Source organism: Sorghum bicolor, chromosome 3 (genome assembly GCF_000003195.3).
Source record: "Sorghum bicolor cultivar BTx623 chromosome 3, Sorghum_bicolor_NCBIv3, whole genome shotgun sequence".
Classification (NCBI taxonomy): Eukaryota; Viridiplantae; Streptophyta; class Magnoliopsida; order Poales; family Poaceae; genus Sorghum; species Sorghum bicolor.
In genome coordinates, this window is record NC_012872.2 from 70,507,392 (window position 1) to 70,564,550 (window position 57,159).

The 57,159-nt window shown below is 43.9% G+C and overlaps 8 protein-coding genes across 8 annotated transcripts in view; 5 read left to right on the plus strand and 3 right to left on the minus strand.

The window, feature by feature from the left end:
- LOC8056136 (vacuolar protein sorting-associated protein 53 A) overlaps window positions 1–3,049 on the minus strand; it is an 8,666-nt gene extending 5,617 nt beyond the window's left edge. Inside the window, exons 1-8 of the mRNA XM_021457095.1 lie at window positions 2,742–3,049; window positions 2,490–2,584; window positions 2,221–2,277; window positions 1,880–2,030; window positions 1,728–1,798; window positions 1,465–1,589; window positions 467–627; window positions 217–358 (exon numbers count right to left, since the gene is read on the minus strand). Coding sequence (XP_021312770.1) covers window positions 217–358; window positions 467–627; window positions 1,465–1,589; window positions 1,728–1,798; window positions 1,880–2,030; window positions 2,221–2,277; window positions 2,490–2,584; window positions 2,742–2,790 — 851 coding nt within the window. The 5' untranslated portion in view covers window positions 2,791–3,049. The remainder of the gene's footprint in view (window positions 1–216; window positions 359–466; window positions 628–1,464; window positions 1,590–1,727; window positions 1,799–1,879; window positions 2,031–2,220; window positions 2,278–2,489; window positions 2,585–2,741) is intronic.
- Window positions 3,956–9,678, minus strand: LOC8056137 (probable UDP-N-acetylglucosamine--peptide N-acetylglucosaminyltransferase SPINDLY). Its single transcript, XM_002458902.2, has 12 exons — window positions 9,361–9,678; window positions 8,760–8,833; window positions 8,614–8,678; window positions 8,337–8,429; window positions 8,162–8,263; window positions 7,860–8,024; window positions 7,679–7,767; window positions 7,494–7,615; window positions 6,856–7,037; window positions 5,556–5,840; window positions 5,288–5,435; window positions 3,956–4,873 (listed from the first exon to the last, which is right to left on the minus strand). The coding sequence occupies exons 1-12, from the start codon at window positions 9,531–9,533 to the stop codon at window positions 4,533–4,535; spliced, it is 1,839 nt and encodes a 612-aa protein (XP_002458947.1). The 5' UTR covers window positions 9,534–9,678; the 3' UTR covers window positions 3,956–4,532.
- LOC8056138 (BAG family molecular chaperone regulator 2) lies at window positions 11,746–12,942 on the plus strand. The gene is made up of 2 exons (XM_002456759.2): window positions 11,746–12,234; window positions 12,371–12,942. The coding sequence occupies exons 1-2, from the start codon at window positions 11,979–11,981 to the stop codon at window positions 12,598–12,600; spliced, it is 486 nt and encodes a 161-aa protein (XP_002456804.1). The 5' UTR covers window positions 11,746–11,978; the 3' UTR covers window positions 12,601–12,942.
- On the plus strand, window positions 16,410–21,351 carry LOC8078697 (GPI transamidase component PIG-S). Its single transcript, XM_002456760.2, has 13 exons — window positions 16,410–16,649; window positions 16,740–17,424; window positions 17,754–17,838; window positions 17,945–18,034; window positions 18,167–18,240; window positions 18,733–18,817; window positions 18,909–18,995; window positions 19,124–19,254; window positions 19,763–19,844; window positions 19,929–19,976; window positions 20,376–20,448; window positions 20,527–20,630; window positions 20,893–21,351. Exons 1-13 carry the CDS (start codon window positions 16,460–16,462, stop codon window positions 21,010–21,012), a joined length of 1,854 nt encoding a protein of 617 aa, XP_002456805.1. The 5' UTR covers window positions 16,410–16,459; the 3' UTR covers window positions 21,013–21,351.
- On the minus strand, window positions 21,517–27,530 carry LOC8078698 (isoflavone reductase-like protein). The gene is made up of 5 exons (XM_002458903.2): window positions 27,202–27,530; window positions 22,866–23,000; window positions 22,298–22,535; window positions 21,924–22,127; window positions 21,517–21,823 (listed from the first exon to the last, which is right to left on the minus strand). Exons 1-5 carry the CDS (start codon window positions 27,400–27,402, stop codon window positions 21,657–21,659), a joined length of 945 nt encoding a protein of 314 aa, XP_002458948.1. The 5' UTR covers window positions 27,403–27,530; the 3' UTR covers window positions 21,517–21,656.
- Window positions 31,950–39,096, plus strand: LOC8056139 (lysine-specific demethylase JMJ705). The gene is made up of 7 exons (XM_021455037.1): window positions 31,950–33,039; window positions 33,132–33,210; window positions 33,305–33,372; window positions 34,423–34,573; window positions 35,052–35,722; window positions 36,112–36,789; window positions 37,112–39,096. Exons 1-7 carry the CDS (start codon window positions 32,208–32,210, stop codon window positions 38,668–38,670), a joined length of 4,038 nt encoding a protein of 1,345 aa, XP_021310712.1. The 5' UTR covers window positions 31,950–32,207; the 3' UTR covers window positions 38,671–39,096.
- On the plus strand, window positions 40,285–41,441 carry LOC8078699 (cysteine proteinase EP-B 2). Its single transcript, XM_002456762.2, has one exon. It carries the CDS (start codon window positions 40,285–40,287, stop codon window positions 41,392–41,394), a length of 1,110 nt encoding a protein of 369 aa, XP_002456807.1. The 3' UTR covers window positions 41,395–41,441.
- LOC8078700 (tetratricopeptide repeat protein 1) lies at window positions 44,946–48,169 on the plus strand. Its single transcript, XM_002456763.2, has 5 exons — window positions 44,946–45,348; window positions 46,257–46,436; window positions 46,906–47,032; window positions 47,154–47,267; window positions 47,645–48,169. Exons 1-5 carry the CDS (start codon window positions 45,124–45,126, stop codon window positions 47,758–47,760), a joined length of 762 nt encoding a protein of 253 aa, XP_002456808.2. The 5' UTR covers window positions 44,946–45,123; the 3' UTR covers window positions 47,761–48,169.

Consider the following 57,159-nt stretch of genomic DNA (forward strand, 5'->3'; position numbering starts at 1 on the left):
GTAAGGTGGAAGATAAGAACTAACCATTATGTTATAAGATAAATTTACAGCTAAGGGGATAAAAAGTGAGTTAAAGAAGACCAAATTATTCAAAACAGGTACCAATATAATGCATCGAACAAGAAGCAAAATAAACTGAAAATGCTGTTTAAGTTATATGTAATCTTAGTTTAGAGCAAGACCATTAATTGCAAAACTAGATGAGCGAAATCAAACCTTGTAATCTTACAGAACTGGATACACAGCAGATAGTCGACATGCCAGGAAAGTGGAAATATTTTCCAGGTGTCTTCATTTGACCTTAGTCGACGTTTAATCCACGCATATCTTCTTTCAGTCTTGTCTAATTTGGCAAGTTCTGATTTTTTTTAAGAAGTATAAAAAATAACAGTGAACTAGGGGAGTAAGTAAATTGGTACTAAAATTACAAACCAGACTGATATATGTAGCATATACAAGGTCAAACCTGCTCCTTCAAAGATCTGCCTATATGAGGTGAGTTCCTTGCTGCAAAAGTTCTTCACTAGTTCTTCCCTTACAGATGGCTCCAGTGCATCAACCACCAAGCAAGCATCAGATAGCTGCTGTAATAGCATGGGATCTTCTGTTTCCTTCCCAGTTCCTAAGCTGAAAAGGTATAAATTACTGGGTCTATTTCACTGTACGAAGTAATAGGCATAACAACAGACAACTGAATAAAACATTGAATTGATCTTTCGCGTGTTCGAGAAAAAATAAAAACCTGAATTGCTTGATTGTCTTACAATTGACCAGACACATAACATGCTCTGGGAGGCTGGGTTCCCAGACTGTTCTTTACGAGCAAGGAGCAATATTTTGTAAACCAAGCTATTTGTAAACCAAGATATTACATTGTTCATAGGATGCAAAAGACCAGATCCCTCTTTGCGTTATCAAGATTTTACATTGTTTTTAAAAACAGGTCTACTAGGCTGTGTATGAGGCCCATATAGAAGAAACCAGTCCCCTACCTGTTACACGTCTTATAATTGACCAGGCACGTAACATCTCTAGGAGGCGGGTTCCCAAACTCTTTGTATTTTGTAAACCAAGCTATTTAGGGAATAGATATTACATTGTTCAGAGGATGCAAAAGACCAGATCCCTCTTTACATTATCAAGATATTACATTGTTTTAAAAACAGGTCTACCAGGCTGTGTATGAGGCCCATATAGAAGAAAATGGTCCCCCTGCCTGTTACCAGATGATTGCTGCCAAGCCAAAAAGGTTGTACAGTCATTACTACATGTGTAACCGAACATAAATATGCTATTGATTTTAGACCTTCAATTACACATTGTTCCTGGCTCACCTGTTTTGAGCTGACACATGGACTCAAATTGTCATTTTCTTAGTTTACTGTTCAGGAATTAGCCAGAAACTGGTAGTGCCACTAAAAGGTACTAGCCTGGTATCTTTCCACAATGACGAAAGTTATGTACCTTGAAAAATCTGAAAATACATGAGATTTGAGGATTTTCTTGATATTCTTGAATTTCTCTCTCAGCTCTGTTATCTTGGGCACATCTCTATAGGCTTCAAAATGACTGCATAGTTGGTTCACTGCCTGGAACAGAGTTAAAAATTGGTTGGAGATCATGTGCAGAGTTATGCAAAATTATCACTACAAGTGTTAAAATATTTCAGACATTGAAATCAATTCTAGAGCTTTTACAGGCTTATCAGCTAATTAAATCATTCTTACCTCCAGCTGTGCAGCTGCTTCTTTATACTGCCGTTTTGACGCCATAACCTGAAGTTGCTCAACAGCCGAAACTGTACATAAGTTAACACGATTTAGATGAGGTTGATGAACTTTGCTATTCCACAACACAGAAAGAAGGGAGGGAAACTGACCAAGCATAGTAAGACGGTGAAGAGCGGTTATTGTAGTTGTTATGTGCCTCTTAGCACAATCCAACTTTTTGATGTCGCGACAGATTTCTTGAACCATAGTTTCACTTTGTTCGGCCTTTGTTTTTATTTCATGTATCTTGTGCATTAGTTCCTGTTAGTACCAAATTTGATCAGAACTTTGTTTTTATTTCACTTGTTATGCACTATTAATTGCTGCAGCAAATGCAGAAACCAGTTTGTGAGTTATCTGATCAGGCAGCAGGCACGATGCTTAATCAACTAATACAATAGCTTCATAGTGAGAAATCTTAATAGTGCATAACGAGTGAAAAAAAATCGACCTGAACAGCATTTGTTGCAGCAGCAAGTTCTTCCTTGGCCTTGGTTCCCGAGTTGCTCTGTTAAGTAAAACATTCATCCCATTATCCAGTGCAGCATAACAATGAGCAAAAGCATAATTTCATTAGGTGCAATTGCATTGACATAGAACTGATCAAATTATGAGACACGCCAGTTAGGTCAGTTCAATTTAACTGTTCCAGAACAAAGAGTGCACACATTACAAATAGCATCACTGCATGACACAGAACGTGGGATAACAAGGCCAAACCTGCTGTCGAACAGCGGCGAGGATGCTGGCGTCCACTCGGCGAATCTCACTCTGTATCTTTTGCATCAGCGGCTCCACGCCCGACAACGACGCCTCTGCAGGTCACGGAGAAACCCAGAAGCAAATTGTTACCCTAGGAGCTCCGAACAACAGCACAGCTGAAACGAGCGCATTGCCGCAGCACAGCATCACGAGCAAAGTCCCCGTGCGAGCGAGGAAACACCGATTCGATTCGAGCGGGAGCGTGTGTACCTGTGGGGAACATCTGGTTGATGTATTCGAGAGCACTGGACTTGTCCATTTCTCCGGCGAGATCTCCCCGCGCGCCCGCGCTCGGAGGATCTGGTGATGCCTAGAAGGATCTGGGAAGGGGAGGGCGGTGCGGAGGAGCTGATCTGGCGGGGAACGGGGGTCGGGCTGCCCCTCGCCTTCCCGATGGGAAGTGGAGAGAGGTGGAATCGCCGGCGGGTACTCGCCGTCGTCGGCAGCTCGGCCGTTCAACGGGTGGCGCCCAGACCCAGCTAATGGTTTATGAGTCGGTTGCTGCCCGCGGAGTCCAATAGCCCGCTTGCTATCTTGTTTAGTTGGCAAAAACTTTTGGATCGGGTACTGTAGTACTTTTATTTTTATTTGACAAATATTGTCCAATCATAGCATAGCTAGACTTAAAAAATTTATCTCGTGGTTTACAAGCAAACTATGTAATTAGTTTTTATTTTCATCTATATTTAATGCTCAATACATGTGCCGCAAGATTCGATGTGACGGATAATCTTAAAAAGTTTTAAGTTTTTAGGTGAACTGAACGAGGCCTTTAAAAGAGTGTTCACTACCTGCCGCTGAACACACTCTAAGGCCTTGTTTAGTTCTTGATGGGAAATATTTTACGACACTATAGCACTTTCGTTTGTTTATGGTAATTATTGTTCAATCATGGACTAACTAGGCTCAAAAGATTCGTCTTGTCAATTTCGACCAAACTGTGTAATTAGTTTTTATTTTCGTCTATATTTAATACTCCATGCATACGTCTAAAGATTCGATGTGACGGAGAATCTTAAAAAAATTTGGGTTTTTGGGTGGAAGTAAACAAGGCCTAATTCTTATTTAGAACTTTTATGTTGAAGACTCAAAACTTTCATGACAATCTGGTCTTCCAATTTGATGGATTTATTTTTCATTTTGACGGTTGTACGAAAACCATGAACAATTATGAAGCAATGATCTTGCACAACTAGTAACTAGTGGACAACTCACAAGAAACCATTCATACTTTTTTTTGTAGCCAAACAATAATAAAATTACATGTTATTTGAACAACAAAAAGAATCAAGCATACAAAATATAGGAGAAATGAACAATTATTTGCTACTAATATTTGAGCTATATTTTTTTGTTCAAAATTTAAATTTAATTATCACTGTATTTTGATCTAACCTCAAACTCTAATGGCGGTGTAGCTATACTTCCAAGTCATCTCTTAAAATAAATTACATATTGTTAATCAATAACGTCACCATTCTTATACACTTAGGACGCCCTTTTAATTCCAAAGTGGAATTGCTGTCAAATTTGACGTTTACATGGAGTTAGTTTCATGCACAGAACCAGAAGTTGCTATCTAAACACTGATTTTTTATGGAGTATATTATTTATTTATATACATCAGCTAACGGAAGCCGTTCACATACAGGCTTGTTACAGGCTTACATCGAAATTTAACTACACAAGAACTTCAAAATCAGGGCCCTTCCTGCGCCGATGCGACTCTTTAAGAACACATCACAGCTACTTCGGAGCCTGTGTAGCTTCTAAAAATCAAGGGCAGCCCCTCGGTCAAAACCAACTGCCGTCTTAGAATCTGCACTTCTGAAACTTCCTACACCTGTGAGCAGTAGTGCAGTACAGAAGCACCAAGCATCAAATTTGAATTGCCCCTTGAGACACTTCAGAACAGAGATTTGGTGACCACGCTTCCGTGTTTGAACTCCGAGGCTCCAGTGGAAATTTCCTTAGGAGTTAGGTCTTCTTTGTAGTCTTGTTCTACTGTTTCTTAGACAATGCAAGGACTTTTGACAAGTTCGATTTGGCCGCATCAAGTAGGGGATCAGATTGCAGAGCTTTCTCAAAACAGCTTCTAGCATCCTCCCAACGGCCCTCAGCGACAAATACAAGGCCCAGGTTATTGCTGGCTGGTGCATATCCAGGACACAATTCCAACGACCTTAATAACATCTTCCTTGCAAATTCATAGTTCCTATGCTGCCGATAAAGAATTCCAAGATTCGAGAAGATTGCGTGCAGCTGCTGAGTTGATGATTTTAGCAGTGCCCGCTTATATACAGTTTCAGAGGATGGATCATCTGATAGTTGCAATGCGATACCTGCAGAAACAGGAAATTTATGCTTAGACAGTGATTATACTGTGATACCCATTACTTCATTCGATAAATTGCACAAAAACAGAATATTCCACTAAATAAAGGATAGAAGTTCCTTTATTGAGATGAAAGGCATGGGGAACTTCTACGGCTAATTAGATGAATTGGTAAATTAGGAAATTGTTGGGGCTTGAACAAGATAGATATATTAAACAAATCATTTTTAAACATTTTCCATTGGCTAAACATAAAACATCAGTCTCCTAGCAAAAAAAAACATATTTATAGAATAGTTTAGAACTTGTGATTAATAATAAATAATCTCCGTGCAAGAGAAGGCTCAGATAAGTTTAATGTTGTTCAGTTCTACTAAATTTTGAAAGAACAAAAAAGGACTCAAGTGAGCCCAAAACTTACCAAGATTCGACCAAGCATAACTGCAATCTGGGGAACGGGCTAAAGCTGCTTTAAGAAAATTTACAGACCTGCTGAACCTGGTCATGCAAATATTGTACAGGCCAAGTTGATGCCACTGAACGGCATCATCTGGGTCCTCTTGGATTGCCTGTAATAAAAATAAGAATGTGAATGTTTATTTCGTTACTTTCCCATGTCCATGTTTTGCACTTGCCAATCAGATTGAAGAGAATGAATTCAGTTCCGCTAATAGTTTGCAAAGCATCACCTGTTTTAGTGTATATTGAGCTCGCTCTTCTGCATCATTAAGATTGATGTTTTCGTTATCGTAGGCTGCTGCAATTTCATGTTGTGCCCTGTGAGCCATTGCCAACCCAGCCCATGCAATTGGGGCATCAACTGCAGAAGGGTCTCCTTCTTTTAGAACTGTTGCCATCTCATTTGCAGCCCAAAGAAGTTGATCATCAGAACATTGTGACCTTACAGCATCTCTGATACGGTGAACTGCAATAGCATACCGAGCAGGCATATGATTGGGTTCCAATTTTGCTGCCTGCAAAGCATACCATACAAAAGAATATAAGAAAAGTTGTCACATACTTACTTTACCATCTCACTGTGATTACAGAGTTTTCTGGCATATTTACCAGAGCAGAAGGAAAGTAATGAACGGTACTATATATAGTTAGTAATGGACAGTAGTGACTGGTGAGTCTAAATAAAACTGAGTGCTAGACAAGCAATTTTCAAGTTGACTGGCCATAATTTTCGCTTTAATTTAGAACCATATAGTGGTGTAAGACACCGACTGGTTTAAAATAAACAGTCCAGCAGGAGTAGTGCAGGACAAGTACCAAATGTAGAAAACAGTTTTTACTGCAAGATACCTAGACCATCAAATCTTCCTTTGATAGCAAATAAGAACCAGCTCCCCTGATAGGCCACAGTTCCTATGGCCAAGCTACCAAAAAGGTTTTGAGTAAATTATATCACTATACTAAACAATAACTTTTGCTGTATAGAGTTTGTTTCGTAGCTAGCTGTTAAACATAAATGTGAAAAATTTCCAAAAGACCCAATTTGTGGACTTGTGAAAGAGAGATCTACCAGGTTAGGTGCTAACAGAACTCCCGTCTCCTGACAGTGTCATTAGAACATTTGTTTTAAACCATCCAAACAGTTCTGGAAAGTTAGTTCCTTGTGTCTAAAAAAGCTTTGATCTAATCTAAAAAAGCTTTGATCTAAGCATCAGTCCCCAGTGGAGCGCTGTGTTGACCACAAATGCCAACGGATGTTTTTTGCTAATACCAAATCTCGAAAGGCCAGCCTTAGGGTACAAGATGCTACAACTATGAATTAAAGGAGCTTCTCCCTGCGAATTAAAAAGCAGCACACAGCAAATATCGATTTGGGTGCCTAAATTCCTCTTCATGATCAACTTATTGTATTCTCATCAGAGATATTTCTCCAGCAGACGACAAAGCAAATCAACACTACCAATGTTTGTGGCAGCTAATTTGAGTAATACATGCCAATAAAAGGGAAACTGAAATAACAAAAGTTGTTACCTGCTCCAAGCACCTCTTTGAGTTCCTATGCTCACCATCCATATAATATGCATTTGCAAGATTAACCCAAACTGATGCGGCTCTAGGATCAGCCTTCACTGCTGCAAGTAAGCACTCTTTTGCAACAACTAAGGCTTCTTTCTGATGCAGGTAAGGACCTGTGCTGACATTGCCCCCTGCCCCTGGATTTGTATAAGGCATTAGGCAGGAGCCAAAAGCAATTACTACTCATAAAACACCTGTCATTTTTAAATTTAATTTTTGGAGGAAATGAGCCTAGCTCAACTGGTTAGGTGAGAGGTGTGCTCATGCACCCAACCACCCAGGTTCAACCGTTCAAGTCTTCTCTCAGCTTGAATTTGGGTGCCTAAATTCCTCTTAATGATAATGAAAAAACGCCTAGTTTCTCCTAGTTTGGTCACATTTTTTTATGGAAAGCGCTTTTGGACTTATTTTTAGTGGACATAAAGAACAAACAAATCAATTGATGCAACGTTCCAACAATAAGGTATGTGTTATCTAATTGTCTAGTGTCACTGTTTTGGCTAGAGCAAAACAGCATAGGGATAAACATCCCTTTATGATATGACAGGAAAATGGCAAGTACTAGAAGATTATGGCAACAAGTGTTCATGTACCTGCAGACAAAGACCCATATCTACAGAGAAGAAGAACTGCATAGTTCACCAGAGCAGCTGGGTGGTTTTGATCTTTTAGAAGAAGTTCTTGGAAGCACTTTGCAGACATCTCTAGATCCCCACTGAAAGTTGATAAATATTAAAGTCTGAACAAAGACAATGACAACTGAAATAATATTTCGAACCTTTGAATGTATGCGACACCAAGATTCGCAAGGGAGTCCAAGTAGTCTGGAGCAACAGCCGTGAGAGAAGATAGAACTGAGATAGCACTCTGGATAGGGTGCAAAAAATCAGCAAGTAGTTCTTCGCAGACACGGCTGCATAAACAATAGAGAAAAATGTAACAGTTTCAGCATACCATACCTGTATTTGACCACCCCGAAGAAGAACTAAACCTAGGATATTCCAAACAGCTGCTTGCCTGTGATCTGACTCAACTGAACTCTTCAACTTGGCAAGAATGTCATCTACCTCACCAGTTTCAAGCTCTTCGTCAAAACTATCCCCCATGCTTGCTTGCAAAATGCACTGCATGAGGAATATATTGAGTCAAGAGGGAGTAGAACCACTTTATTTGATTGGCACCCAAAAAGAGGAGTCGATGACCACATGAAAGAAAATAAAACTAGAAACAAGGTAACTTTTTGTTGATCAAGCTGATGAACCTGTGCGTGGTGTATCCTCACTGATGAGAGTAAATCAGGCCTCCGCACTTCTTCTTCATCTTGTAGCAGTATTTCAGTTGACTTCTCATATGATGCTATTGCCTGAAAGGTTTCTGCAGCTGCTTGAGCTTTACGCAAACGCTAAGCAACTTCAATTTTTCAAGAGAAGATTTACCTTCTGTGCCTGACCAAGCCTTTGATACATTAAACCCAACATAAAATGTGCATGAGCATTCTTAGGCATTTTTCGGGCCACATGAACCAAAGCCTGCAAGAAGTAAGGTTAGGCCCTCAACCATTTCTGTTAACCATACCAGTACCACAAATCAGTACAAGGTAAAACAACTTCAGGGTTCATACGGCATTAAATATTTTATAATACAGTGCTACTTATCTATGTCTATAGCATGCAAGATTGATTATTTCAAACGGCATCCAAACCAAGAACTCACAGCTTTCAGGTTGCTAACTTTTTCCTCACGTGGAGCAGAAGCACCTTGACAATGTTGATCAGCATCTGTTCATAAAGAATTGTAAGTAATCAATTTACGATAGAAATTTTTCCTACCACTGTATTGCACGTTGACTATCATGCTACCTTCACATTCAACAGTATCGGTGTCCTTTGTAGCAATCACATTTTTCATCAAACCACCCTCCTCATTGCCACTCCTGCAAGTACTTTTTTTTTTGTCAAACCATCCACCAGTTTTCATTGTCCAAGGACTCAACAGAAAACTTGTGGTCTAGATGCATCTCCGGCTATGACTCAACAATTATTTTCTAATTTGTAAGGATTTGGATACTATTCTGGTAGCCCCTTTTTTACCAAAATAGAGCACTATATGTTACCTCCTGTTCAAGTAAATGATGATTACAATTTATAAGACAACTATAATCAAGGAACCGAAATTACTATATGGAATATATGCATGGAATTTTCAGAACCATGCGGATAGCATATTTGTTGAATTCGTAACAATTCTCACAAAATTTGAGTTGCTACATGAACTTTCCCCCTATGAAAAAAGGAATAGCTCCATCAAGTCCCTAGGGTTCGGCTCTTACGAGCATGAGTCCACGGGTACTACACGCCCTAATTCTTCCTAACAACCGCAGTGCCGCACTCAACTGGCCAAGTGCACAAGTGGCGGAAAACCCCTCACGTTCAGATCGAGGAGTATTCTCGGTAAACTTACCTCGTGAAGGAGTCAGTGGTGACCGCCGGAGCCGCGGCAACGGCCACGGCGGCGGTGGCGGCGGGGTTGGGTGTGGGGGTCGGTGGGCGGTCCTCGCCATCGCTCTCCGCCGGTTCGAAGTTGAGGTCGGCGAGCATCACCGGCCTCGGCGGCGGCGGGTGTGTCTCCGGCATCGTCTCCGCCGAGCTCCGGTGGCGGGGCGGCTCTGTGAGCTCCGGATGCGGGGTTCAGCCAGGGCACTGGACTAGCCCTTGACTAGTGCGAAAGCATGGACGGGGGAGCAAGGAGCACGCGAGCTGTGCGAGACTGCGAGTATGGCCGGATCACACCGGGCCAAAATCACTCACACCAGCGCTGCGGCTGTTACGGTCCTCGTTTCTTAAGTTGGGCCGGATTGGGCTAGGCCCATTGGTGATGTACTAGTATTCAGGCTTTGGATTGAGGCCTGAACGATGGATAACTGTTTCACGAAATTGGGCCCACTCGGCGGCGATACGAAGCGTAACCGTGTTGTAACTTGTGCCTGAGCAGTTTGTCAGTGGCGAGACTGGCATGCAAATGTTTTGTTGCGACTTGTGAGCCTCTCTGAGCCGTACGCCCAGTTGTGCTTTGATTCTCTCTAATTGCTTACTAGTAATAGTATCATCTCTCTAATTGCGTACTAGTAGTAGCATTAGGTACTAACGTATATCGTATATGCGTTCCCAGCTGGTGCATACGTGTGTAGTCATTGTTTTTTTTTTCCCTTGTGAAGACAAGCTGGTGGCACTGTTAGCACCTTAATCTATTCATTCAGTATTCATCAACGCGGGAGAACATTCGATCATTCTTATTCCAGGACTCTGTTCTCCTTGAAGGTTCCTTCACCGGCCGAGGCATATATACAGCTTTACATTAGCCTAGCGTCCATGAAGGTCAGGAAACGAACAGCAAGCCGAGTGGAGTACGCGCTTTTCAGGTTGTCCTTAGCGTTAACGTGAGCCCTTTGGACAGCGAGACCTTACGCGCAGAGACGAGCCAGGTCCATGGAGGGACGCTGCAAAGTACTCGTCGCCAACTGTGACGCCTCGAACTACCCCAACCTACCCGAAGAGTCCAAAAGCAAGCGTCGCCTTCCGTGAAGCCCCGTACGCACCGAACCCTCGAAACACCGAGCGCGCACGCACGGGCACGGCCCGGCCAGTCGAAACACCGATCTCGCTGCACCAGCAGCTGTGCCTCCCTGCTTTTGTCTGCACTCTGCACCCGACCGAACCGTGAGAATCTGATCTAATCCATCGGTAGCCGGGACTTAAAAAACCCCGCTCCGGTTCGTCGCCGTCGAATCGTCGATCAACGTGGCGAGTCCTCAGCGGCCGGAATCTGCTTATGACTCAGCATTAGACATCGCCACTGTTCGCCTGTGCCAGGGAACGCCGAGCGGCTGGCTTAAAAATACGGCACCGGAGGCCCAGCGCATGTGCTGTCCGACCGACGCGGCAATCATGGTCGTCGCGCTCGCCGGCGACTGTGAACGTGGCCCAAAATCCAAATTGTATCTAGTCGTCGTACTATTAGCCAGATGCATTCCATTTCGTTCTACAACACACAAGCGCGACTAGAGCCAAGAAGGGCACCTGACACGCTGACGTGAACGGTCTCCCCTTCGTTACGGCATGCCCACATGCCGGTGTTCTACGTACGTACGAACGCATGATCCTAGGCGTATTTCGGTCGTCCACATCACTGGCTCCGCTTTGCCGTGCAGATTGATCATAATTCACCATATGATAAGCTCCCGTTTGTGTAAGAAAATTTTCTAAGATGTCATTCGGGAATGAGGATTGGATTCTACAATGAAATTTTATCATGGAACGAGCCATGTCCCTATATAATTTCAATTGCATAAGCACTATTTTTTTTTCTTCCTGTCTCTAGATTCTGAGAGCTGGGTGGGCATTTTATCCCCATTTTATATTAATAAACATAATAAGAAAACAGACAGCATGCCATTATTTCAGGCCTACCAAACAGTAATTTAACATGGCAATTTGGAATGAACAGTACTCTAACTGCTGCTAGAAAAGATACTACTACTGCCAGAAGATGAATGGCTTCAGCAGTGTTCAACCGAACAGTGAGCCGTAAGCAGCCAACTGCCGGCCGAGGGCGAGCGATTGATTCCGCCGGCCCCGCCATTCATGCAGGCGAAACCGTGTTTGCCACCTCCCCATGTGCTGCCGCTTCCAACCGCCGCGCGAAAAAAGTCTCAGAAAACCACCAGCCTTGGGTCCTTTTTCAGCGCTCTCGCCCGCCGCCTCAGCAACAGGTGTCATCTCCATCAGAGCCACCTCGCCTAATCCCTTTTTTTATAATTAAGGAGGAGGAGGGTCTTGGTCTTGGGGTGTTAAACAAACAAACACAGGTTAATCGCCAATCATTTCCGCACGGTGGACGTCTCGCCCCTGTCGCGACTTAACCTCCTCCCGTTTTGTCCTCATCGCCCGCTTCTCCCCCTCTTTAAAATCCCAGGCCCTGCTGCCAGTCCCGGCACCGAGACAGCCAGTGATCGACCGAGACAGAGACAGGAGCAGAGAGCAGAGCAGCCACTAGCTTAGCAGAGACCGAGAGCAGCGGAGATGGTGAAGATTCCGAGCCCCAGGAGGCTGTTCAGGAGCCGGTCCAGGAGCACCGCCACCAGCGTCGGCAGCGCGGACATCTGCGCCATGGTCGCCGAGCACGAGAAGATCGAGTGGGAGGTGCGCCCCGGCGGGATGCTGGTGCAGAAGCGGCGGTCGCCCGAGGAGGACGCGGCCGCCGTGGAGTACATCCTGGTGAGAGTCTCCACCGGTTGGCAGTGGCACGACGTCTCCATCGACGCCACCGCGACCTTCGGTACGTCGTCTTCTACTTCGCCGGCACCGCATTGCCGTGCTGCTTGCTCTCCGTTGCTTTCTTATACTCCCTGTTCCCGTGCGATCAAACTAGTAAACGGGTGCTAAGTTGCGTTTGCCCCAACAATCCAATGCAGGCGACCTGAAGGTGATGCTGTCGCTGGTGACCGGGCTGTGGCCCAGAGAGCAGAGGCTGCTGTACAGGGGCAAGGAGAGGGACGACTGCGAGCACCTGCACATGGTGGGCGTCCAGGACAAGGACAAGGTGCTGCTCCTGGAGGACCCGGCCATCAAGGAGAGGAAGCTCAGGTCAACCACCTTGGCGCAGCTCATGGGGGTGCCCTGCCACTCCTTCATCCAAGTGTAGACAGAGAAATCCCCAGAATTTCTTGCCAGTTTTTGTTTTTCCTGTCTTCTTTTTCCAGTTTGCCTGCGTGAGCGACAGAGCGAAGGTTTCAGTTCAGTCTAACTGCAGTGTTCAGAGCCTGCTGAGTTTCAGGGCTTGAATTCGGTAAATGGAATCAAGACATTTGCAAACAATAGGATATAATATATGATGATAAATACATGGTGTAAATTACTGTGAACGGGTAATGCAACCCCAGTGCCAGTGTGAGCCAGTAATTCTTTGTTTCTTATTCTGTAATCTGTATATATTCTTTTCTTGAGATCAGCAATACAGTTCGGAATTTCATAGCTCCTCTGTAAATTCTTGTCTTTTGCCCAGAATCTAGTACTACACAGCCTCATTTTCTCCATCAGCTTGGCATGTACTCTGAATCCAGAAATTGCGGTTGCTCGGTTTTCAGTTCCAATGTACTACTTGCATACACTTGCTGTTTCATGTTGCAATTGACAAACCAAGCGGCAGCAGGTTTACGGCTACCAAACATGTAATGTAATAGAAAACTGCCAGCTTACGCTGAACTGCAAAGGCTGGACAGAAACCTGCTTCTAACAAGCTGCCCCTACCCACCATTAACCACTACTTACAAAATCCTCGCAGAATCAAAGAAATGGTTGGTACTATTATCGAGGGAAAAGGACATGATCTGTGCCAAAGTTTTTTCTTTTTTGCATGGAGAAAAGTCTGCACTTTGAGGATCAGCATTGCAAAAGCAAAATTATGTGATAGGACAGGTGATAGCACGGAGAAAAAAGTCGTCGCTTTCAAGCGTTGATACTCCTGCTCCCGTTACTATCAGGGTGCGTTTGGTTTATGAGGCTTTTCCCTTTTTGCACTATGCTGTGTTTGGTTCAGCCGTTCAGGGGATTAAGGCCGTAATTACTACGCAATAATAGGCTGATAACCCCTAGCCGAGCTTCCCTTGGCACTGTACATGTGCCCTTCAAAGTTGAAGCTTCAAGTCTCAGATGACCTATTGCCAAGAAAAGCATCGAGGTTTACCGTTTACGTACCAAACATGTAGCGACCGCCAGCTTGCACTGAACTGCAAAGATTAAGCAAAAGCTTTGCTTTTTTTCTTTTAGCAAGTTGTCAACCGCATACCTGAACTTTTATAAAGTGGTCGAGCCAGCGGTCTGCGCTCTCAATCTCTGACGACGTTGAGCACAAAAAGTTCAGTCGTAGTTTTCACTCGTCAGTCGCATGGCAAAGGCTGCTGTTTCTACCGTGCCCCAACTCCCATTCTCCCAGTCCCAAGCTCCTTTTTCCAGAGCCGTTTTACAGTTATCACGCGCACGCAACCAGCACCGGTGGTGAGACTCGGCGGTAACAAGTCAACGGCTGTGGATCGTATCGGATTAATCGATCACCCATACAAAAAGCCAAACGGGAGCGACCAGAGGCCGTGGGCTACGCGCCCTGAGGCTCTGATGAAGCAGGCCCAGGGGGGCAGGTCCCGGGCCAGAGACAGGGACGCGAAATCTAACACGTGATTATCGATCCACCCCGGTGCCCGAGACGCAGTCCGGCCCTGAACTCGTGCCGGAAACGGAGGGCCGGATTGAATGCCGGTAGCGCCCCCACTGCGCACCGCCGGGCGCCGGCCTGGCTCGTGCCGATCCGCGGCGCATGTGCCGGCACTCCAGCAGAATCAGCGCAGACGGTGACGCACGTACTACGCCCTGATCAACTTGCCATGTTACCCCGGTCGGTCCCTGTCCCTGGTAGCAGGTGGAAATGGAAATGGAATTCTCTTCTCGCGCGCCCGCCGCCCGGGGAGTCGCCGTTCTCGCCACAGACAGTTGAGTCGCCACGCCGCGCGGCTTATCCGAACGGGCGGGCGGGCCGGTACATGCATCGCCGCAGGTCGGCAGCCGCATGCCCGCATGTGCGTAGGGTTCCCACGGAGATTGCGCCGGCGCGCGGCGTATCCGCCTATCCGGTCCGGTGGCCGCGCCGCGGTGCCGCCGCTGAATCATCGAGGATTAGGATGATGCTCTAAATAATGAGAGTAAATGAAAAAAAGAGAAAATAAATTGTCTATTTGGATCATTAAATGAGACTAGAAGAATCACGGTAACCATTTAGAGCGCCATCCTCATTTATCGATTTGGGCCTTGTTTAGTTCACCCTAAAAACAAAAACAAAAATTTCATCATATCGAATCTACGACACATGTATGAAATATTAAATATAGATGTAAACAAAAATTTATCATACAGTTTGTCTATAAATTGCGAGACAAATCTTTTAAGTCTAATTACTCCATAATTAAACAATATTTGTCAAATACAAATGAAAATAATACAATCTAAACAAGGTCTTGGTTCGTGTGTGCTCGGCTGCTCGCAGCAAACGTGCATGACGACCTTTCCTAGATCCGTTAAGGCCTCAACAATTATAGTGTGTGTGACCACAGATGCAGATAGAATGTTGGTGCTGCAGCGTCTGCTATGCGCTACATCTACATGCACGAGAGAGCCTGCCGATCCAACGTGCAACCACCGCCATATATATCTACCCGCCTCCGGCTGCATTTGCACACCAGTGCACGCGCTGAAAATGTGTTAAAGATCAATTTCTTAGCCTCAAGAAATATCAATTGAACGATGGTACAGTGAAAATTCCAGTCCCAGGCTCTCTTTGATGATAGTGTTAGCATTAAACAACAACATTCGCCAATGTTTGTGCTTTTTAGTTCTTTTCCATTGAATAACTCTCTACGCAGGGGTTTTAGTGAGTGGCAAACTTGTAGAATGGCGTAATCTAGTTGTGATTTGAATTGGCCTGACAAGAACGGTGAATACTCAGTAAATTCAATGCATAAGTTCTTTGTCAACAATAGTGTCTGAGTTGTGTTGTCCAAAAAATGGTGTCTGGATTGAGTTATAAACCAAAAAAAAACATGTATACTGTAACACAAATACAAAAAAAAAACAAGCCATGGAGAAGTGGCGTCCCCATCGATTTTTCACTAAGAAGAAAAACTTCTCACGCCGCTCGTGAAAAATCCTCGAACCCCGACACACCTATATATAGCGGCACCTGCATCCCCGTGACCGTGAGACAGGACAGTGGCCATAGACTTATACTTTAGCGTGAGACATATGAGGGGATTTTAAGTGACATTCTCACCGGCTTTTCATTAAAGAAGAACTTCTCGCGTAGCTCGCGAAAAACCCTCGAACCCCAACTCCATCTATATACAACGACACCTGTATCCCCACAAACCAGGACGACGACCATAAGCCAGGATGACGACCATAGACATGTACTTTGGTGTGGAACAGACGAAAATATTTTATTATCCTCAAACCCAAAACTCAGCTCCGTGGGGGATCGAACTCATAAACAAATTTAAGTTTGATCAAATTTGTACAAAGAAGTACTAACATTTGTGATACTGTGAAAACAAATTATAGTAAATCTAAGTAGAAAAGTTCAACTTGTCTTGGGTTATTATACCATAAATTTCGACAGATATAGGGGGTGAGATTTTCTGTCAACGGATATTATATACAGCATAAAATTCAACGTGGAATCGCAATTTTCTTTTTGGTATTTTATAAGGCAGGCGACAATGATTCCTACGCTGGGTGGGCCGATTCCTGATCGCCTTTAGGCCTTTCCGAGTCCATCAGACCTCCAGGCTCGGCCTATGACATCTGCGGCCCGTATTCAACCTGCCAGCATCTGTCAGACAGCCCAGCAACGGTCCCGGCCCACAAGGCGACAACGCCGCTCTCCCATCGCAGGACCGTCCCACTCCGCCCTCGGAACCAAACAACGCCGGCCTGCCGGACGTCCGGTCACTCGAGCGATGGCGGAGATCGCCGGCGACGAGGCCCCAACGCCTCCTCCTCCTCCTCCTATCTCCGGCGAAGCCTCCAGAGACCCGCATACTTCTACTCCTGCCTCTACCGGCAGCAACAAGCCGCCGTTGCGCACGACGAAGCCCGGCGTGAAGCGCCTCATTCTCACCGCCTCCGTCCTCCTCTCCTTTCTCGTCGGTACTACCCACGACCTCCTCTAAGCTATGGCTAGTGTTTTTGCGCACATCTCTGTATAACTCGCTTACTTCTCTGCATCTCTCTCTTTAGGACTGCCCTTCCTGCTGAAATCTACCGAGATCCATCGTTCGCCGCTGCCTTCGGACGCAATTACGGCACTCGCCCACCGCCTCCACTCCACTCCGCCCTCCTTCCCATGCAGTCTCCACGCGGTCTTCCTCCGGTCGGTTCCCGATCGCTCTGATGCCTCCCTCAGCCGTCGCCTTGAGCAATCGATTTCGGCCCAGCTCCAGCTTCTCCCAGCCACATCTACTGCCGGTAATGTCTCGGTATCAGTCACCGTTGAGTTGGCTGGTGGCTGCTCCAGCAGCAGCAGCAGCAGCGTTGGCTCAGATTGGCAGTGTGGCACTGTGACCAGTGCAGACCTGGTGATTGGCGATGAGGTGTTCGATGAATTGCTGCACTCAGCTTTAGGCAGCGGCAGAGGGGATGGGTCTAGGGTTTACACTGTTGTGGTTGTGGAGACTGGTGATGCAGAGGGTATGAGGGTTGTCGTTGGGAAGCACCGGCATGCTTGGGTGGTTGGAAAGGCTGATGAGGTTAAGGCTGTCACAGTTATTGGCAAGGTATTTGCCAAGTATTTCATGAATGGGGGTATTGAGGAGGGTGAGGCAGGCATTGGGAAAGGCGAGTTCATGCCAGTTGGATCAGATGGAAATGTAGTTCTATCCTTTAGCTTGTTGAATGCTGATCCAAGTGATTGGGTGTATGATTGGTAAGAACAAAACTTGCAACTCTGCTATACTTCTTTAATTCTGCTGTTGCTTTCCCTTCCATATCAAATTGCTATATAAATTCAAATTTTTATGTTCTATGTTAGATGTTTAAGCACAAGTAACGTACAACATATTACATATTAGACTGCATCAAGAAGGTACTTGTGCAAAACTTTCATTTTATCTAGACAGTGGGGATATGGTATATTTCTTATCTACATCAGTTAGATGTCCTGTAGGCTATGTATAGCTTCCTGCAAAAATGAAACCTATTTTCCTTTGCTGCTGCTGCTGTTGGAATTTTTGCACTTAGGCATTCTACATGCAGGGATTTTGAAAAGATTGGTGAGAGGATGTTGAATCCTGTGGTTGAGGCACTGCGACCAATTGCAGAAATCAATATAGAAAGTCAGGTGCTAATTTGCATTAAACTAAACCATTTCTTATGAAAACCATGATATTCCTTTCTGCTTAATATTGTCGATTTTAATAAGTAATAATCCTATCACTTCTTTTCAGGTTTTGTACCACACTCCTAAGTCGTCCTATTCTTATTTTGATGATAAACTGGGTGGCAATGTCCTTAGTATGGGAGACATTCCTTTCTTTGTAAGTGTCTGACTTGTCTTGCTGAAACCATTTGCTCTTGATTGTACTACATTCTACCGATAGCTTGCCACAATCATCTATAGTGCGAGTTCCAAAAATTTAATTGCTCTATGAAAAATATGACGTTGACAGGTAAACTCAAATGAGTGGCACTTGGATACATCAATTTCAGCTACAGGACGATCAAAAATTCTTCAATTTGTGGTGTATGTTCCTTGGATCAAACTTGATTATTAACCTCTGTTTTTTGTCGTACATTAAACTTTACTCAAGTCTCAAAACATGATGTAACATAATTTGTTCTCTTCAACAAAATTTCCTTTCCTTTTTTTTTACCATCACATCATCATTTTCCTTTGTTAAACTTCTGGTAGATATAATGTGTCCATGATGTTTGTTTTTTTCTTTGCAAACTGATGAAAGCCTAAGAACACAACCCGCTACAAAAAACTTCATGTTTTCCCTATATTTCTGATTTTGAAGTGTCAAGTGTGCACAGATGAAAACATCAGCTTGATGGTTCATTTATCAGGTTTGCTTATTACTTGTAATTTGTAAACAATCCAAAATTCCAAACCAACACCAAAAGCTAATTAAACCATTACAAGCAAGAAAAAACTAAACCTAGATAAAAGTTTGCTATTAGAGTACAAATGTTTCTCGATGCTCTGCTGAACCGTTTATTCAATAATCATCAGATACATTCCATCTGCAAGGGAATGCCCATTATATTTACAACTTCCTGACGGCGGGCTTTCAAAAACTAATGCATTTATATCCCCAGTAAGTGGTACTACACCTAGCTGTAAAAAAAACTACCTTCTTTCTGTTACCCATCTTGCTATTTACTTGACAGCATTATTTTGTTACATAGATGTGGGGAGGTGTTCTTATCTGGAACCCACCGGACTGCTCACTTGATTCCAAGACTCATGGTACCCGTAAGAAAATGTCATCTCAGGTGTGTGGATTTTATCATTTTATTGCTTCTTTGATATCCTGGCATGTTCAATGCAAAGGCCACCCTTTCAAGTCTTCAAATACCCTTTTTGCAATAGCATTATTTGTTGAGACACCTATATGAAACAGGAACTTATGGAGACCCTCGAAATCTTCATTGGACAACTAAGGCAGTTGTTTGGTCTAAAACCATCTTATCTCTCACAAGATATGGACGTGCCAACTAAATTTGTAGTTAGTGAAAAGGGGTTCACAGAATGGTAAATATTTTTTTCAACTGGCTTACTATATTTAGCACAGTACAAAAATCATCTTGCTATGGTGCATAATATCACACGATCTGTAATTTCTATCCCATATTGATTGCCCCATGGGACAACATTTGGTGATAATTATTATCGTTCTGATTACACACTCTGCATATTCTCAAACTGTCAGTACTATAGTCGCATCACATTGCTTGTACCAATACATTATAGAATAGGACCATCTCACCCTTTGAACATTGAGTGTTGGATCGATCAGGGTGAGCCGGCCTTCACCAAAGGTCTAGATGTTCTAGCAGTTCATTGTGAACAGTGAACACAACTGTTGACAATTGCAAATCATATGTTTGATGGTATGCATCCACAAACAAGTCTGATTGTCCCATAGGGTTGATTTTTGAACTTTTGAAATTCTAAGTCCCTGCCCCCAAGAAATGAACATCTATAAAGCTCTAATGACCATTTTGTGTTTCTTACTCCCTCCTCTCTTTTTCCCTCGCAGGGAGTTAGATTTATTATATCGACACCATGCACATTCCAATCTGCTGTCATGCCTCACCACGTTGGAGTCTCTATCCACTCTGGTATGGCCCATCTGAAACCAGTGCTTAATGATATACAAAAGGCTGATCTGCACGCGGGTGTCACTAATGTTATTATGTGTCCAGGTCCGCTCTCTCCCTAGAATGATTGTCATGGATGAAATTGGAAGACAGGTTCTACCTTCTACCACTCTTGCTAGATGGGAGCCCATTGATCTGTAAACTAGTTTTATCTTTCTATCATTTTGGTTATGCACGCTTAAAGCAACAGAAATAGTTACATTCAGATAATATGTTTGTTTAAATATTTCACTGAACCTGCATCATATATGTATCCTCTGTGTAGTTGTATCTTACCTTGTACTTAAACACCTGTGCATGGGTTGATCTAATTGTTTACGATTTTGATTATAGCATATGATCACTTAATAGCGAACTTAAGCTGTGTTATTGTATCTTACCTTGTACTTGAAACACTTGTGCATGGGTTGATCTGATTGTTTACGATTTTGATTATAGCATATGATTAGTTAATAGCAAGCTTAAGCTTGTTCCAACCATTTTCTTTTCCAGGTTGAGCTTTCTCTTGAAGCTGCAAATTTAGCTCAGGGAAATGCAACTCTAGGAATAAGTGACTCTTCAGCAGGCAAGTTGACGATAATTCATTCCTTATAATGTCATTTTCCTTTTATGAACATTTGCTGAGAATTGTGCTGATGTACAGTATATGCAACAAGAGCCAGGGCATTGGCTGAGGATGCATTTTTCCATCCATCCATTATGTCAATCAGTTATGCTTCAGTTGAGCACTATTTCGCCATTTACATGGTCAGTATACTATTGCAGACTTGTGTCTGCTTTCCAAACTTTTATGATGGTGCTCATAATTTCCTTTAATCCTGAAAGTAAAGTAAAAAACCTAGTTATCATTCGATTCTTCAATCATCTATGGCTTACCAATCTGCAACACATTTTGACAAACTATAGAGTGGCAAGATGACAACTGTATAGCATACATCAAACCCATGTGCATGTTAATCTGTACTACATTGGAAAGGAATTCCTATTGAAAACTCTATACTTTCTGCAGCCATTTTTTGCACCAGTTTCCTTGCATGTGCTTCTGGCGGCAATCAAAGAGCTAAAACGTTACAAGGCAGAGCGAGCAAAATATTTTGCATTTCTTGCTTCCCAGGCGACATCCTCCTGATCTGGTGGTGATTAGCATGGATTTGCATCAGAGAAGTCTGAACATTTATATGAAGCTGATGGCCGCTATTGGTACTGCACATAGCAGCGTCACTTGTTCCGATGCTCACGAAAATGGTTAGGATGTCCAGCTGATGTCAGGCAGAGAGCTATACTTATCATGGGGTTTAGTGCTTGTAAAGCTAGCTGCATGCTGTTAACATAGTCAAATTTTCTACCACTTGAAAAGTTCTTGTAACCCAAATTTTGTAAATAAGTATCTCATACGGTCATGCCTACTAACTAAACATATCAAAGGATTTTATTTTTCGATTTAAAAAGAGCGCATATTAAGAATCCAGATCGAAGTTGGCGATGGTTAAAGCATTGCTGCGAAATCAGAGCGTGTGACAACTGAACAAACCTGTGTTGCTTTAAGTATTACTAGTAGTATTATTATGACATTTAGTTTAACAGTTTCAATCATGCAAGTCAGCTCCAAATTTAGCGAACAATAACACAGTGCTTCAAGCTCAGGCAAACGCAAACTGAACAACTTTTTATTTCTTGATACGGTTGAGTCTTGCAATATTTGAAAATCATATGGAGTCTTCATTGCCGCAAATACTTTCCTATAATGGTGCAGTCAAAATAGGATCTAGGAATTCAAAGGAACTTGTTCAGGTATTCATCCACGGTAGTGTACTTGACATCAGGGTAAAGGTCAGTGGCTTCAACTCCAAAGAAAGGGTCAATCTCAAAGTTGGTGTGGTCCCCCTTCACCCACGCAGAATGGCTGATTGACAGCGCTCTGTTCAATGGAATTGGAGACTCTGCAGCAGATCAGAGAGTAAAAAATGAGAACAAAAGTTTTACTGTGTAAGGCTCGAAACAGATAAATAAGGACAAAAGTTGAGCCTGCTATTTTTAGACCTTGAATCTTCTTCAAGACATCGTCTTCTGGAATGTACACCCTTTCAAATGTCTTCCCAACTTTCTTCTCCCAGAGTGAGATAAGCTCATTGTGAGATAAGATGTTGCTTGGTGGCCTCAGATATAGGATCTTATTCAGGGTTCTTGGATCATCTACAGCTTTTATTGTGTAGGTGCCAACATCCTCTTCTGTTCCAAATATTGCTATTGTCCACAAACAATATATAAATTAACTAAAGTGTATTCATATCTTCCTTAGTTCCTTTGATTGTAATTTGTATACAACCCTACAAGTACATATTGCTTTGATTGTACGACCCACAAAAAGGTAAGCTATCTAGTACATATAGTCAACAAATTGTAATTAGTCTTACCTTTCACATTTCCATCACCTAATATGAGAACCTTATCTATTGGAAGGCCTGTAACCCCAATCTGTCCAATAGCTGGCAAGAAACGACCAGCAAAGAAGTTGGAGGATATATACGTGTAGGGGATCCCCTCGGCCTCTACGGCACGCCTTATACTAGCTTTGGCAGCAAACACCGATTTTGCAGGTTCAACCGCATGCACATGATCTACATCATTCCCAAACTCTGATGGAAAGAATCTCTGGAAAATACTGCAACATTACACAGTAGCATATACAAAAGCAATCCTTCAACATTTACACAATATATTTGGATTTAAATCAGTGAAGCTTGTGAAGCCAAAAGGCAAGGACTGTCTGGTGTTCAAAAGAAACAAATAGGAATGCTCAACACGATCTCAGAGAAACAAATAAAAAAATCAATTAGCTTGCATTTCAGTGCTTTCTTTTTTCCAGTGTGGAGGTGGAAGACGACGAAAGAGACAAATATACATAATCATAATATTAAAATGTCCACAACAAACTAAAAGATATACACAAATGACATTTTCCATTAAGGTACAGTAAGTTACCTTTATGTTTCCAGCATCTTTTATGGCTGAGATAATGCGGGTTTGATCTGGCAGCTGTGCATAACCCACCGCCGAGATCACAACATCTGCCGATTCCATTGCCACCACCAAGCTCTCATGGTTGTACAGATCCCCCTGACGATGTGGCATAAATTCATCAATTACAACTCTGTGGAATCAAATCGTATCATTATAGTGACAATAACACATAGAATGATTATTGTACTTATTAGCATTACATTGATTGATTTTAATACATGTAGCAAAGATAGCTGCATCCCTGTAAAATACAAACCAGTGGCCGTTCAAAAATCAGCATATAGATACGTGTACCACCGACCTTTACCAGAGCTATAGCCCACACAAGTTACCAAATCTCAAGTTTTGTCCCATTACAAATTAGATACTTAATACTGAGAATTATTCAGAAGCATTAATGCTCTGAATCTGAGCTAAGGTCAGTATAGTATGCAAAGGGACTAATATATGATGGTGATTGGATCAGGAATGGTAAAGCAAACGCGAATGTAAATAGAACACTGTGGTAACATTAACAAAGCATCTTAAAACAGACTTTGTTTCACTTGCTGTAACAGCAATGGGAAAGCTGGAAGCAATCTCTAGAGAGAACGCTGTGATGGCCTGATGGGAGTTGTCAACGCTGTCAATTATCTGATGGTCTAAGATTCTGGACCACATCGATGGCTTCCCATGGGCACAGATGTTACAGGGCGCAGAGTCAAGGCCACCAGCTAAGGCGGAGCTGCAGGGCGCAGGGTTGACGGGAGACGATTGCGATCTGATCGATTACACCGGGGAGAGAGTGGTAATAGTTTTGTATAGGCCGGTATCTGATAACTGTGGGACTTAATCACGGGAGGGCTGAAACAAACAAGTAGTAAAGGAATCTGTTACCGTCCGTAACCAAATCATGTTACAGTTTCCTCAACCAAACACTTTGGTACAATTTTGACCAAGGTATACGTGCCGGGCAGCGGACAGAGAAGCACGGGACCGCCGCCGCCAAGGCACGCATGAGGAAGCAGGCAACCAGCATCGATGCTTCGTAGCTCCTCGCGCCCCTGTGTGACCTGCCACCACACTTAGCGGATAGGCCAGCACTCCAGCAGCTGGAGAAGCCACCGAAATCGACGACGCCCAATGGCTGTTTGACAAAATGCCTCCAAGGCAAGCCGTTCACCAAACCAACACTAGGCCCAGACGTCCTCGACCCCAGAGACCCATAACAAGGGTGGAAACTTTATCCTTGGCCATGTCTTTCTTGTGTTCTCAATTTCAAATCTTGTATCCAGATTTTCCCAATCTAATTTGAACGTAGACGTTGCGGCCGGCATGAGCACAGAAGCAACTTCTCAAACTCTCAACCAAATCAAGGATGCAAAGAAAGTCGCCTTAACGCACTGGCGGCATCGGCGGCAGCACGGTACCAAACCCCTTTCCCAACTTCCATATGCCTTCTATGTTGTAGCTAAAGGATGTGCTGGTGAAGGAGCATGCGCTTGTTGCAACGACCGAGCTTGCATGGAGCCGAGTGATTAGTACCTGTGCTTTGATTTCATATTTTGCAGGCAAAAGGGAGCGATGCAAACCTGATGAATGGATTTTACAAGCATCCAATGCACAAGGATAATGCATGTCAAGAAAAGCCAAATGCAAGCTTGATATCTCTAGGTGAAATTGTTACTGTCAAATGTTGTTCAGGCTCAGTCCCAAATATTTTTTCCCACCAAAAGGATCAGTAACATTGTTTAATCTGCTGACAGCTTGCTAATTCCATTTAGTAGACTATCTTGAACTATTATGATTAATATAACAACCCATTGAAACTTTACAAAGTTTCTTGGTTTAACTGAGCATTAGTTCAAAGGAAGGAGCACTAGAAAACCTATTGAAGTACAAATAGTATTAGGGATGCCATAGTATTAATTTTCTCAAGTGCTGCTGGACCTCGAGTTTGCAGATCTTATCCAACCAAATGAGATGCATAGCCTCACACAGCAGGTGAAATTGCCGTTCTCTTGTTAGTATGTTCTGAAATGAAATGATGCAACTGTGATATGTGGTTTAGTCCATTTCCGCTCAATTTGAGCTTAGGGAAAAAATAAATCACTGGAAGACTGATAAGTTGTGTATGTGCATAGTCTCAGTCTATTACATATTTAATTAGTTTAATATCAGTTCATTTATGTTACTAAATCAATTGCAGGTTATTGCCTTCAGGGACAAGAATCCTATATTTTTAGTCGTCAAATGAGAAACATGGAAAGACAAGGTACTTCCATGTATAAATGTGATTATATTCTTAATATTTTAGTTTTGTATTTCAACTGTACTCTGTTGAATACAAATAATAGTGCCAAGTACCAAAGAAACAATGGTACTGCCTTAAAAAAGGCTGATTTATTCATACCGATGACCTCAATTTTGCAGCCCAGATCAAAATGAAATTTATATATTATTCTGGATGACAATCCAGTGCCTCTAACACATCTAGTAATTACCAGGCATATTTGTTTCCATAGTAAATACATATCTTTTCATGGATTTTTAGCTTAAATTCAAACAAAACTACAGGGGTTAAGCTCCATTCATCCAACATGACGACCACAAGGACAACAACGTGAGCCATTGGGCATTGGCACGGGGCGAGGGTTCAACAAAAAAGGTACGATGCTGGTGTGGTAGAATGTGCAAATCAATTCAATGAGGCTGTGGCAGTTCCACACACCCTGTTCTACTACAGAAGCATCACCACTACTGAGTGCCCCAATATAATGTTTCAATTGAGATTTTATTAAGATTAAAACTATCACTTCAACTTTAAATACTGAACCATGTATACAAAGTCATTCACTATCACTCTTCTATTATGTAACACATGATAAAATATATGCTCCTAAAACCATGATATAATACGTGTAACAACACCAATGTTTAGCTTGATAATGTTTTCCTGTATATCCACTTATTCAGTATAGAGTATACTACTTTCCTGTCTATTTTTACAATGATCCTTAACTACACCAACTTGATATGAGAAAGAAAACATAACATAATGCTATCAACCTTCCAAACTCCATTCTGAAACCCAATGGCAATTTGGTTGGAAGCAAGTTAGCCTCTACTTATATCAAATAGCCAATATCATCTTTATTGGCAACATAAGGTTTCTAATTTTCCATTTGCCAAAGCATGTTCAGTCTTCAGTTAAAGTGAACCCTGTGTTTTCTGTACGAAATTTATGAACATTATCAATATTTCCTACATGGAACCATAACCATCTGCACATCTAACAGTATATACATAGTAATAGTATGGCAGCCCTTCATGTGGCGAAACAGACAAACACATATCAAGGAATAGTGCCACTTACCTCATGAGCCTGTTACTTTGACCACTGAGCAGGCGATGGTGAGAACAAGGAAATTAGCCAAAGAAGAAAACCACATTGTAGGCATGTTTTTTTTTAGCAATTTTGGCAGATTGCTTAGAGGTTTGCAACATATCCTAATTAAAATCTCTTCCATTGACCCGCTCTACATATTCTTTTGGTAAGCCTTAAAATTTTAATGCATGTTGGTTCTCTGTTGTTGTCTTTGTACGCTCAGAGTTTAGCGTTTCCCATCAGTAAGCTCCCAACTTTGTTCCTATATACTCCTATCAGTAGAACTAAAAATAGGCCAAATCAGTTGGATCCCTCTTCATTACAGATTGATGATTAATCCAAAATAAGTTTAAGCTTACAGATCCTTTTTACAGAATTTGTAATTTGATTTTTTTTTTCATTATGATTTGGTCTAAATTACTTCATATCTATTTTATTTTCAGAATCTTGGTGTGCCACAACACATTGAACAAGGAATAGAAGATTAGAAGATGTTGAAGATATAATTACAACTGCTACTTTCAAAATGTGTTTATTTACTTATAACAAAGAAGTCTTAGATTAGGTGAAATATTTGGTTGATCATCTGTATCATAGTCTCAACATATATGCGTCAAACTGTTGCTATCATTAAAAGTCACCTTAAGAGTTAAGACCCATATTGGAATTATTATATAACACATCCTCTACCAGCGACCACTTTACTTTTTTGGGGATTAATTGTCATATAAGTAGACAGTGGCAATAGCACAAGAGAGCAAACACACACAAAAAAAGAAGCTTCCCACGGATCAGCTCCCCAAATCCAACTGACATCCATGGGCTGTGCCCTCTGAGGGGTTCTAGTTTTGACCAAATATTGACCAAGACACGCACTGAGAATCTAAGATCAAGAGAAAGGGGAAAGTAATGGAAACACGAGTAGCAAACCTTGACGAGGGTGACGCCGGCGTCCCGGAACCCCTGGAGGACGGCGGCCTTGGCAGGGTCGGCGGGCGCGGGGTCGCGGACGAGGACGTACGTGGGATGGCCCTCGCGGGCGCTGGCGGCGACGATGAACCGGCCGATGTAGCCCGTGCCGCCTATAACCAGCACCCGGCTCCGCTCCTTATGCCCCGCCGCTGACGACATGTCCGGTATATAGGAGTGCAAAAGCGCGGTACAACTCAAGGAGAGCTAGGCAGCCAGCAGTCTGGCAGAAAGACGGCGAGGGGCTTCTGAATCCTGCTCAAGAACCGGGAATATACATGCGGTGAATCTTGCGATAAAAAAAACACACACACACAAGTGTGTGGGCCTTAAAAAAAGGCTTTTACATATATACAGGTGCCAATGCTTCGAACTCTTTTATTCTCTAGGTAACTTTTATCAGATTTAACTCTAATGCTATTAAACTGCAGGTATGAAAAGTCAAAAATATCCTCATGTCTAAATATCTAATTAATCTTTTGAGCATCTTAACGATCTAAAATGAAAAACTCAAAAAACTCAAAACTAGCAAGTCGTAGATCTCATCGAGATCGACAATATTTATATAAAAAATATTTTTATTTGATTTTGTATAATTTTTTTTCTAAGACAGATTAATCATATCAAATCATATATTTTTTGTATGGAATTCAACGAAAATATTTTTATACAAAACTTATAGATATTGTCAAGATCTACAACTTTGTAGTTCTGAGTTTTTTCATTTGAGCTCATTAAGGTGCTCAAAAAAATTAATTACATATTCAGCCTTGAGGGTATTTTTGACTTTTTACACTCGCGGTTTGACACCGTTAGAGCTAAATCTGACAGAAATGACATGAAGAGCAAAAGAGTTTAGAGCAGTGGCAACTGTGAGAGCTCAACTTTTTTAATGGCTTATAGGTAATTACCAACTTTTATAATGACGTACATGTCAGAGCCTCTTAAAAAATTCTAAGACATGTTTGCTAGAGGCCGCGGAAGGTGGCCCAAGCTCCTTAGCTGCAGTGGCCCTTGTTTAGTGTCGTTAGCCCAGCCTTGAAGCAGTGGTGAAGCTAGAGCAAATTAGAAGGAGGTGCACTTAGTTTGTGGATGCATACACATCGTTTATATAGGTGAATATATAGTGAAATAGACATAATTATAGTTTTTTTAATTTTTTTGGGGAGGGGTGCAAAATGCACCCCCTAATCTACATGTAACTTCGTCTCACCCTGCACAAAGCTTAAAACATTTGAGTCAGACCCCATAACAATGATTTCAGGGGAGGGTTGTTTTTTTAGAGCCCGATCGACGGAGGGAGCGGAGTTGGCGAGATGAAGCAAGTGGGTCACCTTCCTATGGTCTCACCTCCCTCTGTTCCGCCTGACCGCCTCCATGGTGCCGCCGTGGTGACGAATGCTCGTATTTCTCTTTCATTCTCGAGCCCCGTCCCGACGACCTCTTTCTCGAGTGGCAAGTCTCTACATGACGACGCATCGATGACGCGAGCGGGCTGGATGGAGGTTCTCTCGTCCTCAACTCTGTCGCCAAGCTACAGTGATGCAAGTCGTGGGTGTCAAGCCGCGCGATGTTTGCGAAGGTGCGCCTCTGGATGTTGCAGATGGCGCAGGGCGAGGCTGTCGTCATCCGTGCTCCGGCTCCATCGCTTCCTTGCCGTCAACTCTGTGCTCCAGCTTGACTGCCTCTTCGATTCTTCTCCACTGGCATGGCGCACAGGGCACCTCCCCTTCAGCCGTCGACTCCCTTGCCGCTGTCGGAGACCGTCTGCACCAAACAAAGCGCCATCAAGGCTGGCACCTTGCGCTCCACTCCTTCTCCCTCTCCCTCACTGGTTTCTCTCTCTACTACAGAGGTGCTCGACAAAATGTCGAAGAAGAAAAAAGTGGTAAGGCTACCTAATTATTAGTGAAGAGTAGACATAGCCATTTGGGCCAGCAAACAAACACGATCTAAGCCTGAGCGTCGGACCTGGCTGCCTTCATGCAGCGCTGCAAACACGTCCCTAGACTCATCTTTTTAGACAAACGAACAAGACACAAACAAATCTTTCATTAATTAACAATAAAATTGTGGGCCTTTGTTTAGCGACGCCTCTAAATATGACATAAATGCTGTCGTGTATCATGAGTTCGCAGATTTTAAAAATTTCCAAAGCATCTTAAATATTGATATGGTCCTAAAAAAATACAATACAAGATCCGTTCCACCCAAACTAGCTCAAGTTTGAGCAAATTTGAAGTAAATAATATTATCATTTATGTCTCTAAATAAATTTACTTAAAAATATATTCTATAACTAATTTAATGGTTCTTATTTTATATCATGAATGTTAGTACTTCTTACATAACTTTAATTAAAGTTCAAACTATTTAAGGTCTCAAAAAACAAGAATTACATTTTTTATGAACAGAGGATATAGTGGTCAATACTATCTAAATTTTTTAGTTGACAATATTTTTTATTTAAAATCATTTAGAGTCTTGAATATTCGTTTTATTCTGAAATCCAATTTTTTGAAATTTTTAGACGATATAGGATGGGTCATATCCAAGAAGGTGACTAAAGCATAAGAGCACTTTTTTACATGTGCACAAAAGCAAATAATTGAATCTAAGAAGGTGATATGTGAACGGGTTCTGGTGATTAGCGTACAAGGTTTCCCACTTTCCCCGTACATGCAACAGATCGAGATCTCAAAGAAGTAGACGTAACGTAGCACTGATGAGTCACTTACCCAGCATAGGTGCTTCAATTCCATTTCAAACAGTTTGTTTTGATCCAAATGTCACACCATAGGAGCCAGCATGGGACTACGTACTTCAGCCAAAATAAGGTACTACATGGATACAACCAGTGACGAAGCCAGAAGATTTCAGGAGCCCGGGCAATTCTCATTAAGCAAAAATATTTAACTATAAAATCACATAATTCTATATAAATATAAAGAAGATTTCTTTTGTATTTTGGCGAGAAGCCCGGCCGGCTGCCCGGGGTGGCCTAGCGGTGGCTCCGCCAGTGGATACAACATCTATATGCCTCTCCATTACATACATATTGAACGAACGCCAGAGGCTGGAGACAAATCCGATGCAGGCAGCCAGATGCTCTACTCCTCCGTGGCTGCAGGCTTATTCCATGCCGCCCTGACCGGCCTAGCGGGGCGGCGCTGAGGGTGCCGGAGGCAGTCACAAAGCCGGCGGAAGAAGTCGACGACGGGCTGGAGGCGCGATAGCAGCACGAACACCGGGGTCAGCACGCCGCCGGCCACCGTCACGATCGCCAGCGGCTCCATGGGGGGGCCGGCCTTTCTTCCCTGCACCTCAGATCGATGGAGATCTTTGCTCCGGACAATTGCACGATTATTATTTTTAACTAGCACTCTCGGCAGACCGCTGCTGTGTTCTTGGCTCCTCAAGGAGAGTGTTGAAAGGAGACGCAGATTTATGCAAGAGGTCAGGGACGACATAGTGTTTAGTGTTTTGCGGTAACCGCAGGCTGGTGGTCTCCACGTCTATTTTCGGATCGAGCGGTTAAGGACGTATGGTTGAGAAAATGTAGGTGCTTGTTTATTTTGTTGCATAGTTATTACAGAAAACGTTCGATTCTTAGAGAAACTTAACTGCTCGCAATGCTAGAACGAGTACAGAAATACAGAATCAGTGCTTGGCACCCGGTTCCTTCGAGCAATACGGTGCCGTGGGTGGGTACATCAACGTCCTGGAGGTGGAGCCACTTTTCGATCACGCCGTCTCCGCCGGCACCTTGGACATGCGGTCGCCACGCAGCCAGAAGCGCGACGCAGATCACACTATCCAATCAATCGTTAGGCTGTCTCCAACAATGTAACTCAAACCCAAAATAGATGCTTCACAGTATTTTAGTGTTTAATCACACAATCGAGGGGTATTTGTTTGTGGTGGTTAAAGTTTAGTGAATATTATAATATTTTTGTTTTATTTAACAATTATTTCAGTCATAGATTAATTAGGGTGTTTATTTTGGGTTGTTAAAGTTTAACGGGTACTGTAGCATTTTCGTTTTATTTAACAATTAGTGTTTAATCATAGACTAATTAGGCTTAAAAATTGTCTCATAAATTACTCTCTAGCTGTGTTTTAAGTTTCGTAAATAGTCTATATTTAATACTCCCTCCATATCCATAAAGAAAATCGGTTTGGACAAGGTTTGGGTCAAACATTGAAAATATCAATCATGAATAACTTTTAAGTTGTTGAATTTAAAAATATGAAAACTATATGAATAGATTTGTCTTGAAAAATACTTTCATAGAAGTATACATATGCCATTTTTTGATAAATATTTTTATAAAAACAAGAAATCAAAGTTAGATTTTGGAGACCGTGTCGTTGTACTAAACGACTTCTTTTATGAATATGGAGGGAGTATTTTGTATATGTGTCTAAATATTTGATGTGATATACGATCAACTTTAATAAGACAAACCAAACGGACACGAATCAATCATTAGCTACCACTGAGGCACTGACATACACAAGCGTACGCCACGTAAGCCGGGGGTCCAAGTCGAATACACGCACCAAAAACCACCAAAAAAAAAAAGAAAAAGTGCAGAAATGCCAAACCGCTGTCTGTAATCGGAAAACCCGGAACCGTCCCGCTGCGGCGCTGCCGCCTGCCTTGTGCCGCCGCCTGCCGTGTAGTACCAGCGAGAGCGCAGCCCGCGCGGCCGGCACCGTTTCCCTTCCAGGAGCGCCATCAGCAACTGAAGCAGCGCTCCCCAGCGGTTGCTGTAAAGCGGGCACACACGCTCCCTACTCCACTCCCGACTCCCGTTCCCCTCCCAATTCCCAAAGGCCAAAGCCCCCCCCACACCAAAGCCCCTCCTCTGCTCCTCCGCTCTGCTCTGCTCCGCTCCGACCAAATGTGCGATTAGCGCCGCCCGCGAGATCGATCCCCGCGCGGCCAAGGATCGCCCGCCGGCATGGCGTCCTCGCAGGGGGAGCCGGTGCCCCCGTGGCTCAAGTCCCTCCCTCTGGCGCCCGAGTTCCGCCCCACCGCGGCCGAGTTCGTCGACCCCATCGCCTACCTCCTCAAGATCGAGCCCGCCGCGGCGCCCTTCGGCATCTGCAAGATCGTGCCACCGCTCCCGCCGCCGCCCAAGCGGGCCACGCTCGGTAACCTCTCCCGCTCCTTCGCCGCGCTCCACCCGGACGATCCCACCCCGACATTCCCCACCCGGCACCAGCAGCTGGGCCTCTGCCCGCGCCGCCCGCGCCCCGCGCTCAAACCCGTCTGGCTCTCCTCCCACCGCTACACGCTCCCCAAGTTCGAGGCCAAGGCCGGCGCTTCCCGGAAGGCGCTGCTCGCGCGCCTCAGCGTCCCCGCCACCAAGCAGCTCTCGCCGCTCGACGTCGAGGCGCTCTTCTGGCGCTCATCCGCCGACCGCCCTGTCGTCGTGGAGTACGCCAGCGACATGCCTGGCTCCGGGTTCGCCCCCTGCGCCGCACGCCCGACGCAGCTTCCCGCGGCGAACGTGGGCGAGACGGCGTGGAACATGCGCGGCGTGGCAAGGAGCCCCGCCTCTCTGCTGCGCTTCGTGCGGGAGGAGGTGCCCGGGGTCACGTCGCCGATGCTCTACGTCGGCATGATGTTCAGTTGGTTCGCCTGGCACGTCGAGGACCACGATCTGCACAGCCTCAATTACATGCATTACGGTGCTCCCAAGACGTGGTACGCGGTGCCGCGCGACGCTGCACTCGCCTTCGAGGAGGTGGTGCGCGTCCATGGGTATGGCGGGGAGGTGAACTCCTTAGGTGAGGCGCCCCGCATTGCATCGTTTCCCCTGTTCTCTGCTTTTGTAACTGTCGCTTGATTGTGCATTTCGGAATTGCGATCTGGGGTGCAGAAACCTTTGCAATGCTGGGTGATAAGACGACGGTGATGTCCCCTCAAGTGCTCGTGGATTCAGGGATTCCCTGCTGCAGGTGTTTCTACTGCTTCCTTCCTTCACCAAATGACTTCCTTTTCCTTTGATACCTTTGGTGGCTGATGAACGGTTGGTTCTGTATGTCGGAACAGATTAGTTCAGAATGCAGGGGAATTCGTGGTTACTTTTCCCAGAGCATATCACAGCGGGTTCAGTCATGGTGAGTGGTCTCAAAAGTTAGCCTCCATGAAAATCTTCCCTTTTTATGTTGCAGAGAGCAATGCAGAATAATGCCTGACTCAAGTCATTATATTATACTTTTTTCTGACTCATTAAGTCATTTATTTATGTTGCAGAGAGCAATGTAGAATAATGCCTGACTCATTAAGTGAACTATGCCTGCCCGAATAATGTCTTAATGTGACCCCATTTTATCAGTAGATTTGTGCAACTAGATATGCCTTAAACAGTACGGTAATTTGGCAAAATTTGTGCACAGCCTCAACTACATGCCTTAAACAGTACGGGAATGGTATGGCGGGAAAGAAAACTCCTTTTTTTGGCTTAAACATTCAAATTTGGTAGATAGGTTGCGTAACAGATACAAGGTGTAACGGAAGAAAAGAAAACGACAGTATCTCCAGATTGTTTGAGTTTTAGAACGGACAAGTGTAGGACATTTACGCTTGGGTTTAACATTTGCCAATAAAAGGAAACTATTTATTCTTCAGAAACTGAACCATTTCCTTTCTCGTAAAGTTCCTCAGTTTCGCCAAACTCCTTTTTTTGGCTTAAAAATTCAAATTTGGCGTTGCGTAACAGATACAAGGTGTAACGGAAAAAAAAAAGAAAACGACAGTATCTCCAGATTGTTTTTGTTTTAGAACGGACAAGTGTAAGACATTTACGCTTGGGTTTAACATTTGCCAATAAAAGGAAACTATTTATTCTTCAGAAACTGAACTATTTCCTTTCTCGTAAAGTTCCGCAGTTTCGCCTTTTACCTAGTAGGTTTGATCATGCAACTCTGCATTGAGTCTTCGTAAATCCATGCCATATAGACTTCCAGACTGGTGTGTAGTATGCAATGCAAGGTACATGTTTGCCGAAATGTAGCAGTGCATGTGCATATGGACACATTGGGATTTCCTTCTCTATCACATGCTATTGGAAAATTATGCTTAGGTTGTTATTTGGTCACTGCTTTGCTGTCTATTGTGGTTAGTTCTCCTGATCAGCTTGTGAGGAAGTTTTTTTTTGTATATGGCAGGGTTCAATTGTGGGGAAGCATCAAATATAGCCACTCCTGAATGGTTGAGAGTTGCAAAAGAGGCAGCAGTCCGGAGAGCTTCCATCAATCGTCCTCCCATGGTTTCGCACTATCAGTTGCTCTATGAACTTGCACTGTCATTGTGCTTGAGGTATTCATCACATTTTGCATGCTTCATAGTGCAGATCTTTTTTTCTTATGAGATTTTTTGGCCTGCTGCATCCCGTTAGGGGAAACAAAAAGAAAGAAAAACTGATTTTTCTTTAAAGAAAAAAGAAATAACTGATTTCACTGCCCAATTTGGCTGTAGTGCTTGTCTTTTCATGGGTTCAACTTCCATCATTTTATCAACAACAGTAATAGGTGTGCTATAAAGAACTACCATCTGATTAGTTACTTACACAAGGCTCTATTCTCAGTGGTGTCCATGTCTGATATCTCCATTTGAGTTTCTGCAATATGAGGCAATAAATTGCATAAGATTTTCTGCTTTCTTATATTACAGTAACCATGCATCTGTTATTGCAGTTGCATTCTTTTCTAGGTCTTTCTATGCTGCAAGAAGTCTCTCATTACATGTGTATCTGGACCCTTTTTATTTGATTTGGTTTAAACTTGTACATTTCTAGGGATCCATCAAATGGAACTATGGAACCACGAAGCTGTAGATTGAAGGAGAAGAAGAAAAGTGAAGGGGACCAATTGATCAAAAAGATATTTGTGCAAAATGTTATTGAAGACAATAAACTGCTTGGTCATTTTCTGAGTGATGGGTCTTCTTGCATTATTCTTCCAGTCAATTACAGTGATGGCTCTCCACTATCAACTTTGCTCTCAAAATTTCAGTCAACAACTGATTCCAGGATATCGCATGACCAGTGCAGTAAGACAGAAGCTCCGAAAGACTCAAGATGCTTACCAAAGGATCAGGCTGACAAGAACTGGGAATTGTCGTCATCCAACAAAATATCATTGTCAGTCTGCTCGGGAAAGACAGTCCCACCTACAACGTGCATATATGACTGTGCAAACATGTCTGCCTCATCATACACACATAATACAGAAAATAACAAGGGGGGTATGAACAGTGCTGCTGGTCTTTTAGACCAGGGTTTATTATCCTGTGTCGCTTGCGGGATTTTGAGTTTTTCATGTGTGGCAGTGATCAAACCAAGGGAGTGTGCAGCAAAATGGTTAATGACTGCTGATTCTAGTTTGATCAACGATCGACTTGCTAGTTCTGGAGAGCATCATATGATAGATGGGTTACAAGGTGGGAGGACAACTGGTGGAATTTTACGTAAGTCATACTCTTCCAATAGACACTGGACACATGCTGTATTAATTCTTCTCCCGTTGGTGAATTCTGGCTGACATTTAGTTCAACCTCTTATGTTTTAGTTCTGAGTTATTTCCTTTCATTTTCTTATCATGGAATTGAATAGTTTATGATGTGTATATTATGTTCCGTTCCTCTTCCGTGATATTAGTATGTCTGCATGCATTTGGCCATCATAGACATTCAAACACAGCAAGAAATGCAGGAGCCTGTGGAAGGTGCAGTGTTCCTAGTGTAGTAGTTGAACTTATAGTTTATTTCATATTTCAAATTGCAATTTAATCTTAGCGTCTTTTGGTTCATGGCATAAATCCATCTGATGAATGTATGTAATTTTAATCAACATGCAGGATCAGATTCTGAAATGAATGGCAATAGTATAATTTCTGATGCTGATGATGTGCCTCTCAATGGGTGTTCTGCTCTTGATCTTTTGGCATCAGCTTATGGAGATCCATCAGATTCTGATGAAGATGTTATGAACAAAAAAATTCAGATTCCTAATGTCTCCAACGAATTAATAAATCACACAGTTGAATCACAACCCAATACCTCAAATAATGGTGATTGTGATGGAACAAAGGTGTCCTCAAGTAGTAAAGAAAGCCAACAAGGACCAACTTCCCAGAATTCAAAGTGTATTGGTAACTCAAACACCTTGAATGGACCAAAAGGTGTTCGCACTAGAAATAAGGATCTACTTAAGATGGTGCTTTCTGAAGGTTTTCAACCAAAAGATATATATTCAGAAACGCATAAGAAGGTTCAGTGTGAACCATCAAGCTCAAACAAGACTTCAACAGAGAGCCCTTGCAGCACAGAATATCATGTTAGCCATAACAGTGCTACAATCTGTATGGACAACAACAGAGGCTCTATGACTATGGTGAACAACTTAGTTACATCAGTTGTGAAACCTGATAAGGATTCATCAAGAATGCATGTATTTTGTCTTGAACATGCTATTGAGGTTGAGAAGCAACTTCAAGCTATTGGTGGTGCTGATATTTTTCTTCTATGCCGTCCAGGTCAGTCACTAGGCTTGCTCAGTCATTACCCTTTTTTAATGCAACATTAACACATGTGCTTCATGGTCTTCAAGAGTGCATGAGTTCATCATTGACCAAATTATTACACTTTGAATACATTAACACATGTGCCATTGTACATATTGTCCTACATTATCATCCTTTCTGATTTGAGGTCACATTATACTTCCATTAGCTTTGGTGAAGTGAGAATAAGTAGGTTCAGACCTTCATTGCTCCAGATCATAACAAAACCAAATAACAATCACTGCTTCCTAGGTTCTCAAAACCTTAAATGACATATTTGTTATCATTTGTACAGAATATCCCAGAATAGAAGTAGAAGCAAGATTGCTGGCTGAAGAAATGGAATTTGTGTATGATTGGAAGGATATTCTTTTCAAAGAGGCCACTATCGAGGATAGGGAGAAGATACAGGAAGTTGTGCAGGATGAGGAAGCAATACCAACAAATAGTGATTGGGCTGTAAAACTGGGCATTAATCTTTACTATAGTGCTAATCTTGCTAAGTCTCCTTTATACAACAAACAAGTGCCATACAATCGAGTTATCTATGAGGCATTTGGCTATGGTTCTCCCAATGATTCACCAGTAAAGCTGAAGACTTATTCCAGAAGGCAAGGCAGGGCGAAGAAAATAGTCTTGGCTGGCAGGTGGTGTGGGAAAGTATGGATGTCAAACCAGGTCCACCCATACCTGGCTGACAGAATCAAAATTCATGAGCCAGAAGAAACCGATGAAACTTTTCCTTCTGATCAGAAATCAAATGCTGAACCTGTTGAAGATTCAAGTAGACAGGCAGCCTCCACAAGAAAGAGTAGCAGCAGAGCAATTGAAGGAAAAATAAGCAAGAGGGAGAAAGAATCATTGGAGAAAGCTAATGCCAAGAAGCCAAAAATTACTGAAGAGGATAATTCCAAATCTTTAGAGGGTACTGCTGAAGCCTCCACACAGAGCAGAACAGCTCTAGAAAAAACAAGCAGGAAGGAGAAAGAACATGTGGAGAAAGCAAATACCAAGAAGCTCAAACATACTGAAAAGGTCTCGGAAGCAATAAAAGGTCCTTCAGAAGCCTCCTACCCCGCACCAGCTGGGATGGTAGTCCGCAGTAGCTCTAGGATTGCCAATAGGAAAAGCATGTTGAAATCAAGGATGGACGAAGAGGATATTGGCTCAACCAACCGTCCAAAGTCAAAGGTTGAAGACGACAAAGATAATCCTGCTGGCCGTTCAACAGCAAAATCACTAAGGCAAAAGACTAAACTAGATGCAAAGAAGAAAACAAAGGAAACTAGAGTAGAAAAGCGAAAAGCTCCTAGTCCAGCTTCTCAGAAGGATGAAGAAGAGCAGTCGTATGAGGGGTGTTCTATCACTAAACAACGGTTGTCTTTACGTAAGAAGGGGGCTAAAATAGAAGAAAAGCAGCAGCAAATGGAGAAATCTAGATACAGAGGAAGGGCTCCCCCAAGTTCTCCAAAGAGTAAGGAAGAGTATGCGTGCGACGTTGAAGGTTGTTCCATGAGTTTTGGCACAGAAGAGGCGCTGTCTCTGCATAAGAATGATATCTGCCCAGAGAAGGGCTGTTGCAGGAAGTTCTTCTCGCACAAGTATCTGCTGCAGCACCGTAAGGTTCACACCGATGACCGTCCACTGAAATGCCCGTGGAAGGGCTGCAGCATGGCGTTCAAGTGGCCGTGGGCTAGGACAGAGCACATGAGGGTTCACACGGGAGACAGGCCCTATGTTTGCCCTGAACCAGAGTGCGGGCAGACATTCAGGTTCGTCTCTGATTTCAGCCGCCACAAGCGCAGGACAGGCCATGCAGGCATGCCAGCCAAGAAAGCGAAAGCAAAGAAGTGAGGTAAAGCAGCAGTAACTTACAGTAGTCGTGGAAGGAATAGATGACAGTTTGTACATTCCATTAGCTCCTAGAACCCATCGTGGTCTCTGCTCACAATTCCATTAGTTGCTAGTTAAACGGTTCTAATGAGCCTGCAAGTAGGTTGGTCACTGTCAGTAATTTGGTTATCATCATTAAAACATTAACTAATTCTGATATAGTTTGCCTTGCCTGTACCTGGTAAACAGGCGGATATAGTTGCCTGTCGTTCGTTGATCTTTTGCTGGACGATGTCCTAATTATGGTAGAAGCACCTGTCTACTCTTTTGCCTTTGGTGCTTCTGTTTCCTCTGTTTGATCCTAGAGTTTTACCTTTGGTGCTTCTGTTTCCTCTGTTTGATCCCAGAGTTTTTGTATGCTAATAATTCTAAGATTGTCTGTTGCCACGTGAACATAGCAAGGGTTCGTTTGCTGCCGTAGATCTTTTTTCTGCCGTTAGCTGCCGCCTGCCAGCTTGGGCATGCTGCGTTCGCTTTGTTGCTATCAAGGCTTGGTTGCAACTAAAATTGCGCGCCTTGTGCCGTTGTGCGTCAGCGTCATGCTGGAGATCCCACAGGAGAACATCTGCTGACCAACCCTGAAAACTGGTACGGAGGCCGGTGAAGCAGCACACGCACTTCTGCCAAAATCGTTTTTTCCTTTCCGTTATTTCTGTTCAAGCTCAACGACTTAACCTCGAAGGTTTCTTCCCAATCGTTTAATCATGGTAGCACTGCGCTGGGGTTATGCATCAGTCAGCAGTTCAGATTTCAGAACAAGGCGTCACACCTCCGGCTACTGTGATTTTTTTTTTCTGGCCAGCAACCGAGACTCTTGAGAGTTGCGTCCTGTGTATTGCTGGGCGCCTGGCTAAAACTAGTACAATCTACTACACCTGCACGTAACTTGTACTACTAGCATTCACTATTCAGTTCTCCTAAGAAGGCGTGAAAACGTCCTAAGAATCTGTAGAGCATGGGAAGGCAATCTTGTCCCAGTACCGCAGTCACAACGCCCAGAATCCTTATCGCAACCGACTTGCACCCATAGATTCATAGTACTCGTAGCTCCTCGGCCTCAGCGACCACCGCCATTAACGCCGCCTGTGATCAGTGATCTCCTCGACGGCCGTCACACCATGGCTACCGAGTAGCATCCATAAAACTGCTGCACACATATCAATACGGCCGGCCCGGTCGGCCACCCCCACCACCAAGCCACCGGACGCGAACGATCCATGGAAGCAGACGCGGATGAATCTAGCCTGAATCTTCGACGCCCCCCAACGGGCAGGGGGCAGCCCAAGAGCCCAGCCGAGGCAGCCAACTTGCTGCCGCACAGCCGCAGCCATCGGCCGGCCTCCTCAGCCTCAACTCCCGAGCTGAATCTGACACCATCTCCCCCACGCTTTCTGTTACCCGCCATCAATTCAAATCAAATCGTTCCCGCCGCAAGGCAAAGGCGGCAAGGAGCCTCTCGCCCGCTCCGCAGCCTCCGCTCTATAAATACGGCTCCTCCCTTGTCGTCCCAACTCATCAGCTCACACTCCAACAGCCGAGTGATCCTAGTGCTAGGAGGTTGCAAGCAGTTGCAGGATGGCACAGCTCGCTAAGACGCTTCTCCTTGTGGCCCTGGTGGCCATGTCGGCGGTGGAGCTGTGCCGCGCCATCGAGTTCGACGAGCGGGACCTGGCGTCGGACGAGGCGCTGTGGGACCTGTACGAGCGGTGGCAGACGCACCACCATGTGCACCGTCACCACGGCGAGAAGGGCCGCCGGTTCGGGACCTTCAAGGAGAACGTGCGCTTCATCCACGCGCACAACAAGCGCGGCGACCGACCCTACCGCCTCAGCCTGAACCGCTTCGGCGACATGGGCCGGGAGGAGTTCCGCTCCACGTTCGCCGACTCCCGCATCAACGACCTCCGCCGGGCGGAGTCCCCCGCGGCGCCGGCCGTGCCGGGGTTCATGTACGACGGCGTCACCGACCTGCCGCCGTCCGTGGACTGGCGGAAGGAAGGCGCGGTGACCGCCGTCAAGGACCAGGGCCACTGCGGCAGCTGCTGGGCTTTCTCCACGGTGGTGTCCGTGGAGGGCATCAACGCGATCCGGACGGGGAGCCTGGTGTCGCTGTCGGAGCAGGAGCTGATCGACTGTGACACGGACGAGAACGGGTGCCAGGGCGGGCTCATGGAGAACGCCTTCGAGTTCATCAAGTCCTACGGCGGCGTCACCACCGAGTCCGCGTACCCGTACCGCGCCTCCAACGGCACCTGCGACAGCGTGCGGTCCCGGCGCGGGCAGATCGTGTCGATCGACGGCCACCAGATGGTGCCGACCGGCAGCGAGGACGCGCTGGCCAAGGCCGTGGCGAACCAGCCGGTGTCCGTGGCCATCGACGCGGGTGGCCAGGCGTTCCAGTTCTACTCGGAGGGCGTGTTCACGGGCGACTGCGGCACGGACCTGGACCACGGCGTCGCGGCGGTCGGCTACGGCGTCAGCGACGACGGCACGGCCTACTGGATCGTGAAGAACTCGTGGGGCCCCTCATGGGGAGAGGGCGGCTACATCCGGATGCAGCGCGGCGCCGGCAACGGTGGCCTCTGCGGCATCGCCATGGAGGCGTCCTTCCCCATCAAGACCTCGCCCAACCCGGCGCGCAAGCCCCGCCGCGCGCTCATCTCCAGGGACACCTCCTCCCAGTGAGGCAGTGGCAGTGACAGACTGATCCGATCCATCTCGGCGTCGTTCTCTTCTCGTACCACGCACAGCAGCAACTGGCACGTAAGTATACGTTGCCAGGATGACTTACTACTACTGTTTGCTTGTACTATTATCGATTGGGTTGTTTGTACTGATGATGGTTTGATTGTGCCGGCCGGTCTCAATCAGAGACGATATATACACACTAGAATAAAGTATAGCAGCGCGTGTGCGCGACAAAGTAAGATTAGGCGTGTGATATCAAAGTTTGTGCTTGTAATGTAATGTAATACGGTGTGGCATATGCACCGGGTTATGGTATATTGAAGGAGCTATGCGTAAGCTAGCAGTTGTTGCATTGCATTTTGTATGGTTGCCATGCTTGGATATGTCTGTGTTCTTCATCTTCCTTTTGAAACTCACGGAGGCTCTAGGGACTTTGTATTCGTTAACGAGAACTCGGCATAATCACGAGTTACCATAATTTTTACAATATCTGGAAGATCATCCAGCCATAACATTGACGTGTCCCAAACCATTTCTAGCTTAGTGAGCTCGTGCGTAGACGAGTTGCAAGACCTCGGTATATTAGAGACACCGGAACAAACAAAACTTAGCGAGACCGTGTCCGCGTGTGAGTTGTGACGTTCGCAGAGGATCTCCCTGTCAGTTCCACCAACTGAATCTGTAGTATAAGCAGAAATGTTTAATTTGCGAAATCTAGAATAGAAAGAAGACTCAGTGGTATTAGTAAAATGCTTTCATACCAAGGTAGACTAATTTTGGTTAATTGCGTTCTCGCCCTCCCAACTTTTTATATGTGCAGCCTTCAAATCCTCCCACCTCTCATTGAACGAACTGATAAATACAAAAAAACATTGTCTGTGGAGTGGGGGTGACATAAATGGGACAGGTTCCTGTCTAGCAGCTTGGAATGTAGCTTGTAAACCTAAAGAAGATGGTGGTTTTGGGAATATTGATCTTAGGGCCTAGAATTCAACCCTGCTTCTGAAATATTTGGACAAATTTTATAATCACGCCAACATCCCTTGGGTGAGTCTCACTTGGAACAAATTTTATAAGAGTAATCACATAGCCCCCCCCCCCCCCCCCCCAAATGCTAAAAGTCTAAACGGTTCCTTTTGGTGGAAAGATCTCCTCAAACTAGCAGATGAATTCATAATCTTAACAAAATTTGTGCCTCTTCAAAAGCGAATTCAGTTATTCTCTGGCAAGACTCCTGACTGATGGCATACTGAAAGACACCTTACCAGAAACTTTTTAGATTTGCAAGAAAATCAAATAGCTCTATTAGATTGTTTGAAAAAAATAGCTCTATTAGATTCTTTTTGGAAAAGGGCACAGCTGTTGTTTTCTTCCTTCCTCTTTCTCCTCAAGCCTCACTTCAGTTAGACAGTTTGCATTCTCTCCTCCAAAACTTCAGCTGGGATTTCGACACAGAAGATCAATGGACCTACAACCGGAGCTCTTCAGGCTATAGTTCCTCTACAAAATCCTGATTGGTCAACAACAAGCCTCACCTCTTTTCAAATGGATGTGGTCCTCTCACAACTTAGGGAAACACAAAATTTTCTTTTGGCTACTTCTAATGGATCGCCTTAACACCAGGAATACGTATATTGAGGAGAAAGAATAGACACCTAGAGGATTATAATTGTGTTCTTTGCAACACCAACGCGGAGGAGACCTGTTTTCATCTTTTTTTCGTCTGCCCTTTTAGCATTGCTTGCTGGAGATCAATCAATATTTTCTGGGATACTAATCTTGATCCTCTTGATATGGTCTATCAAGCAAGAAACACCTTTGGGAGCACTGTTTTCTGAGAGCTTGTTTGTATCAATCAATAGAAATGGAGTGATTTTTTATGCCAAAACTCATAACCTCAATCAATGAAAATCTGCCTTCAAGGTGGAGATTGGTCTTGTTTGTATCAAGGCCAAAAAGAAAGTCAGGGATGTACTTCTTAGATGGTGTGACAATTTTCCTTAATGAGTCGAAACTTTTCTCCTTTTGGGCATTGACTGCCTTGTAACTTTTGTACTATTTATATAAAATACCAAAAATATAAGTAGGGGCCTCTCCTGCTGATCTTTTCACACACAAAAAAGTGAAAGTTAAATCAGGCTTGTTTATAACTGACACTCCTCATGGACAGGGCTGGATTTCGTTCAGATACGACATGGTCGCGTGTACAATTTGCACCGGAACTTTTTTTTTTCAACTGATGAACCAAATTTTGGTAAGCCTCTCCTTGCAAAGGAAAATTCTCATTTCTTGCTACGCCCAGAAAAAAAAAGAACAGGTTACTAAAATTTCCACCGGTAATTCTTAAATCAATCAAATTTTAGCGAAATTTGTACTATTTAGTATTTACCCCGCAAACAAAGATAATTTTACATTTATGGCTCCCCACGGAAGTGAGCAGAGACTAGATATTATTGGATCAAACATGCATTTTGCTAATGGTATGTTAGAACTTAGAAATTGTTAAGAATTGGTATGTTAATTTTTAGCATATCCAAACACAGGGTTTAGCAAGTTTATCAAATCCATCTTGGTATTGCCCGAAATGCCCGGTTCAAGTCCTGTTCGACTGGCCGTAAAAGTGGCTGATTTTTCATTGATTTTTTTCATGTGCATTTTGATGGTTTTTTATAGAGACATAGGAATGGGAAAAACACACGAATATGGTGGAGATAAGTTGACAAAACTGAGGGTAACAAAACACAGGGAAGGTCGGTGGTGTTTGGAACATAGGAATAGGAGTATCTCCAAGAGTTTTATTTTCGGATTTTGTATTTTTGTAATTTGTCAATAATGACAAAAAGAGATATCCAATGGTTTTGCATTTGGAGCAACTTAGCAAATGAGAGAGCAAACTTGGCATATATGTCAAACCGCGCACAGTTTGGCAAAACGCGAGAACGGGCGGCGACTTTACGCGCGCGAAGGAAAGTCGCGCGGGAAGACGATCGCGAGCACGCGCGAAGAAAAAAAATCATGGCCGGATCTACTTTGGCTAATTATCAACTCAATTATGTAAAACCTTTAAAAATAACTTACTTTTAGACTTTGTATTTTGTTTTGAGAATTTACAAATAACAACAAATGCTACTTTAATTATGCAAAATCCTTGGACATGCTCTGCATCGGGCATTCGTAAGGCTGTCTCCAATAGGAGATCCATTTGGGAACCCAAACCCAAAATGGGTCTCCAACACAATACCTATAGCCTCCAACAGAGTACCCATACAGAAAACCTATTTTTGGGTATAAGGAGAGGCATAACCCAAATTTGGGTATCCTCTCTCCTTGAGACCTATTTACAGTTACAGAGAGTGTTGTCTTTTAGGTCTTGTTGGTATGGAACCTTTTACCTGTAGCGCTACCCAAAGGACAAATGAGTATTGTATTTTTGGTAACAATTGTTGGAGATAGTCTAAAGGAAAGGAAAAGGAAAGGAAACCAAGAGAAACTTCATTTCCTTGTTTTTCGAAAGTTCTATGATTTTGCTTCAAAAAATCCTTTGTTCCAAACGCCCCCTGACTGGAGCTACTGGACCATTCGTGCCCGCTTCCAGAATCCTCCGAACAAGTCCCAAAAGCGCACAAACCCCGCAGTCCCCGATCCATTCGGTACCCCTCTACGCACGTCTCCGAGAAGACTTCCCGAGCGAGTTCGCGAATCCAATCCTCCCATCGTGGGCAAGTCATGGTTGTGATCGAGCTGGAGCCCGAGGAGCCGACGCGCCCCTCGTCGCCGGCGGCGGAGGAGCAGGCGGCCGCCGCGGCCGCCGGGGAGGCGGCGCGCTCCTCGTCTTCAGGGGCGCCCGAGGAGGTGGCCGCCGCCGCCGCCGCTGGCGGGGAGGCGTCGAGGGCGGCGGAAGAAGAGGAGGAGGCGTTCGAGGACGCGCTCACCGACGAGCAGCTGCGAGAGGTAGTGCCGTGACCGCCCCGCGTCCTTATTGCATTTCCCCTCACGGTTGCTGACTGCGATACACGAATCTGGGGTTCAATTGCTTGGTGTCTGAACTTGGTTGTAGGATTGATTGCTGGATTCGTGCTTAGAGTTGGAGTAGCTAGTAGTTTCGTTGCTAGATTTGATTGTTGGTAGTGATGGACCCCCATAACCGCCCCTGTTTGCTATGAACAGCTATAAGATGGTGATATGTTTAGTACTTAGTGGCTCACTGGCTATATTCCATTGATCAGACTTCACATATTCTCTAATTTGACAACTCCTTCAGGCTACCTGTACCTGGTGAAGAAACAATGGTACTTTTGTTCATATATATGATATTACAATCTCTGAGGCTCTGAGCTTCGTACCATGCTCAATTAGAATGAAAGCAATCGGTAGTTTGGTTATACCATGCTTTATAGGAGATACTTATTAGGTGTCTGGTTTGGTTATAAATAGGTATGAATTGAATGAATGCAGTAAAGGCAAACTCTTCTGCTAGAAAATTATGCATATACATGTGAAACATACAAAGCTGATGTGGCCAACGCTATGTTTAAAAGACTTGTCCTCAAAGTTTCACTAATGATAAACCATATCTTATCTGTAAAATTTGCTGATTTTTGCGGCAAGACTAGGTAGGAATGAATGATCCCAACAATCAGATGTAGTGTCTTGGTATATAATTGTGCTGGCAGTAACTGCCACTGCATGATATAGACAGCAATTCAATTCATTATCATCTTACAACCTCTTGGAGGCTATTGCTTGGAGCTCATTATTATTGTTAAATTATTTGTTAGTTTGGGTCCAAATTCTCTAGGATCATTTCTGGGGAGATTTATTGCACTCTGGTAAATGAGTACTCCTTCTACTTGCTGTAGAAAGCTAGAAGCCAAGCAAATGATGCAAAAGCAGAAGGAAACAAGCTTTTTGGTGGTGGACAATATGAGGAAGCATTATCTCAATATGAAATGGCATTGCAAATTGCTGCTGAGCTCGAATCTTCTGAGGATATACGCGCCGCATGCCATTCAAATCGTGCTGTGTGCTTCCTGAAATTGGTAAGCCATTTTTCTGATTGTAATATAGCTTTGGTGGGCAGAGCATATTTGTGGGCCATGATTATTCCTTAATGTTGTGGAAGTTCATTAGTGCAGTGTGGTTATGTATTTTTCATGATGGTACCCACTGGCCTGCTACCACTACTGTTATCCCCCGATTGATATGATTCCTTGCTGTTTTAACCTGAGAGGGCTTGTCCTTTCGCTCTTGTCTAAGTTTGCTAGCAAACACTGTTTTGAATGTGCTGCCTGAACTTGCTAGACTCTGAGCTGTTCTACCTTTTGTCTTGGTAGTCAAAATCTTTGCTTCCAGTTGTGCTAAATATTTCCACTTGTTTGGTCTAGTTTCAAATGTATTATACTATTCACCTTTAATCTCTTCGGTATTTACTTGGATCACAACATCTGTTGAATAAACCTGGTTTGTCTCATTATAAGCAGACTCCAATGCTGACTTTTGTGTTATTAGGGAAAACATGATGAGACGATTAAAGAATGCACAAAAGCACTTGAACTCAACCCAACATACCTGAAAGCCTTGCTTCGGAGGGCAGAAGCACATGAAAAGCTTGAACACTATGATGAAGCTATTGCTGGTTAGATGTTTTCTCTTATGAGTTTTTATGTGTCAATTGCACATTATCGCCTTTAACATAAGCATGCATCATTGCTGAAGTTCACTAGTTCTGATTGCTGTCAATTGATCACTGCTCATAGATATGAAAAAGGTTATTGAAATGGATCCTTCAAATCAACAAGCTACAAGGTCTCTTTTCCGACTTGAGCCCCTGGCAGCTGAGAAGAGGGAAAAGATGAAGGAAGAAATGATTGGTAACGTTCTGCCTTTTTTTTCAAGTATCACAAACAGCATTACTGGTGCTTTGTGATCTCATTGTGGAAAGCTGTAGATACCTCTTCTGTAAAATGGCTTTTCTTGCAACGCATGTTTGTTTCAGGAGACACTTGGTGATGAAATGTGAAGTACTTAGGAGTTCGAATGTATTGTGTGCAATGAAAATGCCAAAGTTTTACGTTGCTCATAAAGCTTACAGCGGAACAAAATTAATTTCACTGCCCTCCTTTTGTTATCAGGAGTTGTTTGTCTTTTGCTGATAATCTCATGTACCGTTGTGCATAGTGATCAAGTAGCTTCTGCGTGTATCATTTTCCTTTTTGGTATTATAATGGACCCATGTTACCTTTTGCAGGAAAGCTAAAAGATCTGGGGAACTCTGTGCTGGGGCGCTTCGGAATGAGTGTTGACAATTTCAAAGCCGTTAAGGACCCAAACACTGGTTCTTACAGCATTCAATTCCAGAAGTAACACGTGAAGAAAGACGATGGATGAATATGGCTGGGTGGCATATTTCAGTTGTAATTGTTCAAGGCACTTGTGCATCACATACCCGGACCATATCCAAATAGATTGGCATGGAAGAGGAACTGGATTATTGCGTTGCGTTTGCACTTGTTGCACGTTAGACTGTTAGATAGATTGAGATGCTTTCCCAAGTGCGAACTTGCATGATCATTTTGAACTCTGGTATTTTCCTCAATACAAAGTCGTTTCAAAAAGACTGTTTCCATGCGTTAGAGCATCTGAACATGAGTTGGAGCATCTTCAATGGGTTTATCAGTCTATATAGATGACCTTACATTATTGTTAATGGAGCTTTTTTGTTTTCTTTTGTAATAACATTATAATACCTTAGTAAACCGAGTATAGTTTACTCTGTGCTTGGTTAAGTTTCTTGTGATGAAATCTATTTGTTTAGGTTGTGGTGAAACTTAAAACCTGGCCGGATAGTTCTACGACGGTCCACGGATGGGCAGATTTTGGTCTGTTGCCCTGGGTTGGCGTGGAACCCCCTCCTTTTCGCATCTGCAATCGGGCCGGAAGGCAAGCTTTTTCATGGACCGGGCATGACCGTCTTGCGCCGAGTAGAAGTCACGGCCCAACGATGAGAACAGGACTGCCTGCTGCGCTCGGCATAGCCGCATGGGCAAGGGAGCAGAGGCGGCAGGAAGCCACGAACGGGAGCAGAAGGTCGCGTCCAATCCCCACCCTGTTTGCATTGCTCCCGCCGCCCGCCAAACACCCACCACGCGGCCACGCACACTGCACAATCTCCTGTTTAGAAAAAAAAATAAATCCAAGGATATTCTTGCCATCAATCTCGAGCCACCATGGGCACAGTAGTGGCCACTGTGGGAACTCGTGGCCGTGCCCGTTCCCGTGCGTCATCCCGGCTGTACAGTACGCAGCCTACTACTACAGCGCAGTCGCCGTACCAACAGACGTGACTAGACGGATTCATGTGCCGCCGCTGTGCGTGACTGTGACTCCATCCATGTCTGGCCACGCACACGGGCCTGGTTGGGCTGGGCCGAACGAATTCAATCGCGATCTTGGTGAGGTGAGATGTCCACGCTCATTCTGGGGAGCAACTGGCTGCGAAATGGGAATGTGCTGCGGCCGGCTCTCAACAGTCATCATCAGCAGAGAAAAATGGAAAATTGTTTGACGCATTAAGGATGAAGCTTAAAGCATGCTTAACAAGCGTCCCGATTCATCATCACCAAAGGCTTTTCAAGGGGGCAGTATTCTCTGACACTTTTGGTGCAGGAGACGCGACCGCTGACAACATATATATAAGGCCTTGTTTAGGTCTTGTTTAGTTTGAGAAAAAGCACTTTCGTTTGTTTGTGTCAAATATTATCCAATCATAGACTAACTAGTATCAAAAGATTTGTCTCGCGATTTACAGGTAAACTGTATAATTAGTTTTTGTTTTCGTCTATATTTAATGCTTCATGCATGTGCCGCAAAATTCGATGCGACGATGAATCTTGAAAAATTTTGGGAACTAAACAAGGCCTTAGTTCCAAAAACTACCAAAAATTTTAAAGATTCTCCGTCACATCGAATCTTACAACAAATGCATGAAATATTAAATATAGATAAAAATAAAAACTAATTACACAGTTTATCTGTAAATCGCGAGAAGAATCTTTTGACTCTAGTTAGTCTATGATTGGACAATATTTGCTACAAACAAACGAAAATACTACGGTAGCCAAAGCCAAAAATTTTTGCAAACTGAACCAGGCCTAAAGCCCTCGGCAGGAGCTCAAAACCCGAAAGCTGGTAGAACCAGGAGTCTCGAGACGACCTCTGGGAGGGACCGCGCGGCCCACGCATGCCATGGGACTTGGGAGCTTCAAGTTGCCCACCGGTCAAGAACCGGGCGTGCAGTGCCAAAACGAGAGCGATTTCGATCGATTCCTTCCAAGCACGCCCGCATGCGCGCGCACACACACACACGGTGTAGCCCGTGCCATGTCTCTCCTGGTCAAAACCCTGGCCGACTGAGACCACAACCACAAAGCGATCCGACCATCACGGTCCCCCACCCACGGCCCACGTGTAGCACTCCTGTGATTAGCAACCGAGTTCTCGGTGGAGCGAGAGCTGCTCCATCTGCTGCTGCACCGGTACTGCAAACTGCAAGCCATGTAGTACTGTATTGCTTGCTAATGCTAGGCGAAGGAGTGTCCACACAATCACAGCCTACGTACTGTAACTACTAGTAGTAATCCTTGCCGGCCTAGCTAGCGGCAGGGCTCGCTCTCCGCCATACAGGCAGAGCACTGCGCGTACGCTACGTGTAGGGTAGGAGTACGTGATGAACAGCCTACGGCGCAGCGTGCAGTGCAGGGCCCTTTTGTCCCCGTGCACATAAATGAAGCCTGGACTTGGCTCCTGCCGCACGATCCATCAATCCATCCCCACCGTCCGGAGCAACTGGGGGGCGCGTACCCGTATCCGTCCTCGCCCCCGCGGTGCCGTTTCGCGGTGCAACGGCCGCGTGGTGCAGCAGGGCCCCCCGTCCGTCTCCGTCCTCGTGCAGCAACCACTCGCCCTGGCCCGTTCGCCGCCGGCCGCCGGGCCGGGCACTGTCGCGCTGACAAAACCAAAAGGAACCACTGGTCCGCGCAACAGGCGACGGGGTCGGCTCCGGCCCGGCCGCGTGGACGTGCTCATGCATCTCTGCATGAGACGAGGCGGCGAGCCGGCCATTGAGCGTTGGTGGCCTGCACAGTAGGAGTATACGCACTGATGCTGCACGCTGTGGCGTGGCTGCTGGCAGCAGTAGCCGCGGCGCTCAGGGCTCAGGGTATGGCCGCATAGCAAATAGCAGTAATAGTGACTGTAATGGCCTTCTTTTACTGTACTCCTACGCCGGCTCTGTTCGCCGGCCGCCAGCACAGTAACATCACCACGTCCATCAGACCACATATATACTGTATGAGAGAGACAGCTAGCGTAGTAGCTGCTGCCAGGGCGTACTTCTACTGTTCTATAGTACAGACGAATACGACAGTGCCCCCCCACCTGGTACCACTACTATTTTTCCGAGCCATATATAGCTACGAATAGGAGCCGAACGTGTCAGTCCGCCAGGTTTTTTTGCTTGCATCGAGCCATATATATATGCATGCACACGCGGGCCCAATATCTATTCCCTGATGAGTAGTACTAGCAGGAAAATCGCAGGGTGTCCTGTACAATTGGGCTAAAGCCCATCTAATCTATGGAGAGGCTTTTCCTTCTGCCCATCCTGACAGTCAGTCCATATCGTTTAGCAGCAGCTGACGTCCAAGACATGCCCAACTGCCCTGCAGTCCCTCTTTTCTCTCTAAAAAGGCCTGAAAATTCTGCATGCTTCACGTGGAAGATCAAAACACGGACGGCCGCTAAGCGAGATTATGTAAAGACCTGAGTGAGCTTTGCCAGGGTGAGCATGCTGCGTTGCGCCCTCTGCGAACGAACGGCGACGCCCATCCGAAAAATTCCCGTGGAATCCCTCCCTTGTGGTCTCTGGCCTGGTCCGCGCCATCTCGGGCTGTCCGGTGGACGGAGCGGACTGCGGTTTGCTGCAAACCCCCCAACCTGCAGATGGCTCCTTCACCTGCTACAGCAGCGGCAGCGGCAGAACACAGACCAACAGTGGCGTCAATTGTTTTTCTCCATGTCGCCATGATCCATGTGATTGTGAAGAGAAGACGGATGGATTGATCAATTGTGAGGAGAAAGGCAACAGGAGGTGAAATGAAAAGTCCTGCCGTGGAATGACAATACAGGTGTCAGGCTGCGGCGATAAGGATACTTATTACTGTGGCTAAAATTTATCACACGATATATACACCTCGATAAGACCGGACATCCGCTTACGCTGGGACCCACCTGCACCGCACGAACCCATACCACCGTTGGAGAGCAGGGAGCCTGCCCTTCGCGCCGGCGGAGAGCCTCCATGCTGCCTTTTTGGGCGTGTTCGATATGTGGCCCGGCGGCCTGATATCATGGGCTCGTCAAAGCATCCGTACAGCCCGGTGCCAAACAAACTACCCCAGCTGCGTCTCGAAAACAAAACTCATTTCTCCTGTCACGCACGCGATTTAGGGGCGATTTCAGGCGACGGAGGCTCACGCGGAAATGTGGAAATCTCTGCGCGCTCCTTCCACTCGCGAAATCCACCGCTTTTAGGCCTTGTTTAGTTCCGAAAAATTTTGGGAAATGGACACTGTAGCATTTTCGTTTGTATTTGACAAATATTGTCCAATTATAGACTAACTAGGCTCAAAAGATTCGTCTCGTCAATTTCGACCAAACTGTGCAATTAGTTTTTATTTTCGTCTATATTTAATACTTCATGCATGCATCTAAAGATTCGATGTGACGGGAAATGTGAAAAATTTTGCAAAATTTTCAGGGAAGTAAACAAGGCCTTACATAGGTTGGTTGAGGCGTTAAAGTTGAGTAAGTACTGTAGTATTTTTATTTTATTTAATAAAATATCTAAGTATAAATTAATTGGCTTAAAAGTTTGGCTTATAAATTATTCTTTAGCTGTATTTTTAGTTTTGTAAATAATCTATATTTAATACTTAATGCGTATGTCTAAACATTCGATGTGATACGTGTTAAAAAAACAATAGCAACTAAACAATGCCTTATAAGCGGCGCCTCCTACTACCATGCTTTCCTTCCTCTCCTTCGTTCTTCTCTATTCACTGCAAACCATGAGCAACGGGCGGTGTTTGCGAGGGGGTATCCATCGCTTAGTGTCCTTCCGAAGAGGATTTCATCTATGTTTCCCAGCCTCAGATCTGTTTGGACGCGGCACCACTCCGTCTCCCACCAGACTTTGTGGAGGCGGTATTCTTCTTCTTTCATCTTCATCGGCTCAAATGTTGCGCGTGGTGTTGGTACCAACCGGATGTGCTTCATGTCCATCCAGATCTGTTTCCTCTTCACTGTCGGGTCGTCTTCTTCTCCATGTTGCGCACGTGCTTTAATTTGCTCCGATGATAACCTCAAGGTGAAATCAATCCCACTGCCCGTAATATGTCATATTTCGATGATGTTAGGGTTTCATTCGATCTTTACAAATGCTGGTTTGTTTGCTTCTACTTCGTTCTCTTTTACTTTATTGAGGTAAATAATGTTGTACTTAGGATTTGTCTCGGCCTTTGCAATAGATGGATGACATTCGTTTGTATGCTTATATGTTTAGTTCTTTTTTGATTTATTATTGAAGGACCAAAAACGATGACTACAGATGGGTGAATTGAAGCCCCAAAAATCTTTCAAAACTTTTAGTCCTTGGCTTACATACAACCCAAAACAAACACTCATCAAAGACGTGAGATATACGTGCTAACTGCTAGCAAGATACCACACGTGAAGTCTTAGGCACACCTAAAAGTACTCAAGCACCGATGGAAACAAACTCTCAAAGAAACGGATCGAACTACACAAAACTGGAGGTGGCGAATTGTCTGCTATAGTACCTCACACAGTCCGATACAGTACCTCATATTGTCCGCTACAGTACCGTGTAGTGTGAAAATGGAGGAGGTAAGATGGGTTAGGGGCTGCCATCTCTTATTTACAGGCCTATTACACATTCTCCATTTGTCCTTGGATATTTAGAGCAGACTAGTTGGTCATAGGGGCATTCTAGTCCAACTCGACATAACCCATATCCGACGGCCACCACATCCATCATGAGGTAGCTTTACTTCGACGTAACCTCCTCGATGCCGCCACGTGTCGTCCGTTCCTCCTCGGAACCTCCGCCCAGGTTTTGAGGCCCAAACCAGCGGAACCCGCCGCTTGTAGCATACTCCATATGTTTCCCCCGCCACTTGACACATGTCACCACCGTCCTCGATCGGCTGGCCCGCCAAGTCCTCCTGAGCCTCGCTCGACTCGCATGTCCGCCGTCTTGACTTGGTCAACACGGTCACTCCCATGTACACTTGTGCTCGTCGACGTCCCAAATGTCAGCCACCACGGCTGGTCACCAGGGCTCCTGGTCCCTCAGTCTAAGCCTCACATCCGCCCTTCACGCTCAGGTCCATCGGCACCACAAGCCAAGCGACATGTTGCACGACCCAACTCACGCCAATGGTTAGTCACCAACTCAACCTAGGATGTAGATCATGTTAACAATCATTCATCACAAATCGAACTACAAGGGCACATATCAACCTTGTGTTCGCAATTATGGCCGATGATGTTGTCCAAGGCACATGGAGGCATGTTTCTTACATATAGCTATGGTTGAGCCTAAGTTCTATCTTTGTGGTGTTGATTGCTTGCACAACTATCTAGACAAGATCCAATGAACAACAAAAATTAGACAGATCCGACAATAGGGACTAATCCATTTCAAAACTTGCTTAAATTTATTTCAATTGGATGATGCCATCAAGTATACTAAACACTTGCAATGGCCAACGACATGATGAGAACAGGATTATAAGCAGTGTCAGCTTAATGACCAAAATTAGTGAACGCTGGAAACGATGAGAAACTGGTTTTGAACATCTCTAGATTCTCCCATTGCGACTTAGCTAGGGCCAAATATATCGCTACACGTCAATTATCTTATAGATTTTCTAATGCAAAGTCATATAAATTTTGATGATGTGGGGACATAGTGAGGTGAGAGAAGGAAGTTGTGGCATGAGTTAAGAATGTCATGCAACTCATAACGTTCCTTGAGGTCTTGTTTAGTTATCCAAAAATCTAAATTTTTTTCAAGATTTCTCATCACATCGATTCTTGCGATACATGCATGGAGCATTAAATACAGATAAAAAACTAATTACACAGTTTGTCTGTAATTTACGAGCCGAATTTTTTAAGCCTAGTCCAACAATAATTATCAAATATAAATAAAAGTGCTGCAGTGTTAAAATTTTAAAAACTTTTAGATCTAAACAAAGCCTATGCTCAAATAAGAAACAGCGACATGCGACAACCAAATGGACAACTCATTATATAGTCTGTCTACTAAGGTAACTCATGATTACGTAAAGCTATACAGACTCCTGCATATGGCTCCGGAAGGCATTATGATGAATCAAAAGAATATTATAGGAAAATTAAACAATAGAACAAAATAGAAGAATCAATGTCATCTTGAATTTAAATCTACAAGAGAGCTAAGAAACTAGATAAAAACTTGGAAAGTGATTTTAAAGCTAATAAAGCTCACTCACTTCGGTTGGAAACTTGCTATGCGCTTTGGTTTGGGGTGAGAGCTTTTGGGAGAAATCCTTGCTCGGATTGCTCATGCTGACAATGATGTTGCTTGTGGGTATCGTATATTTCGTTGGAGGCATTGTCATGCCTAATTCCACTTTTTCGGTCGTTTAGAGCTTTCTTTCCCAGCGAACGATCCGACCATGTCTTCTCCTTTCCTTTTCCGTTTCCACTTCCTTTCCTTTTTCCAGCGAACCATCTGACAACAAATGATAGAGCTTAAGGGCTTGTTTAGATCCAAAAACTTTTTGAATTTTGACACTATAGCATTTTCGTTTTTATTTGACAAACATTGTTCAATCATGGAGTAATTAGGCTTAAAAGATTCGTCTCGTGATTTACAGACAAACTATGTAATTAGTTTTTATTTTTATTTATATTTAATACTTCATGCATGTGCCGTAATATTCGATGTGATGGGGAATCTTGTAAAGTTTTGGGTTTTTGGATGTATCTAAACAAGGCCTAACTCCCTCTCCTGTGTTGACGTCATCGCTGATGTCATGTTGAAAAAAGCAAAACATTCATTTCAAAATATTATAACTTCTGAATAGTGTATCTATTTTTATTTGTGTCTGCATCACTATGTTCTATGCGACGAGACGAACAAAACTAGATCCCACTTACATATGTTTCGAAGAATTTTATTTTATTAGTAATTTATGTGTATTATAGAATAACATATAATTTATAGGCTATAACTTATAAGAATAACTTATAACATATAACTTAGCATATTTCTACTAATATGTTGTGATACTAATTTGTACATTTAAGTTTTGAATATAACTTATACACCTAACTTTACATCTAAGCCATTCGTCAAGTTATATAACTTATAAGTTTTAAATATAACTTATATATCTAACTTTACATAAGTTGTGTTTCATAATTTTTATGTTTTTAGAATTTGGTTCGTTCATGTGTCTGTTAATGACTTCTGTGTTTGCAGTTTTGGCACAAGTTAGTTAATTCGTTCCTTTGTGTTTAATGACTTTTTATACATAAAAGATGTTTTATAACTCCTAAGATTTTAAGTTTTTCGCATAAGTTATATTTTATAAGCATAAGTTATATGATGTAAGTTAATATACATAAATTAGTAGCAGAAAAAATAAATCTTCGAAACATGTGCAAGTAGGGTCTAGTTTTGTTTTGTCTCGTCGTGTAAACAAATCAGTGCAGACGAAATTAAAAAAAGATACGATACGCCGTTCAGAAGTTATAGTATTTTAAAATAAATATATTTCTCTTTTTCTATGACGTCAGTTATCTTTAAAAAGCGCGCATGAATGTGGAAGTGTGGAAGAAGCGCTGCGTATGTGCGGCTGGTTGCCAAAAAGAGAAAGAGGTGGAATTTTTTTCTAAATAAAATATGCCTTAAATTGATCGTTTAATTTGATATGGGTGAACGTTCGTAATTTAGTAAGATCGATTGTCACGTGCCCTTATCCTTTCCTGCCTATGCCATGGGCTCTTTTCTATCAATATTTTGGTTGGCGTTAACGGTGTTTGCAGATATCGTTTTTCCTTCATAGAGGTATTGCTTTTGAAATCCCTTGGTAGTTGTTGCTACATTGGGCTGGGTGGTTTGTGGTTTAGTTGACAACTTTGTTTGTGAAGATCTGTCTCTGTTATCATTAAATGTTGATTTTCGGTAGTGTTGGTACATAGAATTTTGTTTTTATATTTGTCTATATTTATTTACTTCTTCTTTATTAACACATAGACCGACAATTTAACCCGTCGGCTTCTCTTAAAAAAAAACTAAGACAGAATTGAAAACTACTTTTGGCGTCAGCTAAAATTGCAGTCACGAGATCAGGGGCGAAGCTACGTAGATGACAGTGGGTGCAGATGCACCACCCAAAATTCATGAAAACAATAGATTTTTGTAAAATTTCACCATATATGCACCCCGTATAATACAAATCTATGCACCTACAAGGCAAGTGTACCACCCTCTAATTTGCTCTAGCTTCGCCACTGCACGAGACAGTAATAATAAGGAAAAAAAGACTAGAAACATGACAATACCTTGAAGTCAGAGTTAGAGTCAATGCCAATGGGTAGGGTAAAGACACATCGAGATAAAAACAATTA

Excerpts from the sequence above, each read along its gene's own strand:
- LOC8078698 (XM_002458903.2), bottom strand. The coding sequence starts at position 27,402 with ATGTCGTCAGCGGCGGGGCATAAGGAGCGGAGCCGGGTGCTGGTTATA. Across the intron at positions 22,536-22,865 it reads AAGATGCTGGAAACATAAAG|AGATTCTTTCCATCAGAGTT; the intron begins GTAACTTACTGT and ends AGTATTTTCCAG. Across the intron at positions 21,824-21,923 it reads TGTCTTGAAGAAGATTCAAG|AGTCTCCAATTCCATTGAAC; the intron begins GTCTAAAAATAG and ends GATCTGCTGCAG.
- LOC8056137 (XM_002458902.2), bottom strand. The coding sequence starts at position 9,533 with ATGCCGGAGACACACCCGCCGCCGCCGAGGCCGGTGATGCTCGCCGAC. Across the intron at positions 8,834-9,360 it reads ACCACTGACTCCTTCACGAG|GAGTGGCAATGAGGAGGGTG; the intron begins GTAAGTTTACCG and ends AAGTACTTGCAG. Across the intron at positions 5,436-5,555 it reads CTCAATATACACTAAAACAG|GCAATCCAAGAGGACCCAGA; the intron begins GTGATGCTTTGC and ends TTTTTATTACAG.
- LOC8078699 (XM_002456762.2), top strand. The coding sequence starts at position 40,285 with ATGGCACAGCTCGCTAAGACGCTTCTCCTTGTGGCCCTGGTGGCCATG.
- LOC8056138 (XM_002456759.2), top strand. The coding sequence starts at position 11,979 with ATGGTGAAGATTCCGAGCCCCAGGAGGCTGTTCAGGAGCCGGTCCAGG. Across the intron at positions 12,235-12,370 it reads CGACGCCACCGCGACCTTCG|GCGACCTGAAGGTGATGCTG; the intron begins GTACGTCGTCTT and ends AATCCAATGCAG.
- LOC8078700 (XM_002456763.2), top strand. The coding sequence starts at position 45,124 with ATGGTTGTGATCGAGCTGGAGCCCGAGGAGCCGACGCGCCCCTCGTCG. Across the intron at positions 46,437-46,905 it reads CTGTGTGCTTCCTGAAATTG|GGAAAACATGATGAGACGAT; the intron begins GTAAGCCATTTT and ends TTGTGTTATTAG. Across the intron at positions 47,033-47,153 it reads CTATGATGAAGCTATTGCTG|ATATGAAAAAGGTTATTGAA; the intron begins GTTAGATGTTTT and ends CACTGCTCATAG.
- LOC8056139 (XM_021455037.1), top strand. The coding sequence starts at position 32,208 with ATGGCGTCCTCGCAGGGGGAGCCGGTGCCCCCGTGGCTCAAGTCCCTC. Across the intron at positions 33,373-34,422 it reads TCACAGCGGGTTCAGTCATG|GGTTCAATTGTGGGGAAGCA; the intron begins GTGAGTGGTCTC and ends TGTATATGGCAG. Across the intron at positions 35,723-36,111 it reads GACAACTGGTGGAATTTTAC|GATCAGATTCTGAAATGAAT; the intron begins GTAAGTCATACT and ends ATCAACATGCAG.
- LOC8078697 (XM_002456760.2), top strand. The coding sequence starts at position 16,460 with ATGGCGGAGATCGCCGGCGACGAGGCCCCAACGCCTCCTCCTCCTCCT. Across the intron at positions 16,650-16,739 it reads CCTCCTCTCCTTTCTCGTCG|GACTGCCCTTCCTGCTGAAA; the intron begins GTACTACCCACG and ends CTCTCTCTTTAG. Across the intron at positions 19,977-20,375 it reads TGGATGAAATTGGAAGACAG|GTTGAGCTTTCTCTTGAAGC; the intron begins GTTCTACCTTCT and ends TTTCTTTTCCAG.